The sequence below is a fragment of the Magnolia sinica genome, chromosome 16, assembly GCF_029962835.1.
Source record: "Magnolia sinica isolate HGM2019 chromosome 16, MsV1, whole genome shotgun sequence".
NCBI classification, from domain to species: Eukaryota; Viridiplantae; Streptophyta; class Magnoliopsida; order Magnoliales; family Magnoliaceae; genus Magnolia; species Magnolia sinica.
The window spans coordinates 17,407,493-17,479,581 of record NC_080588.1 but is presented as its reverse complement, the minus strand read 5'-3'; the positions used below and the strand labels follow the sequence as shown (position 1 = coordinate 17,479,581).

Sequence of the window (72,089 nt, the reverse complement as noted above, 5' to 3'; positions counted from 1 at the left end):
TGCAACATATCTAATTATCTGTTTGACTACGGATAAGTGAGATTCTTTAGGATTCGATTGATATATAGCATAAATGCCAACACTGAATGCAATATCAGGTCTACTAGCAGTTAAATAAAGAAGACTACTGATCATACTGCGGTATAGTCGAGCGTCTACACTTTTACTTGATTCATCTTTTGAGAGTTTAAGAATTGTACTCATCAGAGTATTAAAATTCTTACCATTTTCAAAATCAAACCTCTTTATAAGGTTCAATGCATATTTAGTCTAAGAGATCAATATGTCATCTTTAAGCTATTTGACTTGTAATCTAAGGAAATAGTTTAGTTCGCCGACCATACTCATTTCAAACTTAGATTTCATGAGATCTACAAACTCAGTAGATAAATTAGCGCACGTAGATTTATAGATAATATCTTCAATATAGATTTAAACAATTAGGATATCATCATTATATTTCTTGATAAATAGTATTTTATCAACACTACCCATAAAAAAATTATGACTAAGTAAGAATTTAGTCAATTTTTCATATCATGCTCCAGGAGCTTGTTTTAAACCACAAAGAGTCTTTTTAAGATGATAAACATGATCAGGAAGTTTGGGATCTTCAAAACCCTTTGGTTGTTTAATGTAAACTTTCTCATATAGATCACCATTTAGAAAAACACATTTTACATCTATTTGATATATTTTAAATTTTTTTTATGATATACAATGGAAATAAATAATATGATTGATTCAAGACGTGCAACTGGTGCAAAGATTTCATTGTAATCAACACCTTCAATCTGATTATAACCTTATACAACCAGTCATACCTTATTTCTGATAATGTTCCCCATTTTATCAGTTTTATTTTTGAAAATCCACTTGGTTCCAATCGCATATTTGTCGGTAGGTCTGAAAACCAAATATCATACATCATTTCTAACAAATTAATTTAATTCATCATGCATTGAATTTATCCAACTTTCATTAGTAAGTGCCTCATTTACATTACCCGGTTCAATTTGGGAAGTAAAGTAGACATAATTACATATATTTTCAAGCTGTCTTCTTGTCCGAATACCAGTGTGAGGGTTACTAAATATTTAATTAGTCGGATGGTCTTTGACTGACCTTAACTTAGTATTGTTAGACTTAGATGAAGATTCAGGTAGATTATCCAAACTGATATCATCATCATCTTGATTAAACTGGGTGTGATTTGTCGATCATCTATCACAAAATTTATCGATTCTTATATAACCCCAGTTCTTTTGTTAAGTATTCGGTGTACCCAACTATTTAGAGCATAACCAAGAAACATTACCTCATCGTTTTTTGCTTCAAAATTTTCAAAGTTTTCACGATCATGTAAGATAAAACATTTACTTCTAAAAGTTTGAAAATATTTGATAGTGGGCTTTTTGTTAAACCATAGTTCATAAGCTGTTTTGTTTTTAGCTTTTCCAATATAAGCACGATGAAGTATATAACATGCAGTACTAACAGCTTCAACCCATAAATATTTAGATAAGTTTTTGTTATTTAGCATTACACTAGTCATTTCTTGTAGAATTCTATTTTTTCTTTCAGCAACCCCATTTAGTTGACATGTTTTTGGGGCCAAAAATTCATGCAGTATTCCATGATCACTGTGGTATTTCTCAAAATTCTTATTTTCAAATTTAGTTCCATGATCACTTCTAGTTCTGATCACAGATAACTCTTTTTCAATATGGATGCATTTTATAAGTCTTCTAACTTCGTTAAGAGTATCTGACTTTTCTCTTAGCTACCCAAGAATATCTAGTGTAGTCATCAACTACAACTAGAAAATATTTCTTTTTTCCTCTACTCTCCATTCTAGTTGGTCCGACTAAATCCATATAGAAAAGTTCAAGAGGTCTTATCGTGGCTAAGGAGTTCACTTTCTTGTGACTACTCCTAACTTGCTTGCCTATCTGACATGCGCCACATACTTTTTCTATATTTTTTTCAATTTGGGTAGGCCTCGTAAGTGATCTCTTTTACTCAGTTTATATAGATCTCTATAGTTTACATGTACAAGACGTTGATACCATAGTTTAGTCTTGTCTGTTTGGACCATGTAGCATAAATGATTTATTGAGCAAGAGTCATCAATCATATAACAATTTTTAGAAGTTCTGTGATCATTTAATATTACATTTCCTTCCTCATTAATTATCTCACATCTATGATCTAAAATTATACACTATGTTTATTAACACAGATCTGAGATATGCTCAGAAGATTATGTTTTAGCCCTTCAACATATAGAACATTTTCAAAGAGATGTAGGTTCGGAAGTGGTACATTACCTTGGTCAATAATCTTGCAGTTGCTTCCATCTCTGAATATTACTAAGCCGCAATTTATTTGATTGATGTTTGAGAGAAAAGCCTTATCACCTGTCATGTGTCTCGAACATCCACTATCCAGATACCATCTTGAATGGCTACTTGCTTTGAAAGCTGTATGGATTACAAGATACTTAACTTTTAGAACCCATTTCATTACAGTTCTAGGTTTAGGAGAATATCTTGCTTTTTATTGTGTTTGGGAGTTAGGATTTCTCTTATTTTTATATACTCCAGTCTTACTAAAGTTGGATTTCAATATCTATTTAAGCAAGTCCATAATTTTATCAGGTAAGGGAGGATTTTTATTTCTTTAATATCTGTGGTAGTTGGCACTATTTTTTATATTAGAGGCTTGAAAAGGTTTTGAATTTTTAAAGTCATTCATTTTATAGTTTGATTCTTTTAGAATCTCTGCTTTAGAGTTCAAGGATTCTCCTTTTACAAAGATAATAGCAGAATCCTTATATTTCAAAAAGTTACTTTTAATATAACCCAGTCCAGACTTGTGACCACATCGCTTAAATGAGGTCAATAATTTTTCAAGTTTCTGCTCACCAAGAGTATATTTCCAAGTGTTCTTTGAACTCTAAAGAGAGGAAACTTCAAGTATTAATTTCTCATTTTTAGTTTTAAGTTTTTGCAATTTAGAAATCTTTAAACTCAAATATAATTTAGTCTTTTCAAAACAATTGGAAAAATGAGATTATTCTAAAATAACTTTTTCAAGGTCTAATTGAAGTTTAACATAATTTTCTTTTTGAAATTTCAATTTAGTTGCAATTTTGCAACTTTCTCTATATAGGGCATTATATGCATCTTGAAGATCATCTTCATTTTCAGAGTCACTTCTTAGAGTTTCATAATCAAACATATCACAGTTGTTTGAATAAGTGATTCTGGCTATAGTCATAAAGGCTTTTGATTCATTTGCATTTTCCAGGTTTGATTCATCAGTTTCAGAATTAGTTCCAGACTCTGATGTTTCATCCCAAGTAGCTATCATGCTTTTTCTTCTAAATTTATCCTTTTTAGGATATTAGAAGCTAAATACCCATATTCAGAATAGTTGAAACAATGGGTGTCTTTTGTTTTAGATTTTTTAAAATTTAAAATTTTCTTTTCTTTTATCAAATAGTTTTTGAAAATATGTTCTTTTCTTATTTTTGAAATTTTTAAAAAATTTCTTTGCCAACATAGTCATATCATCTTTGTTTTCTTCAATATCAAAATTTACATTAGAATCCTTTGCATTAGATTTAAAAGATTTAAGAGCAATGGACTTGATTTTAGGAGCTTTGAAATTCAGCTTGTAAGTTTGAAGAGAACCAACTATATCCTCAACTTTCATACTATCTATATCCCTCAATTCATGTATAACAGTAACCTTTGAATTAAACCTATCAGGAAGTTATCATAGTATTTTTGTGCAAACCTTGCTTTCAGGGATTTTATCTCCAAGATCCCACATGGAATTTATTATATCATTTAGTTGCGTATAAAAGTCCATAAAAGACTTATTTTCTTCCAAAAGAATTTTTTCAAATTTGGTTATGAGAATTTGGATCCTAGATTTATTTTTTTATAATGGTAGTTCCTTCATATATCATTTCAAGAATATCTCATGCTTGTTTAGATGTATCACATGAAATGATTCTTTTGAATTCATTTAGCGACAGAGCACAAGTTATTGCATTTAAGGCTTTTGCATTTACACTACTTTCACTTTTCTGAATAGTAGTCCAAAATATGTATACGGTTTCTTTCATTGATATGGTTCCATCATCGGCTGCTAATTCCATCATAAGAGGGATCCATTTAGTCACAATAACTTACTACACACTTTCATCAATGGATTTTATCAATGGATTTGAGAAAAATCTTCATCCTAGCTTTTTAGTATGAATAGTTAGAGCCATCAAAGGGAGGTGGCCTGGTAATGGATAAGCTTTTGAAATTTAACATCATATAGCTCTGGATTTAGCTCAAGGAGGTATATCCAAAAATAAAAAGAGCAACCCGCTCTGATACCACTTGAAAAGGAGAACTAGTGATGTCCTAGAGGGGGGTGAATACGACAATGTCAAATAATTGAAATAAACGTGGAATATATAAAGAATACAAAAATCTCAATTCCTTGAGTATTAAAACATTAATTTTAAATGATTTGTAGGACAACCGTCACCTAAAATATTAAGCAAGACAACCTTATTTCACGAATGTCTTTAAAATCAATCTTTCAAACTAGCAAGAGAATATAAAATGAATACAACATTCACCATAAGAATGAAATAAATAACATCCACCACCAAAATAATAAAGCATTCACCACAAGGCACAAGGAGTTATAAAGGTTCAGTGCTTAAAACAACCAGACCTACTCCACTCCCAAAATTACTACCCTCGTAATTTTGGCTTTCATTATAATAAAGTTTTTACAGGTTCCCTTAACAACCTAATACAATTCTTTGCGATTTTCATGGGCTATCACAAATAAAAACTCCTTTTGTAATTTTGACAAGCTATCACAAATAAAAATCCACTGATATTTTCACAGGTTATCTCAAACAAACTTAAAATGAAATAAAACAGTAAAATACTTATCTTCAAATGTAGATTCAAAGACGTGGTAGAAGCTTGTAGCAAAAGAACTTCTTTCTTGATTGTAGATAATGCAGTGTTCGATCAAACAGAAAGAGTATAGGGTTCTATAGATTTTAGAAATGAAAAACCTAAATGTTACTTGATTGAATTATCTTAGATCTTAAGGAATAGTATAGATTGCTCTTTTAAAATAAGATTAAAAATGATATTGAGAAAGGGAATTGAATAAGCTAAAATTAAATTATAAATACCACACAATTAGCTTGTTGAGGACTTGAGCTTCTTTCTCTATTATAGAAGGATTAGAGTGAATTTTTGTTGTACTTTATAATGAGAGAAAGCCTCTATTAATAGCCAAAGAGGTTGGAAATTTAGCTAGCTTAAGACTGGCTTTGGCTGGCCGAATTCCACTAGATTCGTTCCAACGACTATCAGACGCGGGATAAGATCTATCTAAACAGATCGACAACACAATGGAAGTTTACGTCGATAACGTGCTCGTCAAGAGCACCAGAGCAACAAACCATGTGAAAAACCTGATGAAAATTTTCTTGACCTTAAAGAAATATCAGATGAAGATAAACCCAAATAAGTGCGCCTTTGGTGTCAACTCCTTGAAGTTCTTGGGTTTCCTAGTGTAACGCCCTAGATTTCAGGGGCCAAGTAGATACTCGACTCTCGATATCCAGGGTGCCACTTATGCTTTACAGAAGCGGGGTTCTATAGTTCATTTTACCTGGCATTTGAGCAATTCCTAGAATTAAAATAGACTATGTGATGGTCGCCTCATCCAGCGCATCAAGCTCTGTGGTACCTGCATCTAAGATAGGGTCTGGTTGGTGTTTTAAGACAATATCCCAGAGTAGGAGTGAGTGATCAACTCAATGGTTCCATCAACATTAAGATCAACTCAATGGTTCCATCAACATTAAGTTACACAAGCTATCAAATCCACATGCACAATTAATGAAAAGTAAAGTAAGCATATAGTTCATAGGCACTCTTGTTAATGCACATGCATGGTATTATGATATGATGCATGCCCTCACCATCCAACACTCCCTCAAGTGACACCATCTATGCGTTTACAAATGACCAACACTCTCTTAATGCGACTTCGACTGTCGAGTCACCAACCTATGCTAATGCAATGCCATGAATATTCATATTAGCAGAGTATTTAAATAAGTCCGTTCATCCAACAATATTGGAGAAGCTGAAACACCTCTATTTAATCAATGGCCTTATCTAGACACTTGGCCCAATGCGGCCATAGCAGATCTGAGCCTGCGATCTATAATCTAAATTTAGGTATCATCCATCTATCTCACAAATTAATAATTTCAAAGGTAAGGCATGATACCCAAAGGTATGAGGATCAACTCGGTATGGGTCGTCACCCAAACACTGAGTATGATCACTCAGTTCTGAGGTGCGGGCTTGTCACATAACCAAATCACTATAGGGAAGGGCTTGTCACCCAATTCCATTTATATCTAGGTCGTTCAAACGGTACTCTGACACAGAAACATCGGCTGGGTAATTTAATGGGGATCGTTCAAACAAGGACCTGTTACCTCCTGTGCTCGTTGGTCACTATAGAGAGGTTCGTCACCCTAGCGTGGGCCGATAGCACGGACATAGTGTCCTATTTTATCATGCCCAACTCATGAGACTTATTTGCTCACTAGTCACTATAGAGAGGCTCGCACCCCAGCGTAGGCTATTAGTTCGGACACGGTGTCCCATACCACCATGCCCGGCTCATGAGTCTTAGTGGGATTGTATCACTAACAGCTATCAGTAGGCTTCTCAAAGCTATGAGGTGCTTTAGATTCAGGCAGGCGTGACCATACATGATGAACATACAATGTTGGCTAACTAATGGACTAATTCAGCTGACTTAAGCGAACTATGGCGCAACTGGCACTGGGTTTAAGCATCCTGTGTAGTCCAACTACTGTCGGTTATCAGTCGGATTGGCCCAGGGTAGCCGATCCAGTAGGGCTACCCATATGAATTTTATCGGTTTACTAGCCAACCCAATTACCAATAGACTAATATTTTACAGCATGCCACAATCAATTCTATTAGGGAATAGGTAACCAACTAAATAGTATTTCAGGTTATTTTAGCTAATATAGGCAAACAAATTGGCATGTAAGTTCATTATTCAATCACCACATAATTTACTATAATCAGCTAATTAGGCACATGTATCAGGAAAAAATATAGAACATGTGGGCATGGAATTTCAGTGTATCCGGTCTATTTTAGCATGCAATCAATAATCGGCAACCATAAATGAAAATTTCATTTCATGGAGAATAATAGTCTTAAGGATTAATCACTAGTTAGCATGCAATTCATAATTTTCACTATACAATCATTATTTGTGACATAGGTTCGATAATTGGCAACCTAGAGGTAATGGTCCGCACCTAGGAGTAGTCCGTTGGGTTTCTAGTGCTACAACTAGGATTCAGGTCTGTGGATGGGTGTATCAAAGCCTTGCACTGATTTGATTAGCTTGTAAGGGTACATACAAATGGCCTACAAGGCTGAAATTTAAAGAGGGCTAGGATTTACCTTTCTATTATTGGTGGGCCGCTCTCTATGGTGGGGAGCAGTTGCGAGGTCCGTTGTGGGCAGCAGCAAGGGGGATTTTCTCCAAATCAGCTCTCTCAAGGTGCTCCTTCTTCCACAACTCCCCACTCCCTCTCTCCCTTGCAGTTGGAAATTCGTATGGGTGAGGGAGTGGATTTTTGGGCCTACTATAGCCCAGATTTTATGTCAAAATGGCCTTGGAGGCCTTTTTTCTAGTATGTATGCCCTAGTGGGCCCCCTGACCCATTTGTGCCATGAGGTAGGTGCTCCATCACTGGATGAGTGATTGGTTCGAATTTAGCGGCAATCGGATGTTATAATTGACCACGGGGGCTTTATTTGCGATCGATGGTCACTGATGTTCGATCATGGCCTCAGTTATATAGATATGATCAAGGAAATATCCTTAACTCATACCTCGACTTTGGTTGTGATCTAAAAGTCGAAAAGCCACAACTTCACAAAATAGTGGGAGGTTCATTTCACATAAGTTTCAGGTTTTAGCCTTGGGTATTTGCGCATTTCAAGCACTCGGCCTCTGGCCAAGTTATGCAGTTCTGGGTACTATCTTGATTCACCATCCGCGATGGACGTTAAGCCCAGTGAGACAGACATTATTCGATAGTTTTAGAACTAATGGCCCACTAACGAGCGGCCTAAAGCTTGTTCAGATAATTAAGGCATTTTGGGAATAGTTGGGTAGGGAGATTTTTTATATGCAATGGTTAGGGTTTGAATTAGCTAAGTCCATAGTATGGCATATTCGCAATTAGCAAATATGGCGATTTGGTCATAATCACTCTAAACCCTCGATTCTTAGGCTAAACGGACAATTGGGTCACTTTGGTTTTTTAATTAAGATCCAACCCTTAATTGTCTCAACTTTGGATAGATCTTTAATTTAGTTGTGGTCGTCTCGATTGGTTAGTGATAGGTTGGCTAGATTTGAGCCCTAGATGAATAAATCATGAGGTTAGACTTGAGGTTTAAGTGATTGGGGGGATTCGTTGACTTCCTATGGTTGATTAATCGGATTCGTATGGTTCTTTATTGGTATCACCTACGTATAGGCTCACCTCAAGCATCGAAAGTCAGTAAGTGATGACGTAGGCTAGTTGTATAAAAAAATAAAGAATTTTTTTTTAAAAAAATTCAAAATGGCGAAAATCTAGGACGTTACACTCGGTTAATCAGAGAGGGATCGAGGCAAACCCTGACAAGATCTGAACCCTTCTAGAGATGAGCTCCCCAAGAATTATAACAGAGATCTAGTGCCTCATGGGTAGGATAGCAACTCTAAACAGGTTCATCTCTAGGGCTATGGACAAATGCCTACCATTCTTCAAGCAACTAAAAGGGAATATAAAGCCGACCTAAATGAGTGAGTGCAAACAAGCATTCCGACAACTCAAGGAATATCTGGGATTTTGCCTACTACTCTTTAAACTCAAGCCAGGAGAGCCACTATTATTGTACCTAGTGGTGTCAACTACAGCTGTCAGCTCGGCCTTGATACGCGAAGTCGGGAAAAAATAACTCCCATTTTATTATGTTAGCAAAGCCATGGTCCAAGCCGATATATGATACCCTGATATAAAGAAATTAGCACTAGCGCTAATTATATCATCTCGATGCCTCCAACCATACTTTCAGGCTCACACCATTGTGGTTCCAACTGATTGATCGCTTCGCCAAGCACTATAAAATCCTGCGATGTTAGGGCTACTGGCGAAGTTGGAAATCAAACTCGGAGCATTCGACATCATATCCTGACCTAGAACAGTGATCAAAGGCCAACTTATTGCTAATTTCATTACTGAGTGCACCTACTATGTTTCCTTGCAAGAAACAGAGAATGAACAAGAAGTCGACCTACAAGAATGGACCATCTATGTGGATGAGTCATCGAACTTATAGGAAAGTGGGGCAGGATTAATCTTTGTCACACCTGACCAGGCTAGTGTGGAGTATGCCCTAAGGTTTGGGTTCCTTGTCTCCAACAATGAAACAGAATACGAAACGCTCCTCGTTGGGCTTAGGTTGGCCAAGGCAATGGAGCCAGAGCATTAAGATCCATAAGACTTTCAGCTCATAGTTAACCAAGTCACCACGGAATACCAAGCCAAAGGAGAAAGAATGATCTCCTATCTACAAAAAGCATGAGACTTTCTCAAAGTATTCTACAAGTACGAGGTCATCATGATTCCCAAATCAGAAAATTCCAAGGTGGATGCCCTAGCCAAGTTAGCTGTAACAATTGATAATAACCTCGCCCAAACCGTACTAATTAAGTTCTTATCCAAGCCCAGCTCAACCAACCCGACCAAAAGGAGGTCCTCGCAATAAAACAATCACCAAGCTGGATGGACCCAATCATGTGCTACTTGTGGTAGGGTGAACTGCCCAATGATAGGATGGAAGCCCCCAAAATTAAGAATAGATCGTCTCGGTATACGATCTTGGGAGATATTTTATATAAAAGGGGCTTTTTACTACCGTACCTAAGATGCTTGTGACTTGATGAGGCTGAATATGTCCTAATGGAAATTCATAAAGGCATTTACAGAAATCATTTGGACGGGAGAGCCCTAGCCCATAAAGTGATTCAACAGGGGTACGATAAGCCGACCATCCATGAAGACGCAAAGCAATACAAAGGCAGATGTGAAAGTGCTAATGTTTTATCGCAATACAACAACAACAGCCTGAGTAGCTGACTCCAATGAGCAGCCCATGGCCTTTCGCGCAATGGGGGGTTGACATCATAGGACCTCTACCAATGGGTAAGGGATAGAATAAATTCGCCATCGTAGCTGTTAACTACTTTACCAAGTGGCTCGAAACCGAGCCCTTAGCTAAGATTACTGACCAGAAGACTGCCAACTTCATATGAAAGAACATCATTTGTAGGTACGACATTCCTCGCACCATCATTACAGACAATGGTAGGCAGTTCAACAATGCTCGTTTCCAAGGACTGTGTGAAAAGCTCAACATCCACAATGCCTTCTCTGTGACTCATCATCCCTATTCTAATGGACAAGTAGATGTTATCAACAAAATCATAAAGAACCACTTGTAAACCAAACTCGAAAAGTTCAAAGGGGCCTAGGCCTATGAGCTACCACTTGTCCTATGGGCGTACCGAACGACAGCCCGCATCGTGACTGGTGAAACCCCATTCTCTCTGGCCTTTGGTACAGAAGCAATCATCCTAGTAGAGACTGGGATCCCCTCAGCACACATCAAGTTGTTCGACTTAGGTGAAAACGGCGAGCAGGTAGCTATAAGTCTTGATCTAGTTGAAGAATTAAGAGAATGGGTGCAACTAAGGATCACCACTTATCAATACAGGGATACTCGACACTGCAACACGAGGGTTAAGTTGCAAAGATTTCAAGTAGGGGACTTAGTCCTTCAAGAAATCTTTCAAAACACTAAGGAACCCAGCTCAGGAGCCTTGGGACCAAACCGGGAAGGACCATACAGGGTAGCCAGTATGGTCCGTCCAAGGACATATCGACTGGAAGACCTAGAGGGTCAGCTCTGACCTCACTCGTGGAATGCCAAGCACCTGAAAACCTACTATACTTAAGGAATACAGTTTCCTTGTCTACAGCATTACCACTAGACTCGATGACCCACTGCGAGACAAAGCTATTGACTATCGACAAGTTACTACATGTGTAAGAAACCTTCCTTTTTATTAAAGGAATAAGGTTCTTTTCTACTCTCTTGTTTACTAGTTGTCAAATAAAAATCCATATGCTCGACTATCGACTAAAAACCTATGTGCTCGACTATCGACTAAAAGTCCATGCCCTCGACTACCATATCTACTAATCCACATATAAAAGCACATAACTCAAAAGATTTAAAAAAAAAAAAACATATTGTCATTTCACTAATGAGAATGTACAAGAAGAATACCAAAGGGGGTCTATCCTTGGGGAGGCACTTCAACCTCCAGGGCAGTAACATCATGGCCTTCGGGAGCATATTTATCGAGGCAACATAAGTCCAAGTCGAGATGCCTCTGTTGGACATTTTCTTGACATCGTTAGAAGCCGGCATTGAAAATCTCCTCCAGCTCAGCCGTATTCTCCTTAGTAGCCTTGAATGCCTCAACAACAATTACCTCCCTCCTAGGAATTGAGGCCTCGACCTCCACTAACCTAGCATCCGCATTAGCCACCCGACCTCCCACCTCAGTAAGGTAAGACTCCACCTCAACCACATGGGCTACAAACTCGACCTTCTCTCACTGCTTTACGGCCAGCAAAGCAGTGTTGGTGGCCTTGTCCTCCTCGCTGACCCCGAAGGCCTCACGGAGGGCTTCGACTTCGACAAGGGCCACCGCCTGGGCCTACAAAGCCACTTCCATCTCTGCAACCTTGGCCTGAGCTCGGCCCTGACAGACTCGAGCCTCTGGTTACCTCTTCAAAGTAGTCCCTCAACTCAATTAGACAATGGCGAGTAGCAAGAACCCTGATGGCACTTTACAAGTGATAAGTAAACAGAGGTCAACAAGCACAAATGACAGAGAATAACGAAGAATAAAAATATATAAAGGTGACAGATCTATTACCTTAATCAACATCGACACAGAGGGGCTCATGCTATAGGAAGAGCATCGTTCCAATCTCCTCATCAGACACATGGTAGAGGTTCAATGAGCTAGCACTGCCATGTGACTGGGGAGAAGTGCAGGAACTATTGTCCCTGATGTCCCAACCCCCTCATGAGCCAGACGTTTAGAGGCGCTCCCAGCCATTATCTCTAACTCCACAGCTGCAATAGCCTCTGCCTTTCCTTCCTTAACGCGAATAGGGGATGACTCAAGGTCTATAACCTTCGTCAGGGGCACATGCAAGGGAGGAGCACTCGGAGCACCCTGGGCTAAGCCATCTAAGCATCATCCTAGAGCACCACATTATCAGTCTCCATGGTCACTCCGGCTGCCTCTGCCTATTCGCTTAGGGGAATAACCTCGAGGGTAGGTTTTATCACCAACCTGCCCATGCTAATCTCTGAAGCCTTGACCCCGGACGCTCGTTGGCTTGATGACGAGGGAGCAGCCTTCTTAGCAGCACTCCTCAGCCGCTTTAACTCTGTTGTGGGGGGGAGCCTCAACCTCTTCGACCAGGGGCGATCTACCATCTCTACAAAAAAATAAAAAATGAAACACATGAAGTATGACAAGAGACTGGCAACCTTCATAACCCTATTGAAATCAAACATACCTATTGACCCGGCCATTAACAAGTTGACATGCTCCAAGAGAGTCAAAGTGATCAACTTAAGTTAGTCCCATTGGGCTATAAGACACTCCTGGGCGATCTTGACGTGGAAAAGGTGGACAGCAGAAAGCTAAGGCTGATGCCGGGTGAGAGTTGCCAAAAAAGTGATCAGGTTAGTCAAGAATGACAAAAGAGAGAAGTTGGAAAGAAACTGCAACTACTAGAAGCTACAACTCGAGACCCGACCTCGGGTGGCAAACTTGGTGAGAACTTGAGACCACAACCTGCCCAGCTTCATTACTGAGTCCACCTACTCCCAAGTTGTAACACCCCGAGCTTTTCAATACCCGAGTATTGAAAGTTCTTGAGTGTTACCATGAAATTTAATTTAGTATATACATGTGTATGTCACCAATTTAACCTGTCCTAACCTTGCATCTATCTGCTAACCTGAATTTAACCATTGGGAATAATCTTCATCCATAGATCAAGTCATCTGACTATTGATTTTTAGGACAAGATCATTATATGTCCAAGTATTCTCACTTGTTCATCATAACCAACCGTTCAATCAACTATTCACAGCTAGGTAAAGATATTTTACTGTCTACTTTGAGTTTAGACCACCCGATCATGGTAAACTAACTTCTTAATCTGTATATCCGCTCGTACACGTATCGAATCGAGATGTTGATCCAATCATCTTGTTCACCGCCTATGAAGATGCTTGACCCACCAACAGGACTACAATTCGAGAAACTTACACATATGTATAAGTCACTTGAATCTAACAATATACATGTTCTACCTCTTGATCACTCCAAAAACCTACTTGTGTTCATCCGTTTACAAAACTGACTGTACACCCACCTACATAAATAATCAAAGTAATAACCATCAAATTTTTCTATTTTTAACATGTCATCTAACTATCCATTATATTTAGATCCACCAAATGAGCCGCCTAAATATCAGAATGAACAGCTCAATTCGAAGATCGTAAGGTATATGCCACAACTACCAGCTAACTTCTTTATTAGATATATGAAAGTATTGATTTAGACCTCAGGGCGGTATAACCCATTAAAAAGGCATCTTGGTCATCTATAAGCAATCAAGGCCCAAAATGGGGCAATGGAAAAAGAATGAAAAATAAAGAATGTCTGTCAAATTTCAATGCATTTGGATAGTGTAGTCCGACGTTACGAATGGTAGAAGTCGGAGAAATAAAATATGATAAAATCATAAATACTTAATGCTAATAACCTATACTCTTGAATTCTACATCACATAGTTCTCATGATTTATTATATCATGCTTATTTATCATAAATTAACAATACACATCAAATTTCAGCCCTTAGATTATTGCAAAAGTGTCCCAATTAACAAATCATCCCCTCAACCGTTGATTTTGGTGTACATCGAGTGAGGAAAGCTTGTGGGTAGTTGTAGTATAATATTTTCCTCCATATGAATGACTTAAATTGCCTATTATATGGACCCAGTGTAAAATATTAGGACCCCAATTTAGCTTCTTATTGACCCACATGACACCGTCAATCGCAACTTAAATTTGGATCAAACTTTGGTTTCATATGACTACAATACCATATAAAATTTAGACCTCGATCTATGATCCTACACCATTGAATGATGACCACCTTGACTCTAATTCCTTCTTTTTGGTGCAAAAGGTGAAATTTCATATTTAGGCCTTTTCATCAACCATCAACGTTTGTCCAACCGTTTGCCTATCCTGACTACACATTTCTCCTAAAATTGGGTCCTGATCATTAAGTGTGGACTATTAATTGAGATCAAGTTCGTTTTAGCACCCGTTAGGAGAATTTTCAAGAGTGGTCAATCTAAATTTCGGATAACCAAGAAAATTATAACGTTGGCTTTATTCGACGACCCCGACACACTGGACAAATTAGATTTAAAGAAAGATCTCTAGAAAAGGTCAAATTGGAGAAACCCAATCCAAGTGGGATGTAAAACACACCCCCTCTCACATGCCCACTCCTTTATGAAAGGGGTGTGTGTCTCTTCTACACTCACACACCACCTCCCAATGTCCAAGGAAGAGAGAGAGAGAGAGAGAGAGAGAGAGAGAGAGAGAGAGAGAGAAGTCTAGAAGCTCATCATCCTCTTCCTTCTCCACACATGTGGTGTATCCCTCTTACTCAAACAATGTCGTGATTCATGTAAAAGTTTTCCTACATTGAAATTTACCTAGGGTTTAGATCTAATGCTAAGGTGAGGGATTCCTTTAAGCTTACACTAATTTGAGTTGATATGATTTATCTTATTTTTTGTATACTTTCATATTATTGTGATTTTTCATGTAATTGATTGATGGATCGTTATGAATTATTTACCCTTTTGAGAATTATGGTTAAGGTATGATTTTAATTATGCGTGATTTTTATGAATTCATGTGGGGTATGGATACAAGCCTTACCCTTTGCCAATTTTGAGAGCGACGTGTGTTTCCACTTTATATTGAGTTGACTTTTGCTCATCTCCCCTTATTCTTGTTAAGTTTGCCTATTTACTAGTATTCTCTTTTATTGAGATAGCTTAATGCTACTTTTCTCCTTTATTAGTTTAGCCTTGTGCTACCTCCCTTTATGCCTTGGGCATAAATTTCAAAACTCTCATGATTCAATTTATTTTTCCATTGATGCAAGTGATATGTTATAGGTCTCACATCTAGTGATTCATATATTTTATCATGGACATAATGTGATCTGGGTAGTGACCCGCTTGGTCGACACATAATTCCATGGATTTTGGGTAGTGGTGCATAAATCGATGTAATTAAACTGTCATATCTATTACATAACTTCTAGGATTGGATGTCGCAAATAGTCGCTCCATGAACAAATCATGTCACATAAATCATTTGATTTGTGTATTGTGTTGTCTTGAGGTGTGCACATAAATCCATGGTATCATTGGACATGCCGACGAATCTCCGTAGTGTGAGAATGTGAGGCGAGAAAGGTTTTATATGAATTATATTCCATATTGTGATGATCACTATGTATGATGGACTGCAAAGACTTTGTTAGCCATGCATTCATATATATATATATATATATATATATTTGTTGTGTATACTGATACCACTCGTAGTGGTGGAGTACAAGACGTATCAGAACTCTCACTTTATTCTTATAAATCTCTTGAATTATTGTTAATCTTAAAGGATAACCATCACTATGAGTGGGGCATTAACCCTCTCCAACTGTACAGATGTTGTAGGTGAATCATAGGTTAATATAATGGATGACAACTGTTCTGTGGGAGATGGGTTCGAATAGAGAAGAAAAATAATGCATGATTATTTTTATTTATTTTCTTCTACAAACTTTGATAATGTAATAAGCTCCCATTAAAAGAGAATTTGATGATTTGTTGAATTCTTTTACTCTAATGGAATAATAAATACAGCTAATTTTACTCTTGTGAATGGTTACCTTCGTGAATGTAACTGGATGTGACTTATCTAAATTATATATAAAAAAAAAAGATGCGATTTTGAAGCATCTAATTTTTACATTTTTAACACCTGAAATTCTCGTGCACGAGTATATACACGGGCCTCAAAAACTCGGGGCGTTACACAAGTACTGAAGAACCACATATTCTTCCAGCTTTTATTAAAAGAGGGGTTGCCAGTCATAATGGCCTGGCCTTTACCCGACCGAAGAAAACTAGTACTAGTTGAGAGATCCTGTGCTGCTCTTGGCCTGGTATAAGTACAAAAGCTCGTTCGCAGTAAGCTCAGAGTGGCCGAGCTGGTGCCACAAAATATAGCACCCAAAGATAGCTCACCATATGTTGGGGCAAGCCTCGGGCGATGCAACACTTCCCTCCCCACTGGATGGAAAGGGAGCCACAAGCAGCAAGAAAAGAAAACTAGATAAAGGGCTACCTCCCCCTTGGGATGATTGCTCAAAAGTTCCCCGACTCAGGGTAGCTGTAGCCCCATTGAGTCAGGGATCCTGAGCTTCGACTAGAGGACAATCAAATCTCTCAACTGTAGCTTGGAACTGAAAGGACCTACCGATGGGGTCGGTCTCAGGGAAGACGAGGAAGACGCCTCAACCTAGGGCAAGAGGACCTCCTCATCTCGAGCTGCCATCACTGGTGATGGCCCACTCGACGACATTGCTAATATGGAATTTGTAGTGTCATGGACGGATTCATCATGGAAAGTCCCTCGATATAGACACACCCCTAAAACCCTTGGAAGACATGGCAATAGGGGAAAACAGAAGTAGGTTATAAAGAAGGAGGATCAGAGAAGACATACCAAGAAAAAGCTAAGTGGTCGGATGATCCACACGGTGAACGGAGAAGAACTAAGGGAAAGAAAGGAGAAAGTAGTCGGCACATCTTAGACTACATAAAATTAGTGAGCGGCAGAATGAGGGGAAAACCCCTATTTATAAGAATCCTAAAAGCAGAGCATTTATTACTAGCACTACACGCAAGGGCATGAAAGGACGCCTCGACGCACGATCTCCTTCACGTGGTGATACGAGGTCCACTCAGGACCTGTATTAATGAGGCAAGGACAGGTATTTGCCTGTGAGTTATCCGGAAGGTGAAATGGCATTCTCCACTCTGTGCATGACTCCTTGTACAGAGCCACTATTATAATATCTTTCCCGATCACCATAGCATGCGTCATCCCTTTCCAATCCCACTTTAATCACTAGGTGATAAAATCAAGGAACACAAATGGAATGAGCCGATCTCCCCCAGTTAGAAGTTTAGAATTTCTTGCTCATACATCAGTTTGAATCTGCTAAGTTCCCAAGCTCATAAACATAGAACTCGGAAGTAGGGGGCAATTGTTATGGAGAAAATTGAGCTGACCTTATGTATGAGACAAGTGGCAGAAAACCAGTAGAGTAGACTCTCTAAACTACTAAAGGACTATAGAAGATGAGTTGAGTAAGGAGGCTTAATGACCGAGCTAAAACAGTTATCCCGGCTTGGAGATAAGGCTCATCAACAAACCTTGAACACAGATGCCGACCTCAATCACCTCGATCTCGACCACGGATGTCGACCTCAACCACAGATGCCAACCTTGAGATTGAAATAGAAACATCCGGAGAGAATCTCGCGCCATACATGAACAGGACTACCCAGCGAGATCTTAGCCGATGATCATGATAATCGAGGAATGATCAGAGAAATACTCGAGATGAGATTCCAACTCCAATACAGGTCCCTCTAACGTATCTTACATATCCACTCAGATACGCAAGTTACCTAAGAACACCTATAAATACATCACCCATTTTAAAGAGAAGATACCCACAACAATCCCAATGCTAACCACACCTACTCTGGGTTCATCTACATGACTTAGGCATCACAGAGTCCCTAGTCACAATTGGTGCCCCCAATGTCATCATGTTTTCCATTAAAGTGCAGATACCCAGCGGCTCATAGGAAGTGGTACGGGATCGACCAGATTTATGTGATAACAACCTACATTACTCTATATCGATTTATGCTGAATTGATAACATGCCTAATTGATTCTTTGTTTTGAGTGAAGTCTAGATAATAGAAGTTCATCCATGTAATTTATTGTGATATATATATATATATATAAATGTGTGCCTACATTAAATTCATGATTGCATGCATGTACTTAAACTTAAGTGACTTATTATAACGGTGTATCACAGAAATATGTAATTATGATCATGTGCATGATAAACTACTCATGAAGTACTGTGGATCAAGATCTGAAAATTGTATTATTCAATGAACTGCCTACCAATTGGATGTGCCTTTACAGACTTATTCGATCGACAGAGGCAAAACATAGTTGACCCATAATAGTCTGCACTACATGGGTTGTTTTAACACCCAATGTTAGTTGTACCGAAGTTCACTTGGTCCACTAGGTAGATTTCATTTAGATTTGATCATTCATATGTTTTGTTATTGATCGTTTGTTGTCAAACACTTCATTAAATCTAAAATACCACGATTCCATTGTATTATAGTCACCAGTTATAACCATTAGTGTATTATAATCCTAATTGCTGAAGTCTCATGAGCTAGGCATAGTGGTATGGGACACTATGCTTGTGTTATCGATCGATGTTTGGTGACGAGCCCCCATAGTGACCTTTGAGCATCAATGGAGTTAACAAGCCTACCATCATTTTTATTTATGATTGGGTGATGAGCCCTTATCGCGTTAATTAAATTTTTGGGTAATAAGCCCCATACCTTGGTATTAGACATTCATATTTAATCTTAGGGAACAACCTAATACCTTGACCTTCTAATCTTCATTAGGTATTGGGTGACGAACCCTAAATCAGATTAAGTGATACAGGTGGCAAGGCACATGATCCTATTATACTGACTCTTGGTATAATTATGGTATTCTAGCTTCCCTAATACCACAGTTTGTAATTGGGATAATAAAGTTTGGTTAAGGCATGCATATTATGGCATTTGTAGGTATTACACTGTCCCACTATCTATTGTGGTTATGCCACATGAGTGGATATCTCTAGTATTATTATTGGTTCGAATTGCATTGTGGGTAATATTGGTGACGAGCCATATTGTTATTAGTTCTCCTCGGAACATGTTTTTGCATCTCATTTCACACATGCATCTACTCAACTATATTAGGGAAATGCTTGCTTTGTTGTGATTCCATTACCCATACTTGATTGTGTTAATGGTTTGAAAACCTTGGGGAGAATGGTAACATTGAGTTAATCACTCACTCCCTTGTAGGAAATGTTTTAAAACACGACGCAGATGTCGGCGATGCAGGTAACATAGAAGCCCCCGTGCTGGGTGGACCCTGGGGAGGAAATTTCATACTTCTAGTTACAAGATGGGATAGCGTAGTCCCAACATGTTTTCGTTCTTCTGTCTCTTTTGTATATTTGTTTGGAGTACTTGAACAATTGGTTGATTAATGGAAATGTATTTTGAGTCTCCAACTGAGTGGACTTTTCCTTTAATTTCGGTTTATTGTAATGATTATTTTAGATGTTTGTTGTTAGTACTCCTTTGCCTTTAAACTTAATACACATATTGGTTTAGTTCTCTATGATTGTGTATGATGCTACCTATTTGTGTCACTAAACTATGCTTCTGAAATTATATGTTAACACCTGGGATGTCAGGACCGAATATGTACTCGACCCCTGAAATTTGGGGCATTACACATGTGTACAGCAATTTTCATGCACTGCATTGTTCTATAGAGCATTGGTTGTAGATTTTGAGGGCATCTAAGCCCCTCTGGAATGTCGGAGACTAGACCAATGGTGTGTTTTTACTAAAATTCCATTGTCGGCTTACCGTTGGTTGACGGTATGCGTAGCTTCTCTTTTAATCTCCCAGGAAGTTGTCAATCCTGGAGTGCATGTTATGTATCATGTTTTCAGACCATTGGCTTATTAGGTCCAATGATCAGGTGTCCTCCAAATTGCATGTGATCTGGCCACTTGGCATTTCTAATACACATTGTAGTGCCTTTATGGTACAGTCGGCTTACCGTAAGATGATGTTTGGCCTCCCTTAAATTCTCGGCCATTCTCCCTAATTTCTTATTGGTTGGACGGAAACATGTGTATTACTGAAATGTCCATCCCGAAAGAGGATTTAGCCTTTGGAACCTCTGATACTGTGCCACCTTTAGCTCCTAGCTTTCTTCCTCACTTGATGTGTTTCATTCGACTTAAAGATTGGATTAGTTCTCTTCGAGATGATGAGAGGGATGTTTCGAGTATGTTTCATCTATTAGGGGTTCTTGAGCTTCTCCACATTGATATTGACTAGCATATGCTGAGTGCAGCTGTTTACTGTTGGGTGCCGGAACTAAACCTATTTTCTTTTGGAGATGTGGAGCTAGGTCTTTCCATTGAGGAACTAGCTATTCTGATAGTCATTGCTTCATATGCCGATGTAGGCATTCCTGCTTCTAATGCACGTCAGGTGGGCGAGTTGTTCGAGTACTTTGGCTTGCAGATTGATCCTGTTGCTTTTAGTATAGATCTTCCGTATGACCATTTCTCCGTTGATCATGAAGACATAGGCATGGAGCACTTTAGGAATTGTATGAATACCTTGATCTTTTGTATCTTAGTCAAGCTTTTATTTTCTGGCTGGCCCCACTCCTTGCCTGATCTATTTGATGTTCACTATGTGGTTCTCCGTCGGTAGACTATCACCACCTTGGTGTTAGCCAACACTTTTTATGGCCTGACAGCTTGCGTGGGTGGTTACACTCTCACTATTCCTGGATGTCGTGCCTTTCTCCAAGTATGTTTGTAACAGTAGATTTTCCTTTATCCTTTTCTTTTCTTTTCCCCATCCTTTTTGAGATGTTGTTTGCAACAAGTTTGGCTATGGGAGAATTTAAAAATTACTCTCGGAGTGAGTTCGCCTTCGTCAGGAAGGTCTAGTTGGTACCTTGTTAGATGATCATACTCATTTGGCTAGGATAATTGGCCCATTGTATCACAGATGGTTTGAGGTGCTTAAGAACTAGGATGTGCGCTAGGAGGCATCTTGGCTTTCCCGTTCACCAATCGTGTGTTCCCATCATTGAACTGCTCTCCCTCTCTCTAGACGACGATGGTGTTTTTATATCACCTTATCTGGTTTCTTTGCTAGTTTGGGTATGTGCAGATTATCTCTCGATATGCTTTTTAAATGCTGGAGAATATGCGGATCTTTCATCAGGGTCAAGATTTTGGTAGGAATGTGCACAACTTATTGACAAGTAGCCTGACTGCCTCCGCAATGGGCCTTTCGGTCAATTCAATGTGTCAGGTGACATTACCCTACCGTCGATGGCTCATTATCCAATGATTAGTGCATCATCTTCCCAGCTTATTGCTACATGGCATGAAAGAGGATTTTGGATTCGTTAAGCTTCTCTTGATTCCTACGGTCTCTGTTTCTAATGGGGCTTCTTCTTCTTCTTTCGAGAGTTGGTGGTCAACTATTTCTGATACAACAACCGCTTTACATGGACCCTATATTGATTGGATCATGCTTCTAATTGAGGTCATGGAGGCTTATGAGAGGATGATGTTATAGTTATGCCAGGAGAGAGATGACCTGCAGAGGGAGAGGTAAGTGATTTTCACGCGCACAAGTTAGCGTGTTGTTTCAAGCTGAAGATTCTCGAGGAGCCCGACTAGTCGGACCCTTTCTGGGAAGCACCCAAGGATTAACTGACTTTCTTAGGTGGGGGTCATTTATAATTTTTTAGGTAGGTATTGGTTTTTATTTATATTCATGTATACCCATTTTTGTTTGTTTCCTCTTTTTAAAAAGAAGGGGATGCTTGTACTAAAAATATAAAGAAAATGCAGTTAATGAAAAGCATTTATGGTGTCAGACTCGTCTTTGCACATGTGGTTTGTACTTTAGGTGTTTTGGATGGTAGGGATCGGATATTTGAATGTTCCAACGTTCATCCTTCACTAGTCCTAAGTTGGATCTTGAAGGTTTTTTCTTTTCTTTTTTTCTAAAAAATAAAACACCCCTCAAAAGTACGTAATAGAAATTCCATCCAAAATTTAGGCTACGTTGAATGTTTCTAAAATGTCATGGTTTTCATGACTTGCCTTTGAGATGCGAACCCAACTTTTAGTCAAGGAACACTCCATGTTTCTTTTTTCCTTATTTCTATTATCCTTTTTACCTATAGTACCCTTTTCGGTTTTCACTACGTCCAATTTTACCTGTCATTTTTTTCCATGGCACCTTTTCTGGTTTTCACCATGTCATGGATATTTGTTGTTACCTACCCCTTGGCAGCTTTGTCCTCGTATCCTCGTCTCCCCTATAGGTTTTCACTAGGTCCATTATTGTTACTCAAGGCGCCCTTGGATATTTTCTCCTTGCTTATTTTGCTTAGATGTACTTCTTTTCTCTCTATTTTTCTTTTTCTTTACTACAAACGAGAGTTTCATGATTGCTGGCCAACCAAAGTTCCTAGGGTAGTAGGAGGCTTTGGAAGGCACTACCCGAGGTCGGGATTTTTTGGGAATGGTGAGAGTTGGTGTAGTTTCACCCTTGGGATTTTTTTGGTTACCCCTCTCTCTCTCTCTCTCTCTCTCTCTCTCTCTCTCTCTCTTTATTTTTGTATGCCTTTATTGTTTTTCAAAATTTGGGTTGTTTTGATTTATCATTTTTTTGCACACACATTTTATTTTTTGTTTCTTTTTTACTGGGGGTAGATTGGCAGAGACGGAAGGGGATTCGACCTCAAGTGGTTTTCCCTACCCAACCTATTACCTGTGATGAATCATGACATGGTCAGCATTGATTCGCTCAGGAAGATCTTCACCCTTCATGTTGGTGAGGTGGAGTGCGCCTCCTTGAAGTATTTAACAAACGATGAGTGGGCACCCCAAGTGGGCTTGAATTTGCCCCTAGGGTCGGGTAGGTGGGGTGGTAAGATCATCTTCATTACCATGTCTCCCACTCTAAACATTCTTGTGTGGGCTCGCTACTTGTATACCCGTGCGATCCTCTTCTGGTAAGCTTGGGAATGACAAAATGCTCGCAAATGCTCTTCGTTCGCCAAATGTAATTAATTATAATGAGCCTACAACTATTCTCATTCTTCAATTTCACTTCCATTAGTATGTGTAATGAAGGAATTTTGACTTCAACTGGTAGGACAACTTTCATTCCATAAGTAAGATCGTAAGAAGTAGCACCTGAAGCAGATCGTAAGAAGTAGCACTTGAAGTAGTGCGTATGGACGTTCAGTAGACCCAAAGAGTATAAGGAAGCATTTCTAACCGGTCATAATATGTCTTTACCATCTTTTCCAGGATTCAGATGAGCATTTTATTGGTGGCTTAGACCCCACTATTTATCTATGGGCGTTAGGGACTAGACTAATGTCTATTGACCTTGAATTGTTTGAGGAAGTTTTCGACTTTCTGATTGACAAAGGGCATCCCATTATCGGTGATGATGACTTGTAAGATTCCATAACATATGATGATGTTGTTCTTTGAAACCGCACCGTGTGTGATGCTGCAATGGTGGTGTAGGATATTGCTTCCACCCATTTGGAGAAGTAGTCAACTACTACCTGTGGATATTAGATCACAAGCAGATCACACTCATGAGTGCCTTTTCAAGCTTGTATATTTATGGCTTGAGATGTAATATGTTTGAATTGGAGTCACCACTAGCTAGTTATTCATATTTCTATAATCGGCTAGTCTGTGTAAAAAAATTTAAGCTAAAGAATCAAAGTATTCCCTGTCTTAAAATGATTCTTAATCTGCGACTAGAGATTCTGGGCAAGGGACCATGGTGACAAAGAGGGAATTGTTAGGCACCCTCTCTGCTCGTACGAATGTACGATCTCTATTTCCCAAGACTTAACCAAATACCAAGGATTAAGCTAGTTCTTATGTGTAAACGATGTAGTATGATGTGTGGAATGTAGTGTGGAGATGTGATGCCTACTTTAAGCGATAAACTGGGAAAGACTTCTCTACTTGGATTCACTCACTTAGAGAAGTGGTCGAGATCTAGTCAAGCTAAGTTTTTTTGGGCAAGATCCAAATTTTTGACAAGCCATAGAGCATATACTTGGATTGAATAGGTGAGCAAGGGGGTTGAGAGTGGAGACGATGATGTACAATGTAGATCCAAGTATGACTGGAGCTGATCTGAATCGGGCAAGTGGTTGAACCAGTTATCATAAATATTGACTTAAGTGAACTAGGTCAGTGATCGAACCTAAGGGTTGACAACCCTATGTACATGGCTACGATGTAGTTTTAACTCAGTGAGACCAAGATCGATCCACAAGGAATTGGTGAGAACACAACTAGAAGTAATTTGGGTTGACTAGGTTTTTAATCCAGCGAAAAAGGAATTAAAAGGGTTAAAACAAGAACAAAGACTAAGGATCTACGAATCTAGTTATAACAATTGTAATATCTAATTCATTGATTTAACTCTTATAACTCAATTGGAATCGAAATTCTATCATATCCAATCAGATAATAATTCTATTAAACTAGTCATAAACACCAACAAAACATGAATTCGGTTGAATAAATCACTCATAAAGCACTCGGATATCAATAGCAGAGAATTTGGTCATCTATAGTGTCTAAGGTCTACAATAGATCAAGGAATTGTACAAATTAATTCCTTCTCTAATCAAGCTAAGCAACTGCTTAATCAAAAAATCTGATGTAACTAAAGTTCACAACGAATCAAAGAAATAAACAACTCAAAGAATTTTATAAAGAAAATTCAAACCAATTCAATTTAATATATCATTTAAACCATTGTTGTTGAATCAAATAAACTAAACAATGTAATTAAGTATAAGATTAATTGCTTAGCCTTATCTAAGAGATTAGCCTAGCATGGCTAGTATCCTAAAATAAAAGAAAACAAGAAAAGATACTAGAACTAAGGGATAAAAGAAAAAGAATGACTACTTGTAAGCTCCACCACAACTTTGTCTCTCTCAAAATCCCTGATTCGTACCTACAATGGCCTAAAGCACCCATTTAAATAGAAAAATTCCGCACCAACTTTGAACCAACTTCAAATTCACACACTTTTTTATGCTTCGATCACACTGACGATGGCTTTAGGTTGTACTGAAATCTCAACAAATCCAGTCGAAGTTCCTTCCGGCTGAAGCCGAATTTCTTCAAAACATGTCTAACTATCTGTCTCCTTTAGGTCGGACCCAACCTTCCTTCGGTGGGACCAAACATTACTCTAGTCGCACCTAATAGTCAAGCTAAATTTCTCTGAAAATCATTATTTGTTGTTGGACTATCTTTGGCAATTTTGGTCGGACCGAACATACCTCAGTTGGGACCAAATAGCTATTATTTTTGTTATTTCATTTTGTGATTTTTCAGTCTCTTCTTCAGCTTCGGTACTTGTTTTTTTCTTTTTTCTTTTTGGATTTTTACCTTGAAATCTTCAAATTTTGATGTCTAAATCTCTAATTCTTTATTGCCTTTGAGTTTGATCTCTTTTTGAGCTTTAATTCATTCATTTAAGCACGTATCCAACTTTAGTTCCAAAATCACATCGCATGTAAAAAATATATCTTATTAAATCATAGTAGTACTTGAATTCATCCGAAACTAGTGAACTTGAGGAGATAAATATGCAATATTAGGCTTGATCAATCAACCTTTTGGCGAGTCACCTAACTAGGATTAGGATTTAGCTAAGTTGACCTCAGGCTAGAAGGGCTTCCTCTCTTACACTCTTTTGCTCTCCTCAGTGGATAGACGGACTAAACCCACTCTCCCTCTTTTCTTCTTTTCTTAAGTGAAAGTGGCTAAATGAGAGATAAGAAATAGTTTGGAAATGAAATGGAAATGGGTATTTATAGATGTTTGGGGTGGCATTTTGATGTTTTTTTTAGAAGTCTTAGGGTTAAAGATGGCTCTAAAGGTTGGGATTGACTATTGGAATGGGTGTGCTATTTGGCACAATGTGGCTGGTTGGATTGGGTGGCAAGAGGCATAATTTCGTGCAAAAATGGGGGCAGATGGGTCATTTAAACTAAGCAGGCTTCCTAAGGTGGGGTTTACTTTTTCTGGTCATTTAATCGGTGATAAAGTATCGTGAGTCAGCCATGTGGATGGGCCTCAGTTTCGGATAGTTTGTTATTCACCTCTGGTCTAATCAAAGGTACTTTGCCTTGGATTATCCCTAAAAGATCCACAACATGGGTGTTCTACCTGGATTATTCTTAAAAGATCACGGGTGCTTTACCCTGAATTTCTCTTAAAAGATCACGAGAAGAAATGATATGTATTTTATTTACAATTTATGAGTATTCACAGTAGGTAATACATTCATTGTTTCCTTATGATCTTAACTTCTCATTACATATTCCTTGATTCATGCTTTATAATTCATGTATATACTATGATGTATGTATTTTGGAGATAAATTTTAAAAATTTTAAATATGGGTATGAGATAATCCTACTGAGCTGTTACGCTTTCCTCACTTTGATAATATTTCAGAGCATAAAGTTTAGTTAGGGAGTGAAGATCTAGTCGTCTGCCTAGCCATGGCCTTCTACTCTAGTTGTATTTGATAAAGAGTATAGTGAAATTTCACAAGAGAGTCTACGTCATTGCAATAATGTTGAATATATTAATGCATTTCACGAATGCATGGTTTGGTGTTATGCTATTTTGATGAAATTATGCTGGAGAATGCATTCTTAAATTATAATTCATAACTTGGATTACGGAGTTGGGTCTAGCCAACCCAAGTGTCAAATTTCGAATTGTGATATGGATGTTCTAAATTCATGAGTGGACTAGTGTAAGTGTGGTTTAGATGATCTTTGGGCAAGTTCGTCATGATGAAAAAGTCTGATGGCAATGTGAAAAATTAGATTGCTAGATCATAGGATAATTAGGTATATCTATGGTTGATTTGTTTAATGATCTTGTGTATGAGTAGATGGGCAAGTTGATGAATGAATGACACATACAGTGAAGAAGTTGGAGGATTTGTACACATCGGCTAAGGGTAAGAATTGAGAGGTTAATCCACCATCTTGGTTGGATTGTTCTGAACAATTTAGGTGCATTAAGACGTCTTAGAGGGTTGATTTAAATCGTGGGTTCAATGATGATCACGGATGCAGGTCTATGGTGGAGATCATGAGTCAATTGAAGGTGGATTGAACTCAACTTTATGGGTTCACCATGGGTCGCTATAACCTGACATTAGACATTTTAGAATGGGCTAGTTGGGTGTACAAGTAGTTAATCTATTTAGAGAGATTCTAATATAATTACAAGTCCCTAAATGAGTGGTTTTAACATATGGGTCGAGGGTCATGATCGAGTAGGTTTAGGGTATGTTCAATGGTCAGAGCGATCATGCATGTTAATGATCACAACTTGTATAAATTGATGAATGTATGCATGGATGTGTGGATGAATGGATGGATCTATACATATATGTTTAAATGAATGAAAGTGTACACACATGCACATGTACGCATGCACAGCAAAATCTGAGGATATTACATTTTACCTCCTCATCAAATGAGAAATCGCAGGTTTAGGTATTTGAGCATGTCCGCCCTTCAATTCCTCTTTTGAGAAATTGCTGGTGGGGCTCGGTGTGTATTATGTATGTACGCAGCACGTTCTATGACAATTGAGGAGAAGGCATTTTAGAATTAAAATAATAGGCAAAAGAACTAATTGCAAAGAACTAAATTCCTATCAATTCCTAAATCAGTGCACTTTTCATGTTGATCATGGCCCCTTATTTCGATTCTTAAAAAAAGAAAAAAAAAACGTTCATCTGTAGCGGTAGGATCACTCAATCGAATCGATTGGAATTTTGAGGAATGGTCCATCCACGGTATAAACCAATTGTCCAATGGTCCATAACACCAAATCATGGGCCGTAATTGCGAGAATTAAAACGTTCGAGCCACCTGCCCATATAATTCATCGCTTGGTAAATTCAAACAGAAGCTCGGAAAATTCAAGACCCAAAAGTCAAGAAAGACGTTCTTCTCTTCAGAAGAAGAAACGAAGCTGCAGAGATCCTTCCTGGTAGCTTCAGAAAAGATACTTTCCCAAATCTCTCTCTCTCTCTCTCTCTATACTCTTCTCCGTCTTCTTTCCGGTCCTTAAATCTCTTCCCTTTTTCATATTCTGCCTTCTTGGGTATCTCTTGACTTCTGATTCCGATGCATTTCCTTCGAAATCCTGTGAATTTTGATGTATTTTTGGTCGAATTTTTAGCTCCAATGGATTCGTCTGAACTGTAAGTTGAAATTTTGAATATTTTGTTATATTAGAATCTAATGGAATAGAGCTTTTTTTTCATTGTAACTGTATATCCCCCTCCCCCCTAGAGTGGCATGAAAATTCTCGTTTGCATATTTTGAAATTTGGGTTTTTATTAGAATACATATTTTGAGATTGGGGAAAGGAGATTTTTAATTTTGTCAGGCGAATTCAGCTTGTTTCTTGCGAGAACGTTTCTGACCAGAAGTTTGGTTGTTGTATTTTTACTGCTTTCTGGGATTTGTCCAGTTTTGGGCTTTTTATGGTGCTTGTTAGATTGTTCATTTTCTCTATCTGATCCATTTTCAGAAGAATTTACGATTGAGAAGGTTGAATTTTAGTTGTATTTGCTAAGATGGAAAGCCTATGTGAACTATCTTTCTCGTATGATTGTTTCCGCTTCACCCATTCAGTTGATGCTTTGTATTACCAATTGTTGTCTCTCTGTTTGTGAAATTTGAACATGTCATGTTTCTTGCCTCCTGTTTGGTGTTGGGCTGGATAGTCTCTCTGTTCCGTCCGTGAATATTCAACTCATTTCTTGTGAGGACGTCTCTGCCTAGCTGTTTGGTGGTTGTATTTTTACTGCTTTGGTGATTTTTCCATTCAGAGATTTTCAGCATTTTGGTACAAATTGGTTGTGTTTTGGGTCTTTTCGGGGCTTGTTAGATTTTCCATTTTCCTTTCTCTGATCCATTTTCACAAGGATTTTAGATTTTGGCTGGGAGAATTTTAGTCGGATTTGCCGAAGTAGGAAAGTCCATGTCAGTTGTCTCTATTGTAGGATTGTTTCTGCTTACCCGTTGGGTTATTTCAATTTATTACTATTTATTGTCTCTCAGTTGGTGAATTCCTGACCTCTCATGTTGTTTACCTCATTTTTGGGTTTTGGGCTTGAGTTTATGTTCTCCTTTTTCTTTAATCGATTTGTGGGAATTTGGATGTTGGAATAGGAAACATTTCAGCTGTTCTTTACTATTGTGATCCCACTCGTGGACCAACTTGGTCCCATGTGTGGTTTCTTGTTATTGTTGTGGTAAGTATGTTTTGGAATAGAACATGAGAGGCATGTAGAGCCTTTCTCCCTCCCTTCTCTTCTTTCTTCTCTTTTTCTTCATCAATCACATAGTTTTACACGGTATCAGAGCCAGTTGGCAGGTGATTCAAAACCCTGATGTCTTTTTTAACATCCCTGAAAGTTCATTGAAAAGTTCCACAAGTATCCTAATGTTCCCAAAAATAGCAAAACATCTGATATTTCTCATTCCATATGTTTATGTATCCCAAGGGTATGATACATGCGTCGATACTGATACTAAAAATATGGGATATCACTGATCCAAAATTAAGACATGGTTACGTTCATCTACTAACAATCCATCGATTGGAACCATTCAGAACCAACATAAATTAATACAATATTTTTTCTTTTTTCATAAATAAGAAAAAATCAATGAAAAAAGAAAAATTAAAAAAGAAAATGATATCGATAATCCAAGATCAAGATATGTATATGTTCATCTACTAATAATACATCAATTGGAACCATTCATACCCAACATGAGTTAATAAAATAAAAATTTCCTATTTTTTATAAAGAGAGAAAAATCTTCCGAAAATAGAAAAAAAAAAGGAATGATGTCACTAATCCAAAATCAAGACATGGTTATGTTCATCTACTAATATTACATCAATTGGAACCATTCATACCCAACATCAATTAATAAAATAAAAATTTTCCCATTTTTTCATAAATAGCGAAGAATCATCTGAACATAGAAAAATAATAATAAAAAAGGAAATAATATCATTAATCCAAAATCAAGACATGGTTATGTTCATCTACTAATAATACATCAATTGGAACAATTCATACCCAACATCGATTAATTAAATAATTTTTTCCTAATTTTCATAAATAGGAAAAATTCATTTGAAAATAGAAATAAAAAATAAGAATTGAAATCACTTCTGAAAGTGCGAGATAAAAGGTGTCCTGTATCGGTTACGATACGGGCGTATCGGTCAATACGTATCAATAACGGCCGATGCCGTTACGAAATACGGGGCCGTAACGGCTACCCCTCCGATATTGTATACGTAACGGCCCTGTAACGGCCATTATGGGGCGTAATGGCCGTTATTGCTCAGTAACGGCAGAGGCGTAATGGTCAGAAAATGGTAACTTTTTTTTTTTTTGGCTTTTTAAGGTTCATTTTTGCACTTTTTTTTCAAACTTCTTTCTTCCAAACACTTCTTAAATCAGTCTATTACTATTTTCGACCAATCTTAGCTTCATATTTCAGAGAAAAACAACTTATATGAAGGATTTTCTTAATTCGAAGCTCCATGGGCCATTTTTCAGAAATTCCTCAAAAATACGTATTTATACTTTTTATTGAATGTTTGACTATTTTAATGGTAGAATATGATGTTTTAATCATGGTAGAACATGTTAATGTATATTTTACAGATTCTTGATGTCATTTTCTTTTCTTTTAAAAAAAAATAAAATTCTATTTACGCATTATTTTCGGCCCTTTTTTTGAAAATTTAAAAAATCATTTTTTATTTAATGTTTTGCTGTTTTAATGATAGAATATGATGTTTTAATCATAGTAGAACATGTTAATGTGCATTTTACAGATTCTTGATGTCATTTTCTATTTTTTAAAATTTTTTTTCTATTTAAGCACTATTTTCGGCCCTTTTTAAAAAAATTCAAAAAATCATTTTTAATGAATGTTTTGTTGTTTTAATGATAGAATATGATGTATTAATTATAGTGGAACATGTTAATGTGCATTTTACCGATTCTTGAAGTCATTTTCTATTTACGCACTATTTTCGGCCCTTTTTTTGAAAATTCAAAAAATCATTTTTTTTATTGAATTTTTTGTTGTTTTAATGATAGAATATAATGTGTTAATCATAGTGGAATATGTTAATGTGCATTTTACAGTTTTTCGATGTCATTTTCTATTTTTTAAAATTTTTTTCTATTTACGCACTATTTTCAACCCTTTTTTTGAAAATTCAAAAAATCATTTTTTATTGAATGTTTTGTTATTTTAATGATAGAATATGATGTGTTAATCATAGTAGAACATGTTAATATGCATTTTACAAATTCTTGATGTCATTTTCTATTTTTTTTAAAAAAATTTCTATTTACGCACTATTTTCGGCCCTTTTTTTGAAAATTCGAAAAATCATTTTTCATTCAATGTTTTGTTGTTTTAATCATAGAATATGATGTGTTAATCATAGTGAAACATGTTAATGTGCATTTTATAGATTCTTGATGTCATTTTTTATTTTTAAAAAAAGAAATTTCTATTTACGCACTATTTTCGGCCCTTTTTTTGAAAATTCGAAAAATCATTTTTTATTGAATGTTTTGATTAATGGTAGAATATGATGTGTTAATCATAGTAGAACTTGTTAATGTGTATTTTACAGATTGTTGTTGTCTTTTTATATATATATTTTTAAATTTTTTTCTATTTTCGAATTAGTGACTTTATGTTTTTATTTTCTTATATTGGATAGGTTTTGGAGTTTCTTAGGGTTTAGAACATAAAATCATCTTTATTGATTAGATTTTGAAACTGTATATAAATTTAGAATAGCGAGAGTATTGAGTAAACTAGACTCACAATCTCACATATACATAGGTCATACACTCATATCTAATCTATATCTAATTATCTAGTATTTACCTAAATCTAAAAAAATGTTTGGGTCTGGCCAACAAGTAAGTGAGGATATTGGATGACAACATTGTCAGAGGGTCGGTAGTACTAGGCACTAAATGAAGTGCAACTATTGTGATACACTAGTGACTAGTGGAATTACCCATCTTAAATAACATTTGACATATCAAAATGGTCAAGTTGCGGGATGTACTAGAGTACCGAAAGAGATAATGATTTTAATGCAAGCTAGTTTGGATGAGTCGAAAGATAAACGTGCTGATATACAAAAGAAGAAAGATGAGATTTTAGATGCAGCTCGACAGGAGGTGTTTGGTCCTGAATATATGGGCGTTCGTGATGAAGATATTATTGATTCTGATGAAAATTCAGATCGGGAATTAACTATAGCTAGGAGAGAGAGAGCTTGCGTCTAGCTCGTGAAGAGGAAGAACGTCGCTGCATGACAGGGGGGCAGTGGGACTGGGAGTGCAACTGCTTCTGCAGGTGGGAGGGGGTAGGTTTGGTTGGTTACGATGTGTGATTGGGAGCCGACGATAGACATCTTCACATGATACCCCTATACGTTTGGATGAAGAAGTAAATGAGCCTAGGAGATCCTCTATTGATTCAATCCTGTTTAGGAAAGAATCAACTAAACAAAAGAAGATAAAATAAATGTGGAGTAGAACTTCCATCGAGAAGCTAGGTAGAGCAGTAGCAAAGTTATTTATACATGCCAACATACCTCCTAACGCGGCCAATTCTCCATTTTAGCAGGTGGTAATTGATGCAGCAGTAGAAGCAGGTGAAGGAATAAAAGCTCTCATGACTGAGGAGATTAAGGGGAAATGGACAGATGCAGAGTATGCGGATGTGAAAGCAGATGTGGCTACCTTTAAACCTATATGGCAAGCTAGAGGATGCACGATCATGTGTGATGGTTGGACTGGCCCAACCAGACGCAGCATGATCAACTTCACAGTGTACTGTAACTTAGGAACTATATACCACAAGTCAATTGATGCCTCAGAGGTAATAAAAGATTTTACTTATATTACTGGACTAATGGATAAAGCTGTGAAAGAGATTGGAGAGGAGAATGTATTGCAGATTGTGACAGATAATGAAGCATCATATAAGCTTGCAGGACATAAGTTGATGAATAAGAGAAAACATCTTTTTTGGTCACCATGTGCTGCCCATTGTATTGATCTTATATTGGAAGATATTGAGAAGAAGAAGAATGTTAAGGAAATGGACGAAAGGGCAAAAGAAGTGATGACATTTATTTACAACCATAATCAAGTAGTCACAATAATGAGAAAGCTCACGAAAGGACGAGAGTTATTGAAGCTTATGGCGACTAGATTTGCAACAAACTTTATAGTATTAGAGAATTTATTCCAACATAGGGGAGAGTTGAGTGAAATATTCGTTTCCCGAGAATGACTCAACACAAAACATGGGCAGAAGACATCAGGGACACCGGTTGAAGTTGCAAACACCATACGGGATAACCAATATTAAAAAGATGGTCAAGTTGATCCTAAAGGTGATGGAGCCACTAATGAGAGTACTCCGTTTTGTTGAAACCGACGAAGCACATACCATGAGTTTCTTATACGATGTCATGGATAAGGCAAAGTTTGCAATTTAACGTGATTGTAGAGCTGAGAGTCTTATTGGAGGATGATCGATAGGAGATAGACAAGACAACTCTATCACGATCTTCGTGCAGTAAGTTACTACCTAAATCATAAGTATAGATATGCCCAATCATTTATTGCGGATAATGAAGTTCATGTCGAGCTAAAGAATGTGATAAAGAGATTAGAGCCCGACTTAGATATGCAAATAAAGGTGTTAAATGAATTACATACATTTGGAAACCGCCTGGGTAGCTTTGGAGATGCTCTTGCACAGCATGCGGTATCTAGGTTGCAACCGGCCAAATGGTGGATTAATTTCGAAGAGAGTACGAAGGGTCTCCAAAAAGTTACAGTAAAAGTTTTGAGCCAGACAACATCTTCCTCTAGCTGCGAAAGGAATTGGAGTTGTTTTGCGCTTATTCATTCAAAGAATAGGAATAGATTGCAGACTAGAACATTAGATAGACTTGTCTTCATACACTACAATATAAAACTAAGAATACGACAACATCATAGGAATACTACAGCCGCCGATAACGCAGACTACTGTCCAATAAACATAAACAATATTTATGATGAGGATAACCCACTTTTACCTTTGTTAGAGACAAGGGAAAAACAAATTGAAGAGGATAGTGAAGAATTGAAAATTGATGACCTAGAAATACGCAGAGCGCAACAAGAGAGTCGTGCAGATGTATTGGACCCAGTAAGAGGGGCAACGTTTATGCCAAGTACGGGTACAACTCAAGATCAACAAAAGAGTACGAGCAGTGGTAGCGTGACCGTGTCGGATGATGGTGATGATGACCCCCTTCCCCTGGTGCTGCTACTTCTGGTGTTGGTCAGCACCCTATACAGTCGTCTATAGATCGCGATATCGATGAACATCGAAGAGATAGTACACGAGGTCGAACTTATAAGTGTACCGAGTCAGGAGCCAAGAGGAGGGTACGTCTAGTGGTGCACCGGGTCTGGGAGGTCTGGAATATCAACAGGCTCATGATCCTAGTTATTATGATGGATATTCTTATAGTCAATTGGATTATGATTATGATGGTTATACTGAGCCTGTCCCATCACATTCATGTTGTAGTAGTCCTCCTGATTAATATTCATATGATTATAGATATCTAAATCCAAATCCAAGTTACTCATCACAGCAGACGTACTCTCAAATTTAAGATTCTCAACAGCCTGAGTACGGGCACCAGTATGGCTATTCGACGGGCATTAGTGGATATCCTTACTCGGGGTCGAAGTCGTTGCCTAGTTAAGATCAGTCATCTTCTGATTTCGTTGATATAGTATTTCCTTCTAGCACTGGATATTATAGATATGCAACACGTCCACCTATTGGACAGCCTCAAGCTCAGCCTGATGATGAAAATGACGATGATGTGGAGGTCGAGCAACCACAAAAAAGCAGATTTTCATTTTGGTGGTGACTTGTGATTGTAAGTATATATTTGTATTAAGGTAAGTATTTGGAATAGACATCTCACAACAATATTATTGCAACACACTTGACAGTTGACACTGCCAAACTTGTATTTAAAATAGCTCCCCTGACAACCAATCAAGTAATCCTTAATCAAGTTGCAGGGGAGTATATCAGACACTACTAATTTTATTTTATTTTTTTAATATTCTTGACTTGAGGACGACAAGTCATAGGACAGGAATCACAGTCACACCCACAAGTATGTTAAATAAATTATGAAAAATAATTATAAACACCTACACATGTAAGATATTTTCATATTACATTCATTCTAATATATCTATCATTGATAGTAGATAGTTAGATAATTAAATATATGAATTTTGCAGTCAAATTGATGAGGACATCATGCACACGCACGCCCGCACACCACCACCCCTACGCACGTATGTACGCAGAAGGAGGACCCCACCATCGATCTGGCTCGATGACGACGTCCAGGGAGGGCCTCCTAGTTAGAAGATAAGTTTTTGTTAAAAAAAGTGGGCCCGATAGTCAAGAAAAGCCCATCATGGGATCTCATGATCGTGACCCACTCGTCGGATTGATTTCATATTTTAGGTTTTGCTTATTGTTATTATTTAGAACATTGTGAACACTTTAGATTTCTCTATTTGATTTTTATTTTAGTTTACTTCATCGCCAAGTAATAGTTGCGCACATGGTGCGAGTTTTTGGGTATAGGATTTTCCCTATAAATAGGCACCCCTTGTAGTTCTTTTGATTAATTGAAGTTAATAAAAAAAATTTGCTTTATTTTTCTGCTCTCTTCGTGAGTTGTGGAAGAATTCAAAAGTGGGTGCGAAGCCCTCCCTTTTCGAAGGGCTAACTACTGTGGTGTGAAGCCACATCGATCCCGATTCACCCACATCCTTCATCATCTTTTTTTTCCATCTTCCCCCACCATCCCTACTTCAAATTTGTCCTTTTCCTGCATCAAATTTCTTCATTACAATAAGTTTCTAGATTTCAACCTGTAGGCGAGTTGAAACTTCGGTGGAGCACCACACACAAACTGTACATCGGATCGAGCTGAGGTTTGGGGATTTTGGAGACTATCCCTGGCCGACCAGGGCCAAGGTGGCCTTTTTCTGAATAGTGGGCCCCACACATGTGCGGCCGGGATTACACGCATGTCCGTCTGGGCCATTGTTGTTGTCCACACGTAGGATCATCTTTTAGCTCAGGTTTTTATCCTTTTTTATCCTCTCATAGCTGTTTTTCATGAATACCAACTCTAGATTACGTTTTCCCTAAGTTATTTGCCAATTTTCTTACCCCAGGGGTTCCCCGAATTGGAATTTCTGAATCCGTTGGATTAGGGACTGATTACTTTGCATGCGTGGGTGATTATTTCTTATCTTCTAGTATCATTTAGTTCATAATTTTTATTGATCCAGCCCTATCATGTGTAGGCCTGGACCCGCATAGATTCCCCTTAATTGAATGTTTGGACTTTCATGTGGGCTATAAAATTTGTGTAATTGTTTCTGAAGTAACGTGATCTTAAGCCTGAAATCTCGCATATCATATTTAATTTTCATGTCCTGCATCAAATTTGGTATCAGAGCTTAGGGTTCTTGTTGGGGAATTCACCACATATTTAGGGTTTAGTTTGTTTGAGTCTTTCATGCATTCAGTCCATCATATATAGCTGAATTTTAGTAACAGTGTGTAGTCTCCTTCATATAGAGTCTCGTAGGGTCATTTAGTTTTTAGACACATATATTTGTCATAGTAGGTCCTTAGGATTGAGTTAGCCTGTGTATGCCCACACGTACGGGTCGCGGTTTTGGTTTGCACCCTACTCTAAACATGGAGCAACTACAAGAATCAATGGCTCAGTTAGCCCAATAGGTTGAGTCTATGTCTAAGTGCTTGGAACAACGCATAGATCAACGCTTTAACCAATTTGATGATCGCGTTACTCAAATAAAGGCCTCCCTCAAGGCAAACCCCACCATTGGGAAGATGCCCATTCTCAGGCAGGTGGTCAGGAGATTAGACTAAGGAATGGAGGTGGCCAAGGAGTTGGTCATGGGCGCGCACCTGTGCACCCACCCCGTGAGGGACATCATAACCAATATGACCCAGATGCGCAACTCCTCAAGGGAGATAGAGTAGTTGCCCCTACTTTTGATGGCCACTTAGACTCTAAAGCTTTTTTAGATTGGTTGGCGGATATAGACCACTATTTTGAGTGGTATGATATGTCGAATGCTCGACGAGTTCGATTCACCAAGATGAAACTTGTGAGTCAAGTAAAGAGGTTTTGGGCGACAGTTGAGCGACAAAAAGAAAGAGCGAGGGAACTCCTAATAGTCCATTGGGGAGAAATGAAAGAAACGCTGAAAGAGAAGTATCTCCCTTTCTCTTATCGCCTACGATTAATTGAGGAGTGGCAGTCTCTTCGACAGGGTTCCATGAGTGTTGCTGACTATATTGAGAAATTCGAAGAGTACTTGACCCGCTGTGAGGTTGATGAGGACCCCATATTCACCCTTTTTCGTTTTAAAACGGGCCTCCGTCCTGGCATTAGGAGAGAATTGCTTGCCAAAGACATAGACACTATCGAACAGTTGTACCAAATAGTGTTAGATGTCAAGCAATACCTTAAAGTATCTGTGGGAAGGCGGTTTGACTTTCGCGAATCCGGTGCTAAGGCCAACCCCTCTAGGGCTAGACCTAACACGGGATTCCAAAACAAACCTTCCCCTAATGTTCAGCCCAAACCTAAGGATGATAAGGGTAAAGAGATTGTCGGGTCTAGTTCACGTGGAAGTGGAGCCACTAGGTGTTTTAGGTGTCAGGGGTTTAGTCACTTTGCTCATCAGTGCGGCACGAGAGAGGGCACCAAAGTACTCCTTATTGATGGGCAAGTAGAAGTAGTGCCCCTAGAGAGTGATAGTGAGATGGAGGAATATGAGCGAGTCGGAACCCCTAGTGATGAGGAAGAGGGAGCACAAGAGTCTGTGACCCTCGCAATTGTGCGTTGCGCCCTGGTTCAAGCCAAGAACACTAATGACTGGCGCCGCACACGATCTTCTACACTTATGCAAAATGTGGGGAAAAGAGCTGTAAAATGATTGTGGATAGTGGTAGTTGTGCTAGCACTATGAGTCGTTTGGGCTTGAAGCTGGAAGCCCATCCTCAACCCTATAGAGTCTCCTGGGTTGATGAAACATCCATTCCAGTCTCGCACCGCTGTCTTGTCCCTATTCAGTTCGGATCTTATAAAGACACAATTTGGTATGATGTTGTTCCTATGGATGTGAGCCATGCCATTCTGGGTAGGCCGTGGCCTCTATGACAGGGATGTTACCATATTTAGTCGTTCAAATGTGTGTACATTCTGGTTTGAGGGCAAGAATGTCAAGCTAAATCCTATGCCACCCAAGAATACAACTGGAAAAGAATTCACCACACAGAGTGGCGTGAGCGGCTTAAAAGAAGTGAAGGAGTCGAAGTCCAAGTCCAAACCGCTTCATATTTTGAATGCCAAAGACTTTGAGCGAGAGACGGAGGCAAACTCGATGATATACACCCTTCTAGCTAGGGAGAGTGTACCAGAGACTAGCGTAGAGTTACCCACTGAGGCCATTCAAGTAGTACATGAGTTTCGTGATGTTTTTCTTGATGATTTACCGAATAAGCTTTCCCCTATGAGGGATATACAGCATGCCATTGATTTAATCTCTGGGCAACTCTACCAAACCTCCCGCATTACAGAATAAACCCAAAAGAGCACGCTGAGTTGAAGAGGTAGATTGATGAACTCCTAGAGAAGGGTTTCATTCGAGAGAGCATGAATCCGTGTGCCGTGCCCGCCATTCTTACACCTAAGAAGGATGACACATGGAGGATGTGTGTTGAAAGTAGGGTCATCAACAAAATCACAATCAAGTATCGGTTTCCCATACCGCGTCTTGATGACATGCTTGATATGATGACCAATGATACTATCTTCTCAAAAATCGACCTCAAAAGTGGGTATCACCAAATCCGTATACGCCCTGGTGATGAGTGGAAGACGGCCTTCAAGACGAAGGATGGGCTATATGAGTGGCTAGTTATGCCTTTTGGGTTAACTAATGCCCTAAGCACTTTCATGCGTGTGATGACACAAGTGTTGAGACCCTTCATGGGGAAGTTCCTGGTTGTATACTTTGATGATATCTTGATTTATAACATGACTAAGGAGCAACACCTCAACCATTTGAGGCAGGTTTGTGGGATCCTTAGGGTCGAGAAGTTGTACGCCAACCTAAAGAAGTGCGCGTTCTTGTCTAGTAGTGTGATCTTCTTAGGTTTTATTATGTCAGCTGAGGGCATATCGGCAGATCCCAAGAAGGTTAAGGCCATCGTTAATTGGCCTAAACCTCGTAATATTCATGAGGTGCGCAACTTTCATGGCTTAGCCACTTTTTATAGGCGGCTCATTCGAGGCTCTAGTTCCATTGTGGCTCCCATCATGGACTGCATAAAAAAGGGAGAGTTTCAATGGACAAAGGCCGCCTCGTAAGCCTTCAAGGAAATAAAGGTCAAGATGACCGAAGCTCCAGTCACGCGACTTCCAGATTTTTTAAAAGCTTTTGAAGTCGCATGTGACATGCCAGGAGTCGGCATAGGAGTACTTAGCCAGGAAGGGCACCCTGTCACCTTTTTTTAGTGAGAAACTGAATGAGGCGAAGCAAAGATATTCCACCTATGACAAGGAATTCTACGCGGTAGTGCAATCACTACGCCATTGGTGACATTACCTGTTACTGCAAGAATTTGTCTTATTCCCAGATCACGAGGCCTTAAGATACTTGAACTCTCAGAAGAAATTAAGCCCCAAGCACGCTAAGTGGATTCAATTTCTTCAAGAGTATACTTTTGTGCTTAAGCACAAGGCCGGTGTAGAGAATAAGCCTTCCAATGCGTTAAGTCGTCGAGTCGCATTACTCAACTCCATGAGCGTTGAAGTTACGGCCTTGAGCGCATCAAAGAAGACTATTTTGAGTATCCAGATTTTGGGGTTGTGTATACGTCTTTATTAGAGAGTCCGTTAAGAGATAACAGTGAGTATTTGATTTTGGACAGATATTTGTTTAGGAGTGACCACCTGTGCATACCACGCACCTCCCTTCGTGATTTTCTTATCTAGGAGTTACATTCAAGGGGGTCGCAGGTCATTTCGGTCGTGACAAGACCATTGCCCTAATGGAGGATAGATTTCATTGGCCAAGCCTCAAGCAAGACGTGGCCAAAACTATAGGGCAATGTCGTACTTGTCAACTGGTAAAGTAGAGGAAACAGAATAAAGGATTATATACACCTTTGCCAGTCCCATTTATCCCTTGGCAGGACATCGGTATGGACTTCATGCTTGGACTTCCCAAGACTATTCGAAAGAATGACTCCATATTTGTTGTCGTGGACCGTTCCTCTAAAATTGCCCAATTCATTCCTTATTCTAAGACCTGCGATGCCTCTCATGTTGCCAAGCTATTCTTTAGTGAGGTCGTCAAACTGCATGGGTTACCAAAAACCATAGTGTCTGACCGTGATGTGAGATTCATGAGTTACTTTTGGAAGACACTATGACACATGATGAATACTAGGCTCCAATTTTCTTCTGCCTATCACCCTCAGACCGATGGCCAGACTGAGGTAGTTAATAGGAGCTTAGGGAGTTTACTTCGATGTTTAGTGGGGGAGCATTCCAGGACATGGGACGCCGTACTACCCATAGCTGAGTTTGCATAGAATAGTTCTGTCAATAGGTCTACAGGTCTAAGTCCTTTTGAAGTCGTTACTGGTTATAAGCCTAAGAAGCCTATTGATCTTATCCCTATGTCATTGTCCCATAGGCCATCAGAGTCTACAGAGTCTTTTGCGCATCACATACATTCATTGCATCAAGAAATCAGGCGAAAGATCACTACTAGTAATGAACATTACAAATTTTCTACATACCAAAATAGACGTTTCAAAGAGTTCAATATTGGGGACTCTGTGATGGTCCGCATCAGGCTCGAGTGGTACCCTCTAGGGGTCGTTTGTAAGTTACACGCGCATAGCACTGGGCCCTTCAAAATTATAAAGCGAAACGGTCTCAATGCGTATGAGGTAGATCTTCCACCTTCTATGAGAATTAGTTTTACATTCAATGTGGAGGATCTAGTTGCTTTTTAGGGACCCACTGATACTTTGTCCGGCCCTTCGCCCACCCATGCTGATGCTCCAGCCTTACCCTTTGATCCATGGCCTCTTCCCGACCTTTCATCCCAGCCTCTGCCTCCCATACCTAGCCTTCACACACCCAGAGAGGAAATAGAAGATATCCTGAACCATGAGATAATTTTCACTTCGGATGGCGGGTTTTAGAAATACCTAGTTAAATGGAAGTCATGCCCAGCTTCAGACAGCGTGTGGCTCACTGAAGAGGAGCTTCAGAGACTTGATCCTGACATCCTATAGCGGTTCAAGAGTTTTATTTCGCCAGTAGCGAAATCTTCGCAGTCGGGGAGAGTTGATGAGGACATCGTGCACACGCACGCCCGCACACTACCACCCCTACGCACGTACGTATGTAGAAGGAGGACCCCACCATCGATCTGACTCGATAATGACGTCCAGGGAGGGCCTCCTAGTTAGAAGACAAGTTTTTGTTAAAAAAAGTGGGCCCGATAGTCAAGAAAAGCCCATTATGGGATCTCGTGATCGTGGCCCACTCATCGGATTGATTTCATATTTTAGGTTTTGCTTATTGTTATTATTTAGAACATTGTGAACACTTTAGATTTCTTTGTTTGGTTTTTATTTTAGTTTACTTCATCACCAAGTAATAGGTTGCGCACATGGTGCGAGTTTTGGGGTATAGGATTTTTCCTATAAATAAGCACCCCTTGTAGTTCTTTTGATTCATTGAAGTTAATAAAAAAATTACTTTATTTTCCTGCTCTCTTTGTGAGTTGTGGAAGAATTCAAAAGTGGGTGCGAAGCCCTCCCTTTTCGAAGGGCTAACTACCGTGATGCGAAGCCACATCGATCCCGATTCACCCCCATCCTCCATCATCTTTTTTTTTCATCTTCCTCCACCATTCGTACTTCGAATTCGTCCTTTTGTTACATCAGATATCTTCATTATAGCAGGTTTCCAGATTTCGGCCCGCAGGCGAGTTGAAACTTCGTCGGAGCACCACGCACAAACCGTACATCGGATCGAGCTGAAATTTGGAGGTTTTGGAGACCATCCCTGACCGACCAAGGCTAAGTTGGCCTTTTTCTGAATAGTGAGCCCCACACACGTGCGGCCGAGATCACACGCACGTCCGTTTATGCCATTGTTGCTGTACACACGCGGGATCATCTTTTGGCTCAGGTTTTTATCCTCTTTTATCCTCTTATAGCTATTTTTCATGAATCTTAACCCTAGATTACGTTTTTCCTAAGTTATTTGCCAATTTTTTTTCCCATGGGTTCCTCGAATTGGAATTTTTGAATCCCTTGGATTAGAGACTGATTACTTTGCATGCGTAGATGATTATTTCTTATCTTTTAGTATCGTTTGGTTCATAATTTTTATTGATCCAGCCCTATCATGTGTAGGCCTAGACCCGCATAGATTCCCCTTAATTGAATGTTTGGACTTTCATGTGGGATATGGAATTTGTGTAATTGTTTCTGAACTAACGTGATCTTAAGCCTGAAATCTCGCATATCATATTTAATTTTTATGTCCTGCATCGCAAATCCAAGTTGTCTGGTTCATAAATTTATTAGACAGTTCGATACAACTTCTCACCAAAGAGTGGACCGTTACACTACCATAAACATGTTCCAGTTTATAAATGAATGTATATTTGGAATGGTTAGAATATTCTGGATTTAATCCATATTTTTTCATATTTTTTTGACAAAAAAATAAAATTTGCACCGTTACGGGCATTTATGCCCCCATATCCGTATCAGTATCGGAGGGCACTGTTACGCCAACCGATACGGGATACCTTGGCAAGATCTATGTAGTGGAGAGTGTTGTAAGCATATTATCTCCATTAGACATCTCACACATGGCTGCACGAATGAGGGCTCTCACAATTTTCCAACATGTTGAAAAGAAGCTTATGGAAAAACCATCCGGACTGGGCACTATCCAAATGAATGGAATTGACAACATCATTAACTTCCTCCATTGAATGCTGGTTCATGAGCATCTATTATCCTCATCTGAAACCAGTTTCTGAATCACCTCTCCTGACACTTCCATCCAATCATTTCATCTTTTCTCATCCATTCATGCTAATATCCGAGTTTCAGAAAGGAGGATTTACTATTCATTTCTAAGGAAGATTACATTTTTCATTTTCCTGAATTGGGTCTCTCTCTGGAAGATGTGGAGAGAATCAGCTGAGTTTGAATCCTTAGATTTTTATTTTTATTTTTATTTTATTAAAAAGCATCATCATCATCATAAAACCCATGTCCCAAGTGTTTTGATAACCAATAAAAAGCAGAGAAAAGAAAGAAAAGAAAATGAAGAAGACTTTTGAGTTTCTGATATTCTATTCTCTGATCATATCTGATGAAGCAACCAATGCCTTCTTATAGAATAGAAGCATGCTCCATTTTAGCAGCTATTGAATTGCCGCCTTCTCTCAAATTGATCTGCTTCAATATTTGAGGAGGAGATCATTTTCTCTTTGGAGCAAATCCCCAAGCCAAATTGTTCTATCCCTTGATTCATATTTGGGTGAGAAGAGTTTCAGATGAATTTCAAGGCTGTCTTTTTTTTCTTTTCTTTTTTTTTGCCTTTGGTTTGTCAGGTGAAAAAGTTAGGTTTCACAGCATATATATTCGGCTTGTTGGGGAATCCTTTCAACTGATAGAAGAGGCGTGACGTTGAACTCTGTGTTCTGTGTCACTTTAGTCATCTTGTTCATTATGGATGACTATAAATCCGTGGGTGTCATACAAGGTGATGAACAAGTGATTGCTATTGCACAGAACATTTTGAAAGCCCTAGAAGCAAGTAACAACTTCACCAATGATATGAAAAGAGTCCTCCTGGATTTCAACGTCTGCTTATCAAGGAAGTCTGAAATCTTAGAAAAGCAAGGAAGTGTAAGTGAGATAGAAGAACGCTTCAACTCTGTGCTGGAGAAGGTCATGAATTGGGATTCCGATCGGTCAATTATATGGAACCCTGATCTGGGGGGAACTTCCAAGCATCTTCAGGCCATTGATGAAATTCGAAGTCTGATAGAAAGCTTAGAGAGCTTGTCTCTGAGCGAAGATCAAGAAAAGGATGAGCTTCTACAAATTGCCCGCAGCATTCTTCAAATGGCAATGTCATGGATTGAGGAAGAATTTATCAAAATTCTTGTTGAGAACAGGCAACCTTTGGAGCCCGAACGCATATCTCTTTGTTTGAGCGAAGATCGCTTGTCATTTGCGATTTCAACAAGTTCGGTGGATGATGATTCAGATGAGGACACCCAAGCAAGGCTTAAGAGACATAATAGCAAAAGCTCAGAGGATTTCATTGTTGATTTGATCCATCCGGATGTTATTGCAGACCTTAAATGCATCGCAGAAGTGATGTTCATGTCGAACTATGACCGAGAATGTTGCCAAGCTTACATTAGCATCCGAAAAGATGCCTTGGAGGATAGCTTGTTTATGCTTGAAATTGAAAGACTGAATATGGGGGAAGTTCTGCAAATGGAGTGGAGTTTCTTAAATTCCAAGATAAAAAAATGGATCCGCGGGATGAAGATTTTTGTTCATATCTATCTTGCCAATGAGAAAAGGCTCAGTAATGAAATCTTTGGAGTGTTTGGATTGGCCAGACAGTCTTGTTTCATTGAGGCTTCAAAGGGCTTGATCTTGCAACTGCTAAGTTATGGTAAATCTATTGCAATCAGGCCCCACTCACCTGAAAATCTGTTTCTGATACTTGACATGTATGATGGGTTGACTGATCTTCTCCCGGATATAGATGTTTTGTTCTCCGAAGAGGCTGGTTCTTCTGTGAGAACTGAGTTTCGTGTAGTTCTGATGAGATTGGGGGACCATGTGAGGGGGACTTGTGTAGAATTCAAGAATGCTGTTAGAATGAATGTGTCGAAAACGCCATTGGCCGGAGGTGGGATTCATCCCCTGACAAGGTATGTGATAAATTATGTAAAGACCCTTACAGATTATAATGATACCCTGAAGTTTCTTCTTGAAAAGAATGGTGAGGATCATATATCATCATTATCCGGTTTGAATACAGCTCTTCATGAAGATGATTGGCGGTCTACAGCTCGATATATTCAATCAGTAATTTCCATCCTCGAATCCAACCTCGAATGTAAATCTAACCTGTATAATGATGGTTCTCTGCAGCACTTCTTCCTGATGAACAACGTCTTCTACATAGTACAGAAAGCTGACTCGGACCTTGGAGCTTTTCTTGAAGATGACTGGATCAGAAACCAAAGAAGGAAAATTCAACAGCTCCAACTGAACTATGAAAGAGCTTCTTGGAGCTTGATCCTCTCTTTCTTGAAAATTGGGGGCGTTCCCTTTACAAAATCGGGTTCAGTCTCGAGCGCAATCCTCAAGGAGAAGTTCCAGCGCTTTAATCTTGCCCTCGAAGAGATCTACAAGACACAGACGGCATGGTTGGTTCCCAATCTCCAGTTCCGAGATGATCTAAGGATTTCCATCTCATTGAAAGTCCTTCAGGCATATCGGGAGTTCATGGGATGGTCTTCCTGTTTTCTAGGGGGTGAGAGGCGCAGCCACCGCTACATCAAGTACAGTCCAGAGGATTTGCAGGAATTTATCTTGGATCTGTTCGAGGGGTCACCGAGATCATTGCACAAATCTCACAGAAGGTGAAATTCCAATGCCCTTGGATTTCTTGAGCTATACATGTTCAATAGCCTATACATTCCAAGTTCAGGATACTGTAGGTCATTCATGCTGACCAAGTAGGCCATGAGCTAGCTAGTTGGCTGTCGTCGTCGTCGTCGTTGTTGTTGGTCAGGTATGTTCTTCCCAACAAGTTTTAATGATCACATTCATTATAGTACATGTATGTTAATCTCAACTTGCCCGTTGTTTCGTAATATTTTATTTTGTATAATACAACTTGTCACCGGGATACGTGAAAAAAAAAAATTGATACTCTGGCAGAGTATGATGGTTGATATGCAGGAACTAAGAAAGAAATCTTGTATGTGACGTGCAATTAATTCAATTTAAGCTGCCCCAAACGTGGCCCCCACGTTAGATGGACATAAACGATTAATGCACTAGCTTGGGTACTTAACCAGCCGATTATTGGCAAGTTAAAACTACCAGTCCTAATTAAGCACGTGTATCGATGAAGACGAGATGAGATTGGCGCGGATTAGATACTGACAAGGTCAGTAGCCAAATTCCTACTGAAGTGACGTCACCAAGCTCTGTGGACCCCACCATGATGCGAAGTTGTATCCATACCGTCCAACCATTTGTAGAGATCGTTTTATGGCATGAGAAAAGAATGAGATAGATCTAAAGACCCACCACAGAAATCCGTAGGATCAGTTATACCCACCGTTGAAACATTTATAGGGCCCACCATGATGTATTTTTTAGATCCAACCTATTCATAAGTTAACATAGAGATAGATGAAGTGAAAACAAAAATATAAGCTTGATTGGAAACTTCTGTGGCCCCTAAGAAGTTTTGAACGGTGGATGTCACTGTCCCCACTGTTTTCTATGGTGGGGTCCACTTGAACTTTAGATCTATCTCATTATTTTTCTCATGCCATAAAATGATCTCTCCAAATGGATGGACGGTATGGATACAACACATGCATCATGGTGGGGTCCACCTAGCTTGGTGACGTCACTTAAGTAGGATTCGGCTACTGACCTTGTCAGTATCTAATCCGCGCCCGAGAGAGGGCATTCGACGAATCTATTTTGGGAACGGATTGGCTGGAGCGCGGATTAGGCACTATTCTCGCCTGTTCGGAGGGCGGACTAGGCACCAATCACACCGTCCATTCTATTTTTTATATTATTTTAAAACATTATCCCAAAAATAGAGAAGATCTAAGTCTCAAAGGGGCCACATGGTGGTGATTAAATTTTTACCATTGAAAAATTCTTAGGGACTACAGAAGTTTTAGATCAAGATGATATTTATTTTTTCACTTCATCCATGTGTATATGACCATATCAAGGGGTTGGATGGAAAATAAACAACACAGTGAGCCTTAAGAAGGTTTCTACAGTGGGGGTCCTAGGCACAACTACTTCCTATGGAGTGGTCCACTTGAGACTTGGATTTGCCTTTTTTTTGTCGAGTATTCTATAACGATATGTAAAAAAAAATAAAATGGATGGACGGTGTGGATAATATTCATACATCATGTTGGCCCATCAGTGGCCCTTGGAGCCTCCGCTTGTCCCGAGCTCCGAACAGGCGGGGGTAGTACCTAATACGTGGTCGATTGGCTAGTGTACCACAGAAACGGATTGGCTGGCACATCACTCACTACAAACCTGGCTGGTGTGGGTACTTGTCATGTGAAGACGAGCGCTGATGCTCCGCAAGCTCCAAGTTGTAGTAACGGTCCAACGGAGATCAAAGTTACATGGGTCTCACTATGATGTGTTTATTATATCCGCACCGTTCATCCATTTGGCAAGATCATTTTAGATATTAATTCATTTGGCGAGATCATTTTAGATTTCGATCCAAAAAATGAGTCATATCTAAAGCTCAAATAGACCACACAACAAATAGCAAACCCCACTGTAAGGTTTATTTTCCATCCAACATATTCATAAGGTCACACAAACATGGATGAAGAGACAAAACAAATATCACATTGATCCAAAATTTCTATGACCCCGAGAGGGTTTCAATGATAGACGTTCAAACCTCACAAGCCAAACGTGGTGCTAGGAGGTTCAGCACTAGTTTCGGGCTAAATATGAGCTAGTTAATGTTACTGAACCCTACTTGACCTTGCTTGACCCCACCTAATCCAGAATCGGGTCTACTTCATTTCAATCCTCAATCGAGCATGGTTCAGACCGAAAATTTGATGAAATGTCGGGCATGCACGTGAAAGGGTCGCTGCCACTTTCGATCCCAATCCTAGCCAAGTAAGGCCACCGAACCCTAATTGATCCCACTTTATCCAACTCAAGAATGAATTGGGACTATTATGGGAAGATCAGAGACATTGCAGTTCCGAAGTCCGAAGTAATCCAGAGCTGACTCGGAGCATAGGACAGCTTGGAATCGAATGTAGGCTAGGGTTGGACCCCCAATCCGATTGTTGTTATGCGCTTACTCCGAGCTCCCAGACGGAAGCCGTCGACTTAGGATTTGGAGCAGGATCTCGGAATGATCCGAGGTCGAAGTACTCGGCTCAGAGTGATCCGACGCCAAGATAGTCGGTTTGGCACCCGGGTCGGAGTCTACTTATGAGGAGAATTATGAGTTATCCCATTATTGCACGATTAGCTACGGTTACTCAACTGCCCACGTTCGCACGACTATACAACGACTGGGCGTCCGAATCACCCGCATGATACGGTAAATGCCCTAAGATGCGCCGAGTTATGCGGACATGCCTGTCCTAAGCATGAGGGTATATATAGCATCTTGCAAGGAGGAAACGGGTACGCAACAGCTCGCACTCTCCCTCTACTCTTCAACTTATATCTAGATTCCTTTGACTTGACTTAAGCATCGGAGGGTCCCCTATTTAAACCAGGGTCTCCTTTACTTACTATTATTGTGCAGGTTCAAGGCTTGCAAGCGACTCGGAGTTATAAGGGTCGAGCGGAGGGTGATCTAGATTTTGACTACAACATTTTTGGCGCCGTCTATGGGAAACTGATACGAAAAGTCAATTTCCTATTCTCAAAAACAATGGTAAGAGGGAAGAAGAAGTCCACAGCCATGGAATCGGAGCAGAACGATCAGACTTGGTCTTCCTCATTACTTTATGCCGAGTCTGCTCCAGGACCTTCCCAGTGCTCTCACAATCGGGCCAGCAAGTATCGAGCTATGCAAAGCGAGATACAAGCCCTACGTGACGAAATTGATCAGATGAAACAGCGACAGGAGCAACAGCTGCATCCTGTTCAGGAAACTATCAGACCGATGATGGAAGTCCACTCCGCGCCGCGGAGTATAAGACCCGAAGGGTCTCAACATCAGTCTGCTCGGATTCCAGTTTCAGTCCAAGTTCCCCCACCGACTCAAGATCAAGCTCCGATTCGGAACACAATGACTCGGGCTCCGACGTATGTTTTGGTCACTTCGGCCCTGGCATCGACAGTTCTCTGCCATGAGTTGGAGAGAAGAAGAGGAAGGAGAACCCCCGAGGTAGAGGCTCCGATGGAGACGGTAGCTGAAAACAGAGATCCATGGGAGGCACGATTTACGGAACTCAGCAATTAGGTTCTAAAACTGCAGCAGAACCAACAGCCTTCGTCTGTTCCCGCCGCCGTTCAAGCGATGATGGAAGAGACCGAACCTCCCTTCACCTCTACAATTATGAGTGAGATGATGCCGCAGAGGTTCCAGATACCTCCCGTCATCCAATATTCTGGGTCTGGCGATCCGTCTGAGCACGTAGAGGCTTATCGCTCGTGGATGCAAATCCAGACAGCAACGGATGCAATGATGTGCAGGGGTTTTTCAATCACGCTCACTGAATCCGCTCGGAGTTAGTATCGACAACTCAAACCCAACTCTGTTGGTTCTTTTGTAGAGCTCAGCAGATTATTCCTTACCCAATTTATAAGTGGTAAGAAGAGTCGGAAGCTGACTACTCATTTATTCACCATCAAGCAGGGGCCTAAAGATTCGTTGAAAGACTTTATCGCCCGATTCAACGAGGAAGCATTGCAGGTGGAGGACTACGATGACAAGATGACACTCTCCGCCATGTTCAATGGCCTGAAAGAGGGGAAGTTCACCTTCTCCATTGGAAAAGCCAAACTCATCACTAGAGCTCAAAAATATACTAATGTCGAGGAGTTCTCCAACTCCAACAAAAACGTTCAAGTAGTAGAGCCACTAAACAAAGGGAAGAGGCAGAGGAACGAAGAACCTCAGTCATCCGCTAAGAAGTCCGACGACCGCGTTCCTCGCGATCGTCTTCTGAGCAGGAAGCCTGAGGGTAGATTCTGTTCCTACACGCCCCTCAACACACCTACAGAACAAATACTGCTGGATATCAGAGGCCAAAAGCTCCTGAATTATCCCGTTTGTATGAAGGTCGACCCAGATCATCGAGACAAGTGCAAGTATTGTTGATTCCATCGTGACTATAGCCACAACACGAGTGACTGTGTGGATCTTAAAGATGAGATCAAAACCCTCATCCGTAAGGGTCATCTACGTCGATACACCAAGGAGGAAAGAACGGCTCGGAGAGAAGAGCAGTCGAGCAATGCTGAGAGGAACCGGCTGAAATCCGAACCATTTTTGGTGGTTCGTCTGGTGGAGGAAACTCGAATAGGGCCCATAAGGCCCATTCCCAGAAATCTGATCCAGAGCACTACATCCACTTTACCGAGAGGCCAAGGAAAGAACTCCGAGTCAGCCCTTGCAGTCTGACCTTCAAGGAAGATGATGTGTGTGAAATTCAACATCCGCACGACGATGTCTTAGTGGTAACCATGGTCATAGCCAATCACAAGGTGTACCGCATCCTGGTCGACATTAGGAGCTTAGCTGAAATTATCTACTCGGAAGCCTTCGAAAGAATGGAAATTCCAAGGTCGCATCTCAGACCTGTGTAGACTCCCCTGCACGGCTTTGCTGGAGAAAGGATGATCTCCGAAGGAGCCATCTCCCTCCCTATGACCGCGAGAGAAGGACGGCATCAAGTTACCCTCCCGGTGGACTTCTTCGTCGTTAATGTGTCATCAGTGCATAACATCATTCTGGGCAGACCTTCTCTCAATGCAATGAGAGCGATCGTGTCCACATACCATCTAATGATAAAGTTCCCCGCCGAGGGCGGAATAGGTTATCTCCGAGGTGATCAGCGCAAGGCTCAGAAATGTTATGTGATAGCAGTAAAGAAAGGGTCGGTGAAGTAAGCCCTCACTATCAATGTCCTCGAACCCAGGGGACCTACAGACGACTCATCTGTAGAAGGCTTGGAGGCCGTGCCACTCAACGAAGTAGATCTGAGCAAAACCATTCAGCTCGGAACATCATTGAATTCCGAGCAACGGTCCAAGATGTTGGCCTTCCTGCAGTGACATAGAGACGTCTTTGCCTAGTCGCATGAGGACATGCCAGGGATCTCTCCTGATGTCATGGTTCACAGGCTGAATGTGGACCCAGATCATAGACCTGTGAAACAAAAGAGGAGACCGTTCGACGCCAAGAGGTACGAAGCCATAGCCGACGTGATCTCCAAATTGCTCAGTGTTGGCTTTATTGAGGAGGTACACTATTCAGACTGGATCGCAAATGTGGTCCTCATCAATAAAGCCAATGGAAAATGGCGGGTTTATGTGGATTACTCAGATCTGAACAAACCCCGCCCTAAGGATAGCATTCCCTTGCCTCGGATCGATTAGCTAGTGGACAGTACAGCGGGGCACGAACTACTCTCCTTCCTGGATGCCTATTCCGGGTATAACCAAATCGCGATGCATCCCCCAGACAGACAGAAGATTACCTTCATCACTAACAAGGGACTCTACTATTACCAGGTCATGCCATTCGGCCTGAAAAATGCTGGGGCCACATATCAGAGATTAGTGAATCAAATGTTCACCAAGTAGATCGGACGTACTATGGAGGTTTATGTCGACGACATGCTCGTTAAGAGCACCAAGGCGTCCAACCACCTAGCAGATCTCGGAGAAACCTTCTCCATCCTCCAAGAGTACCAGATGAAGCTGAATCCTGCGAAGTGTGCCTTTGGAGTTGGCTCCGGCAAATTCCTCGGGTTTTAAATCAATTAAAGGGGTATTGAAGCAAATCCTGACAAGATCAAGGCACTCCTCGAAATGAGCTCACTTCGGACTATTAAAGAGATACAATGCCTCACTTGACAAGTAGCAGCACGCGGGCGGTTCGTATCTAGAGCCACTGACAAATGTCTCCCCTTCTTTCAGCAGTTGAAGGGTCATAAGAAGGCCGAGTGGACATCAGAATGTGAGCAAGCCTTCTAGCAGTTGAAGTAGTACTTGGGCTCACCGCCCCTACTGTCCAAACCCGAAGAAGGCGAGCCCTTGTTCTTATATCTTACAGTTTCGGCCTCAACCGTCGGCTCGGCGCTGATTAGAGAGGTGGGGTGCAAGCAGCACCCCATATACTATGTGAGTAAAGCGATGGTATCTGCTGAAACAAGGTACCCGGCTCTGGAGAAATTAGCACTCTGTCTCGCTATCTTGGCTTGAAGGTTACGCCCGTACTTCTAGGCCCATTCCATCATTGTCTTGACCGACTCTCCCCTCAGGCAAGTCCTCCAGAAGCGTGAGGTGTCGGGGCGGTTAACTAAGTGTGCAATTGAACTCGGAGAGTTCGATATCTAGTTTCGACCAAGGACTGCGATAAAGGGCCAAGCTGTGGCCGACTTCATTGTGGAGTTTACTACCCTGAGCGGAGAAGGGATCAGTGCCGAAATGGAGGTAGCTCCTTCGCCTGTTCCTCCAAGCAATTAAGAGACAGTAGAAGAGTCTCAAAGTCTCAAACAATGAAGCGGAGTATGAGGCTCTGTTGGCTGGACTCAGGCTGCTGGCCAGTCTGGGGGTCCAGTCCCTCAAGGTACGATGTGATTCTCAGCTGGTGGTGAATCATATCTCCACCAAATATGAGGATAAGGAGGCCAGGATGATGGCTTACCTGGCCGAAGTTAGGAAGCTGATAGAAAGGTTCTGGAGCTGTACTATCAATCAAATCTCGAGGGTGGAGAATTCCTGGGCTGACGCCTTAGCAAAGCTAGCCTCGGCCACGGAAGGAAAGATCCCTCGGGTCATCCCCGTAGAGTTCATAGAACATCCGAGCATTGACCAAACAGAGAAGAAAACTGTCAACCCAGTAGAGAATACTCCGAGTTGGATGGATCCGATTTACAACTACCTCACATCTGGTGAGGTCCCCTCGGATAAATTGGAGGCAAGGTGCCTGAGGGTCAGAGCTGCATGATACATAGTCTTGGGCGGGATCTTATACAAAAAAGGGCATTCACAACCCTACCTCAGGTATCTCCGACCCGATAAAGCAGACTACGTGATTCGGGAGATTCATGAAGGCATCTACAGAAATCACTCTGGTGGTCGGGCCCTGATACTGAAAATAATCCGCCAAGAATATTTCTGGCCAACCATCAGGGAGGACTCGAAAAACTACGTCCAAAGGTGCGATAAGTGTCAGCGATTTGCGACAGTGTCGAGGCGACCTGCGGAAGAAATGACTCCCATAAGTGGGCCGTGGCCTTTCGCCCAATGGGGGATTGACATCATCGGACCTCTGCCCACTGGAAAAGGGTAGGTCAAGTTCGTTATTGTCGCTGTCAACTACTTCACCAAATGGGCCGAAGCCGAGCCTGTTGTAAAAATCACAGAGCAGAAGGTGGTTGACTTTGTCTGGAAGAACATCGTCTGCCAATTCGGAATCCCATGCACTATCGTATCTGACAATGGCAGATAGTTCGATAACGACAAGTTTCGAGACATGTGTTGGCGGCTCAGCATTTTAAACGCACATTCCTTGCCTTGGCATCCGCAATCCAATAGACAGGTGGAGGCAGTCAACAAAATCATCAAGTATCACCTTAAAATAAAATTAGAGAAAGTGAAAGGCAACTGGGCCGAGGAGCTCCCGTTCATCCTCTAGGCTTATAGGACTATGCCTCAGTCATCTACTAGGGAAACTCCGTTTTTGCTTTCTTATGGTTCGGAGGAGGTGATGTCAATTGAGATCGGTCTCCCTACAACTCGGGTCAGGGTCTATCAGGAAGATCAAAATGCCGAGCAGATTGCCGCTAACCTAGACCTACTTAAAGAAGCTAGAGATGTCTCCAGACTCCCGGTTGCTGCTCGGCAATGGGTGATTGATTTAGTTAGTTAGTTAGATATACCATTAGTAATTATTTAAGATGCCTAAATCATTGTCATTTGGGGATATGTTGTTGTTCACTCCCCAAGTGTAGGGTTGTGATGTAGTAATAAACTCGGTAAGACCGAGGTCGAATCCCAAGGGACTGATACCTGTACGTTATCTGAAACCTAGTAGAACTAGAACTTGACTAAGATGTGATCTAAATCAAATAGAATTTAAGGAATAATTATGGGGTAGTTACCGAAAACTTAAATAATTCAGGGAATAAATAACTAGGGATTCAGAGGATCCACTTGTAGAGATCAGAGAGATCTTTATGCCTGCTTCAAAAATCATGGAACTTAAACTGAACTTCCTTTGATATAATTTTCAAAGAGATGAAAGGTATATGAATTAGAATGGATTCCATCACCAAACCATTCCTAAGAGACAAAGTAAACAACAGAATTAAACTAATTACCAACCAACCAACAATGTATGAAGATCAGGAAGGGTACTGTCATCCTACCATGCCCATGGAACAATGATGAACAACAGGGCTTCCTGACTTTATAACATAAAAAGGGGAAAGAAATACTCAAAGCCATTGCAAACCCATTGTAATTTCAGTGACAACAGATCATTAAAGACTAAGAAAAATATTCCTTTAATAATCAACTAAAATCACATTCAGTTTATGAATTTTAAATTAAAGGCACAAAATATAATCTTCCATCTCGCTACAAGCTTCACCTCTTAGCCCTAGCTAAGAGGTTTAGCCTAGCATGATCATGCTAGAACCAAAGAGAAAAAAAACATCAAAGGAAAGAAATAAAATAAAAGGAAAAGAAAAAGGAAACCTCTTTCTTCCAATCTCCACAGCTTTTTCTTCTTTTCTTCTATTTTCCCTCTCTTTTCTCTCACGGCTGCCTCCCTCTCTTATAGAAGTGTTTAACGCCATCCTCCGGTTCCTGGCATCCGTGCAGAAAGCTCTTAGAAAGATGCTTACGTAGCTAGGCGGTGCAGCAGCGTGCGCAACAGCAGAAAACGCAAAAGGCACTTGCGTTTGAATTGAAATTTTGGACGACTGATCGTCCAAACTCGGAATCTGACTTCTTGGAGGGGGTCAGTACCACCTGATCGAGCATGCGGACGGTCCGGATCATGGATCCGACCGTGCCCTTAATCATAGAACAGCCCACAGCGTTCGGTTTTCACGGACGCAGGGCCTGCGAAAAACAGAGCACGCTGACATGTTCGGTGGGCCTCACATGGATGTTTTTGGAAGAATCAACCCCGTTCATTGTATTCAGCTCAAAAAATTAGATGAAAACGGATAGTTTTTTATTGGATTTGGTGTGGCATACTGAGCTTTTCATTCGGCCGTCCATCTCAAGTTTGAACATAGATGTCTTGTGATCGGGTGCATGGGACCAAAAATTCACCATGATTGTGGTAGTACTCATCTTACGGACACAATGAGCGGTCCAGATCGTACCTTTGTATGATAGGTGAGCCCCACTACCATAAAACAGACGGATAGCGGCGGACACTGTTTCCGTCTTTGAGTTGGAGACGATGGAGTCGGTCAGCGTTTGCTGACCGACTTTTGGATCTTTGGTGTACGTCCGGTGCACCTGCATAACTTGTACATGCACTACCTGTATGGGTCCCACAGAGATGTTTGTGAGAAATCTACTCCGTCCATCCATTCTGCCATATCATTTAAGGTGTTGATTCAAGAATTGAAGCATATCCAGATGTCATATGGGCCCAAAATTGACGGTTTATGGGCTGATCTATCCGTTGGGCCACTTCTACTAGGATCCAATGGCTGAAATTTGACGTGTACGGTTAATTTGTGGTTCTTAGGCCATTTATGAAGTTTCAAGCCCAACGGATGGTGGGAACCCTGTGATCTAGCATTCTGGACCAATTTCGGGCCACTTGAGCTTCAGTTTCTCGATTTTCTCAGGTCTCTGGTGTGTAAATTCGTCGATCTCAGTCCCCTGGAGTCCGTCCCTTGGCTAGAGATGTCTCCAGACTCCCGGTTGCTGCTCGGCATCAGCAGGTGGCACGGTTCTACAATTCTAAGGTTAAGACTAGATGATTCCGTCTGGGAGACTTAGTCCTTCACCGAGTCTTCCACAATATAGCAGAGCCGGGGGCTGGGGCGCTCGGACCCAATTGGGAGGGGCCTTATCGCGTGGTCCAATCGACCAAACCTGGCTCCTACCACTTGGAGGATCTCGAAGGCCATCAGCTCAACCCTTGGAATGCCAAGCACTTGAAAATCTACTACTCTTGATGTATTGGCCATTCAAGGCCCTCAGTATGTGTACACCTCGGAACGACTAGCCTTTAAGGCTTTCAATAAAATCCATGTTTCTATGCATCCACCTGAATGAATTATCGACTAATGAAAAAGTTGCCTCTCACAAGCAGGGGCCAACTTAAAGGACTGATCCCTTAAAGAAGGGGTTAGTACATTATCCCACGAAAGCTCGCCAATGGATCCCTTCATATTTAGAAGAAAAGCCCATGGACGACCCGACTCCTCGACAAAGGAGTTGGCTCATCATGCGACCGACGGATCTACTAAAAGCCGCTCGCCATTCGTGGGAGGAGTTGACTCCCCAGGGGGTCGGCCCTTATAATTTCAACATCATAAAATTCTACAAAATGACAAAGAGGTCTAGATCCCTTAAGTATGGGAAGACGACCTTAAGGTGAGCCGACCTGCTAAGGAATCAGCTCGACAATAGACAATTTAACATCTAACAATTATCTTTCAAAAAATCAACTATGATTATTATGTCCTCTCTAGAGGGTCAAAAAGATCATCCATAAACATCCATTGAATAATTGTTCAAAAGAGCTAAAAGAGAAGGAAAACTAGTTAGTCGGAGGAGGCTGGGAGGCGGGAGTCGGGCCCGAAGGGACATCTTCAGTAGGTTTCTCCCCCGCGTCCTCAAGAAATAGGGGCTCGAAGTTGAGATCCAGATAAAGCTCCTGGACCGCATCAATGCAAGTGTCAAAGCCGCAGTTATAAAACTTGGTAGCTTTGGTGATCCTCTCCTCCAAGGACTTAAACGCGTCCACTGCAGCGGCCACTACCGAGGCCAAGGAGACCTTGTCTTTAGCCCGTTGAGTTTCTTTTACCTGTGCCACTACTCGGCTCAGCTTCTCCGTCGCCTCAGCCTTGGATCGTTCAAACGCCTCCCAGTCGGGCATTATCCTTTGCAAGTGAGTCGGCGTGGGCCCTGGCTCCGGTCAGCTTAGTCGCGACAGTAGCGCACCGCGCCCGAAGGTCTTCGACGACCCCCTGAAGTTGCATCTCTCACACTTTTCCATCATCAAGCTACCGGCACAGTTCCACTTGCTCCATCTAAAGAAATGCAGCCTCTTCTCGAAGAGTCCTGATCTCACCCCTAAGAGCCGCTATCTCCTTGTCCTTCCACGTGAGCTCCCTCAACCTCTCCCAAGTCATTAGGAACTTCGGGACGGACTGAGGCAAAAAATAATAATAATAATAAAGAATATAAGCATATGGATGTGATGAGAAGAGAATGAAAATAGAAAAGGTTAGTAAAGTACCGAGTAGAAGACAGAGGCCATATCGTTGATGAAAGACTCCTCCGACTTGGTGAGAAGGGTTGCTATCTCCTTTTTCGGAGCATGCTTTGTAGCCCAATGAACTAAGCCTGACATATGATAGGTGGAAGTCTGTCCCCACTGTCTCTGACCTGAGCTGATCCCATCGCTCCCCTTGCCCCGGTCCTACTGCCTACTGAAGCTTGGGCCTCAACTCTAGGGTCATCCCTAGCTTCGGGGGGAGAGAGCATCACGTCGGCCATCCGAATAGCCTCCTCCGGCTCGAAAGAGGATGGTATAGCTATGCAAGGTTCGGGGGCTGGCAGGGGTGTATTAGGAACGCGAGGAGTAATGACTGGAGGGGGGATTGGAGCTGAAGCGTTATCGACCGTAGCCCCGACCGCGGTGTGAGCTGAAACGACAGTAGCTGAAGTTGGAGCAGGAGCTATAGCGACAGGAATTGGGGCCGAGGGACCCGCATTATGGGGAGTCGCCTGCCTCCTCTGGACAGTTGTCTTCGTCCGCGGTTCGGCCCTCAGCATCTCCTCGACGGACGGAGCGACTTTCCTCTTTCGAGACCTAGAGGCCTCGGCCATGCCTGCACACAGGACAATGAGTTAATGTCCGAGTTGAGAGACCTTCAATTTCATCACAATAAAGGGGCACTTACTGAATGAAGTGGGGAGTGGATTGGACTTGTAGAGCCCGGACCGATAAAGATTATCGGCAGTGATCAGGACTGACCAGGAGTGTAGGTCTTTCGAGCACGCCCTGGCCTTAGTGATCTGATTCTTTTGGCCCAAGGTGAGGAGAGGTGGGCCCCTCGGGAAGTCTGTAAAAATGAAAAGAAGACTTCGGTCAGACCACAACAGATAAGGAAGCATCGCAAGAAGACTGTTCAGGATCCGACCTGGAAGGGTAAATCGGGTAGGAACCCGAGTCCTTAAATTCTTGAGCTCTGCTGCCGGCACCTCCCACTTGCCTGAAGCCCAAAACCAGTTGTTCTTCCAATCCTTATTAGAGGATGGAAGTTGCAAGACCAACCCCGAGCCCTTACTGCCGCGAGTCGCAAAATAGTATCATGGTTCTTGGCTATTGTGTTTGATCAAAGATAAACTTATCAGCTCCTCTAATGCCAGTTCTAGGTTCTCGACTTGGTGCCAGATGATGTATGAAGATACCAAAACCCACCAAGCATTGGGGGTAAACTGGCCTAGAGCCAGTCCCAAATAGGTTGTCAAGGCTCGGACGAAGGGGTATATGGGAAGTTAGAGCCCACATTGCAGCACACAGTGGAAGATCGCGACTTCCCCTTTGGCAAGAGCTCCGACGGTATCGAGGGGCTCTGGCGCCCGTATCTGCATAGAGTCCGGGATCTCAAACTCCGATCGGAACCATCCCATCCAAGACTCAACTAGTACAGAGCCTCCTGGGATGGTCTTTGTAGCTCACCCGCTCGTAGGCATCTCCGCGCCGTCCCCCGTCAAGTCTTGGGGGGCTCGAGAGGTTTTCTTTGTGGCGCGTCCAAACCCCTGCCTCTTTGCCCCTCCTGGGCTGAGGGAAGAGGGGTACTGCTCCAAGGGAGCCTTCGGAGTCCCCTCTTCTATCATTGGAGCTTCTCGGCTCGGAGTCATCTTCGATGTCATAATCACCTTGGACCATATTTGAATCATCCGACATCCCACAGAAGCGAAGTAAATAATGTTAAACCGGAAACGAGAGGGAGGACTCACCAGACGATCATCGGGAATCGCTTCTACCGGAAACTGTTAATCGGTCGGAATCACCTTCACCGAAAATCGCAACCGCCGAAAATCGCCTCCTCAGGTAGCCTACTAGCAACACGGGTTCAGAAAGTGAAAATGTGAGCGCTTTCGAGTGTTGGGGTTTTTATAACCTGTGGATGATTCTCGCATTAATGGCGAGATATGATGACCACCGTCGAACCGTCGCGAGCCAACTTTGGAATACACGTGGCCGAGTGTCACTGGCCCAAGCACTGCTAAGCCGCGTGCCTCTGGTATCGGGCGACGAGCTCTGAGCGATGGAAACGTCGTTCAACCGTCTCCCGTGGCTTACGTGGCGATCCCTCATAGGTTCTCTCATGATTCAAGATATTAATCGTCGCCACGCGCATGTTGGAGGTTAACCCGCGAATAGGAAGCCCCAAGTATGTACCTTTCCAAATACGGAAACCATGATTGCGACCATACGCTTTGAGGGCACAATTATGGATGCTATCGATCTTTCGCATGTGCTTACTTTCTGAGTCCGCAATCGTACTCAGAGAGTAGGGGGCTTTTTTTATAGGAAGATTAAAGACGCCGCAACTCCGAAGTCCAAAGTAATCCAGAGCCGACTCGGAGCATAGGACAGCTTAGAATCGAGTGTAGGCTAGGGTTGGACCCCCAATCCGATTGTTGTTATGCGCTTACTCTGAGTTCCCAAACGGAAGCCGTCGACTTAGGATTCGGAGCGGGATCTTGTAAGTGCTATAGTTTATAGCCCTTTTTATTGTCAAATTTGTGGTGCCAAAGACACTGTTATGAAGCTTGCATCTGTGAAGAACAATGCTCTACTCAAGATCAACTTTGTTTGACAAGCACTGTTCACAAGTCAAGAATCTCAAGAAGCTTTCAAGTTCAACCTCAAGATCTCAAGAAGCTTTCAAGTTTGAGCTCCATCAAGACTTCAAGCTTTGCTACTTTCAAAGGCCTCTTGTCTCTATGTTTCAATGCCCTTACTTCACTATTGAGGTATGAATGACCTTAGGTTGACCTTTAGAGTAGGCCATTCTGGATACATAATTCATATGTTTTATATAAGTGGGTTTAGGCTATTCTAATACTAGTTATGGACTTTATTCGACTAGTCCTAGCACTGATTCGACCTGTCTAAGAATTTCCTAGATCAATCATAAGAATTTCCTAGATCAGTCGTAAGAATTTCCTAGACCAGTCGTGAAATCGCCAGATCTTATCGCGCCCGAATTTTCAAATATTTGTTGGTTCTACGACTAGTCGTAAAGGTCTTTAGACTAGTCGAAGACTTGATTTGCTCACCTATAAATAGAGCATGAATCTCAGAATAAAATAGGAAATTGAAGCTAATTTAATTCGGCCTTCTGCGAGATAAGTTTGTGTTCCATTTTAAGCTAAGTGTGCATATTTAATATTCTCTTTCTTTAGCTTTTCTTATTTGATTTTGTTCCTATATTCCAATCTTATTTGAAAAGAGGAATTGTTGTATTCCATCTTCATGGAATCAAAATCAAATAGAGCTACGCCCAATTAGTTTAATTTAAAATCTGTTAGAACTTAGAACCATTACAAAGAGAGTATTGGACATTGAACTTTGACATTCAAATCTCTACTCCGACTTGGTTCTTCTGGGCCGCTACAACGAAGGAGAAAGTCAGGTATTTTACGTTTGTGTAATTTACTTTCATTTGGTTTTCTTTTGGGATTTGCCAGAAAAATCTCATTGTATTGGTTATCTGAGGAGAGACAAGAAAACTCAGAAGAGGGGTTTTTTAATTATGTAAGTCCACAGAGAAAAACACAATTGTGAAGGTTTTGGGTGAACCTGGAAAACCTATCTTTCATAGTGAACGCTGATATCCCCTGTGTGAGGATATTAGGAGTGGAGTAGCGCTGTGTGGCTGTTGTTGAATAGTTGATGTACACACAGGCGAACCACTATAACTCTTTGTCTTGTGGTTTGAATGCTTGCTTAAGTTTTATACCTCTTTTCATTCAGATTTGTGAAATGTATGTGTGGATGTGAATGTTGTAAAATTTACATTTCAAGCACAGTGGGAATGTTGTAATAATTTAGTTTTAAATTCCTACAATTTATTTCAATTCCTTGCTATTTATTTATGCCTCTCCGGTTTGAGTTTTTGATACAAAGGACGTTTTAGAAATAAGGTTGTCTTGCCATTAACCTTTGGTTTTTATGGTGTAAGGTTGTCCTTAGAACTGAATTCGTATCAACCTCTCAATACTTGTTTGGTGAGGTTGCTTTTATTTCAACATTGTGATTTGATTTAGTTTATTTGACTATCTATCTTACCTTATTACGCTGTTAAAGTTTTATTTTGGCATCGTCCTATTCACCCCCCCCCCCCCCCTCAGGACGTATAACTAAGCCATTTTAAGTGGTATCAGAGCTTAATAGCTCGCTCTTATTACTTTTTATTTAGATTTAATTCCTGAGCTAATGATCTAAGCTATATATAAGATGTCAAATTTTGATAGCCTATCAATCACTAGGCCTCCACCCTTTGATGGCTCCAACTATGCCTATTGGAAAGCTAAGATGAGGATCTTCCTCAAATTAATGGATGAGAGTGTGTGGCAAGCCATAGTGACTGAATGGAACCCACCTACCACTGAAGTGACTGGTATTGATGGTTCAAAATCAATGAGAGTAACACCATATTTCTCATGGACCACCCTTCAGAAAAATGAGAGTAGTGCAAATGCACAAGCACTAAATGCAATCACTTGCGCACTATCACCGGATGAGTTCAAAAGAATCATATCCTGTAATACTGCAAAGCAAGCCTGGGATATATTAGAAATGACACACAAGGGTACTACAATTGTCAAAAAATCTAAAGTCCAACTCCTCACAACCAAATTTGAAGAAATTCATATGGAGAAAAATGAAATGTTTATGGACTTTTACACTAGATTAAATAACATTGTAAACTCAATGTGGGGTCTTGGCGATAAAATCCCATAAAGTAAAGTGTGTGCAAAGATACTACGCTCACTTCCTGAACGATTCAACTCTAAGGTAACCGCGATCCAGGAACTTCATGATACAGACAATATGAGGGTAGAAAAACTAGTTGGTTCTTTACAAACCTATGAGTTAAACTTTAAAACTCCTAAAAGTAAATCTATTGCTCTTAAATCTTCTAAAGAAAACTCTAATTCTGAAGATGATATGGCTCTTTTAGCAAAAAAGTTTTACAAGATTTTCAAGAGTAAAAAAAGGGTTGATTTTCAAAAATCAAATGATAAGAAAAGATCAAAACCCAAATCTAAAACTTAGAAGTCTTTGAAAGATAGTCAATGTTACAACTGCCAAGAATATGGGCATTTAGCAAACAAATGTCCTAAAAAGGACAAACCCAAAAAGAAGGGTATGTTGGCTACTTGGGATGAATCATCTAATTCTGAAGCTTCTTCTGAATCAGAAGATTCTAAAACCGAGTCGGGCAGTGAAGTTAAAGCCCTTATGACTCTAGCCAAATTCACTTTTTCAGATCATGATGATTCAACTAGCGAAGAAAATCTGAATAGTGATTATGAAAATGAAGATGATCTTCAAGATGCTTACAATGCCCTATACAAGAAAAGTTGTAAAATTGCTGTCAAACTTAAACTTCAAAAAGAAAAGTTTTTTAAACTCAAAGAATGTTTTGAATCTCTTGTTTTAGAAAAATCTCAAATTTCAGATTGTTTTGAAAAATCAAAATGTGATTTAGAATTCAAAACCTCCCTGATTGAAAATCTGAAATCTGAAAATGAGAGACTTAAAAATGAAGTATCTTCTCTTCTGAGTTTAAAGGATATATCGAGGTATGCCCAAGGAGATCCAAAGTTATAAAAACTTTTATCTGGATCTAGAAAATGTGGCGATAGATCCGGGTTGGGCTATGATAAAAATGTTCCTCCTAAACAAAAGTATACTTCTCCTAAGTTTGTGAAAGGAGAGTCTTCTAACTCAAAAGGAAAAAATACTAGTCAAGGTTTTTCTAAAAATACAAAAGCTTTTCAAAAACCTAGAGGCAGCTATGATTGGACGGGATGTTACAAGAAACCCACTAGCTGAAAAGATAGTGGATTTACTCAAGGAGTTCTTAAAATCTAACTTAGTAGGTCATTCTTATAACAACAGTCAGAAGAAGACCAACTATACTCCTAAACCCAAAACAGTTCTGAAATGGGTTCCTACAGTTGCCTGATTGGTTGCCCACATGGCTTTCAAAGCAACAAGCCATTCAAAGTGGTACCTAGATAGTGGATGCTCCAGGCATATGACAGGCGACAAGCCTTTATTCACCGATTTTAAAGATATACTGATGGGTCAGTTACTTTTGGTGATGGAAGCAACTACAAGATTATGGGCCAAGGTACGATTCAACTTTATAACCTTCCTTTATTTAAAAATATTTTGTATGTTGAAGGCCTGAAACATAATCTTCTAAGCATATCATAAATTTGTGATAATAACCATGGTGTTCGGTTTTCTAATCAAAGTTGTGAGATTCTAAACAACAGGGGTTCAGTAATACTAACTGGACATAGAACGTCTGAAAACTGCTATATTATTAGTGAATCCAGCTCATCTAATCAATCGTGTTACATGGTCCATACAGACGAGACTGATTTGTGGCACAAACGTCTTAGACATGTACACTACCGAAATCTATATATATTGAGTAAACGAGAACTTATAAGAGGTCTATCCAAACTACAAAAGTTAGATAAAATATGTGGTGAATTTCAGATTGGCAAACAAACGAGGAACTCACACAAAAAGGTGAATTCCAATACCACATCAAGACCACTCGAGCTTCTCCATATGGATCTTGTAGGACCTACCAGGACGAAAAGTCAAGGTGACAAAAGATATATCTTAGTAATAGTAGATGACTTTACCAGATATACATGGGTTGTCTTCTTAAGGGACAAATCAGAAACCTTTGAAGAAGTGAAAAAGGTTCTCAAAAGGATTCAAACTGAAAAAGGTTCTCAAGTCAGTAAGATTCATAGTGATCATGCATCTGAATTTGAGAAAAGCGGTTTTGAGAAGTTCTGTAGCGACCAGGGAATATTACATGAATTCTTAGCGCCCAAAACTCCACAACAAAATGGAATAGTTGAAAGGAAAAATAGAGTGCTTCAAGAAATGACTAATGTCATGTTGAACAGTATGAAGCTCTCTAAGAATCTTTGGGCTGAAGCAGTCAATACAGCATGCTATATCATTAACCGGGTTTACACTAGTAACGGTAATAATAAAATAGCTTACGAATTGTGGTTCGATAAAAAGCCTACTGTTAAATTCTTTCGAGTTTTTGGCAGCAAGTGCTATATTTTACGAGATCGTGAATATCTGGAAAAGTTTGATACGAAGAGTAATGAAGGGATCTTTTTAAGATACTCTTTAAACAATCGAGCTTATAAGGTTCTAAACAAAAGGACCGGTGTGATTCAAGAGTCTATCGATGTAGTCATTGATGATCACTTAAACACACCAGTCTCAAGTTCAGATAATGATGAAGTATTAGTAATTGATAAATCTGATACTTCATCTAATCAGACTAATTTCGAACTAAGGATTGTTAAAGATCATCCAACCATACAGATTCTTAGAAACCCTCTCACTGGTGTTCGTACCTGTAGACAATTTAAGGATATATGTAATTACGTATGTTTTACATCTCAGATAGAATCATCTAACGTAAAAGAAGCTCTTGTTGATGAAAACTGGATTGTTGTGATGCAAGAAGAACTTAACCAATTTGTGAGAAATGATGTTTGGTATCTCGTAGCTACACCTAAAGACAAACACATCATTGGAACCAAATGGATTTTCAAAAATAAGTCTAACGAGCTTGGCAATATAATTCGAAACAAGGTTAGGCTAGTGGTACAAGGTTACACTCAAATTGAAGGTATTGATTTTGATGAAACCTTCGCACCAATAGCACGGCTTGAATTAATTAGACTCTTTATATCCATTGCGTGTTTTAGAAAGTTTAAGATTTACCAAATGGATGTGAAAAGTGCATTTTTAAATGGCGATCTGCATGAGGAAGTCTATGTTGAACAACCGATGGGTTTTGAAGACCCTAAAAATGCTGATCATGTGTATCGCCTTAAACATGCACTTTACGGTTTAAAACAAGCTCCCAGGGCATGGTATGAGAAATTAACAAAGTTTCTATTAAGCCATAATTTTCAAATGGGATGTGTTGATAAGACTCTGTTTATCAAAAAACATGATGATCACATTTTAATAATACAAATTTATGTTGATGATATCATTTATGGATTTACCTGTATTGACATGACTATTGAGTTTGCAGATTTGATGAAATCTCAGTTTGAAATGAACATGGTTGGGGAATTGAATTATTTCCTTGGGTTGCAAGTAAAGCAAAAACCTGACGGAATGTTTATTTCTCAATCTAAATATGCTATGAATTTGATTAAGAGTTTGGATTTGAGAATGGTAAGAATTTTGATACTCCTATAAGTACAACTTTGAAACTCTCAAAAGATTCTACTGGTAAAAATGTGGATCCGAAATTATATCATAGTATAATTGGTAGTTTACTATATTTAACTGCTAGTAGACCTGATATCTCTAAGTGTTGGTATTTGCACTAGCTATCAGTCTGATCCTAAAGAGTCGCACTTGACTGCTGTCAAGAGGATTATGCGATATGTCGCAAGTACTATTAATCTCGGTCTCTAGTATCCACATGAGACTAGTGCTCAATTAGCTGGGTACTTAGATGCTGACTGGGCTGGTAATCTTAATGATAAAAAAATCAACCAGTGGTGGTTGTTTCTATATTGGAAACTGTTTAATTGCTTGGTTTAGCAAGAAACTAAGTTCTATATCACTTTCAACAGCTGAAGCTGAATATACTGCAGCTGGTAATGCGTATACACAGCTAGTTTGGATGAAACGTATGCTAAGTGATTACAAAATTAAACAGGATTCTATGTTATTATATTGTGATAATTTTAGTGCCATAAATATTTCAAAAAATCAAATTCAGCATTCTCGTACTAAGCACATTGACATTAGAATTCATTTTATTCGAAAATTAGTAGAAGAAAAGGTTATATCTTTGGAATATATCCCTACCGAGAATCAACGTGCTGACATTTTCACTGAACCGCTTGACAAAAGCAGGTTTAACAAAATGAAATTTGATCTTGGCATGTGCATTTTAAAGTGATTATTTATGCCTATTTGTATCATAGTGTATATAATTGCTTGATTTGTTTTCAAATTTTTGAATATAATGCTGGAAATCAGTTTTTCTGGCCGGTACTCGACCATTCGTGAATCCACATAACCATTCATGCTACGACCAGTCATGTACATCCACGACCAGTCGTGAATCGCGTGAATCTCTTATAATTTGGGAAAATGGTTCATCTTCTTCATTTCTTCTTCTCTCTCCTTCGAGCCGACGCACGACCAGTTGAACCCATCCTTCAAAATCTTCAAGGTTAGTACTCCATTTACATTTTTCTTGTAGATTTATGTCTAGATTTCTTCTATTTGACTCTTGAAGTTATCTATTTTAAATTTCGTTGAGATTTGGAGTTTTTCTTGGGTAAAATCTGATTTAAGAAAACCCATTTCTCTCCTTTGCAACTCTCCATTTCCTTGAAATCCTTGTTGCAAATGACATCTAAAGGTAGAAAAACAACATCTCGTGGTCCTTCTTCCACCAGATTAGCCCCTATTACTAAGCATCATCTTCGGGCTCCCGAGGATGATCCATCCTATGTTCGGGACATCAGATTACGTAATTTTATTGTTGAACATCCTATTGCTATTAATCATGTTGTTCCTTTTGATATCCTTCCTATGCTCCAAGCTGTAGGTTGGGATAACTTATTACATTAGGGTGGGCCAGCATACCGGTCCATTGCTTAGTCCATGTATGCATGCATATGTGATTTTTCATTGAAAAATTTATCTTTTAAGATAGCCACAAGAGAAGGACCATTTGACGTTGATCGTTATTTAATTTCAGCTCTTATGGAAATTCCTGTGAATGATGAGGGCATTCCTATCCATAACTTATCTAAAAAACTCTCTGTATCTGAAAATCGTATGCTCACTAAAGATTTATGCAATTTGGATGTTCAATGGACTCATAAAGGGAATGCGCTTCCTTTAAAATATCTGTTATCCAAATACAGAGTTCTTCATAAAATCTTTGTGTCTAACTTGTATCCTCAATTGGGTAATAAATCTGAATTGACTTCCTTCATGGTCCGTGTTCTTCATGCTATTGCTAGCGGTGCTCATGTTTGTTTACCATCCTTGATTTGTCACTCCATTATTCAGTTTCGACTACATCCTGGTCACAGTGACATTCCTTTTGGTTATTTGATGACTGTGTTGGTTACGCATATGTTAATCGATATGCCGGTTGGAGAGGCCCCTATCCATCATCTAATATTTAACAGTTCTAATATCAATAAGATGAAGCTTGATTTCCTTCCTGGTCAAGGTGTTGGTGGTGGCAATGCTGAAGCTGAACATGAGGAAGAAGCTAGTGATCTTCCTCCTGATGATATCAACATGGATGATATATTTGAAGAACTTGAATCTGATTCTGGAAATGATCCAGATTATGAGCCTTCTGAGTTTGATGCACGTCTACGTGCATTGGAAGATAAAGTTGAGAATATGAATGTTAAGATGGAAAACATGTCTGTTGCCCATGATTTACAATTCAAGTATATGTACAAATATCTTAGGCGCTTGAACAAGGGCATGCATCAATTTGATCCTTCCATCCATGCTCCTTCATCTGGTTCAGATTAGTTCTTTTCAATTTACTAGTTTGTTTTAACTTTATTACTCTTGTGTTAGCTTAACTGGTTTTGAAACTGTAGCTGTTTTTTACTTAGCTCTGTATATGAATTATGTGGGCTGTTTATGCTGGTTAATCATATCATGTCTTGTTTCCACTCATATATCTCTTTCCTTATTTCTCCTCAGCCATCTGTTCTATGCTTCCTTTGTCCTATTGTGACAAAAAGGGGGAGAATGGATATGGATGTGATGTGTCTAATGAATGATTATGTTATGAGGAGGGAGTAGCATTGTATGTTACTCAGGGGGAGTATGTGCAGAAGTGGACTGTATGTTATGTTGAATATTGATTTACAGGTTTGCAGGATCATGTTCGTATGCCGGTTGATAACAACTGGTACATGATATAACAACTGGTGCATGATTCTTTAATCAGATATTCTGTGTTATGTAACATATCTTGGAAGTGTGTTTTGTCACTTATTTGACAAAGGGGGAGATTGTAAGTGCTATAGTTTATAACCCTTTTTATTGTCAAATTTGTGGTGCCAAAGACACTGTTATGAAGCTTGCATCTGTGAAGAACAATGCTCTACTCAAGATCAACTTTGTTTGACAAGCAATGTTCACAAGTCAAGAATCTCAAGAAGCTTTCAAGTTCAACTTGAAGATCTCAAGAAGCTTTCAAGTTTGAGCTCCATCAAGACTTCAAGCATTGCTAATTTCAAAGGTCTCTTGTCTCTAAGTTTCAATGTCCTTACTTCACTATTGAGGTATGACTGACCTTAGGTTGACCTTTAGAGTAGGCCATTCTGGATACATAATTCATATGTTTTTATATAGGTGAGTTTAGGTTGTTCTAAGACTAATCCTAGACTTTGTTCGACTAGTCCTAGCACTGCTTCGACCTATCTAAGAATTTCCTAGATCAGTCGTAAGTTTGTTGCAAAATTTGGATATTTTCGGTTTGGCTTCGACTAGTCTTAAGGTTTGTTCGACTAGTCGTATGAACAGTGTTGACTGTTTCTTCGACCTGTTGTAGAGCTACAACTCAATGTACAGCGTTGAAGATTGGCTAGCTTCGACTAGTCGTGTAAAACCTACGACCAGTCGAAGGGAACCTATGACTAGTCGTAGCCCACCTACGACCAATCGTGAAACTGTCAGATCTTATTGCGCCCGAATTTTCAAATATATGTTGGTTCTACGACTAGTCGTAGAGGTCTTTAGACCAGTCGAAGACTTGATTTACTCACCTATAAATAGAGCATGAATCTCAGAATAAAACAGGAAATTGAAGCTAATTTAATTCGACCTTCTGAGAGATAAGTCTGTGCTCCATTTTAAGCCAAGTGTGCATATTTAATATTCTCTTTCTTTAGCTTTTCTTATTTGATTTTGTTCCTATATTCCAATCTTATTTGAAAAGTGGAATTGTTGTATTCCGTCTTCGTGGAATCAAAATCAAATAGAGCTACGCCCAATTTGTTTAATTTAAAATCTATTAGAACTTAGAACCATTACAAAGAGAGTATTGGACATTGAACTTTGACATTCAAATCTCTACTCCGACTTGGTTCTTCTGGGCTGCTACAACGAAGGAGAAAGTTAAGTATTTTACGTTTGTGTAATTTACTTTCATTTGGTTTTTTTTGGGATTTGCCAAAAAAAATCTCATTATATTAGTTATCTGAGGAGAGCTAAGAAAACTCAGAAGAGGGATTTTTTAATTGTGTAAGCCCACAGAGAAAAACACAATTGTGAAGGTTTTGGGTGAACCTGGAAAACCTATCTTTCATAGTGAACGCTGATATCCCCTGTGTGAGGATATTAGGAGTGGAGTAGCGCTGTGTGGCTGTTGTTGAACAGTTGATGTACACACAGGCGGACCACTATAACTCTTTGTCTTATGGTTTGAGTGCTTGCTTAAGTTTTATATCTCTTTTCATTCAGATTTGTGGAATGTATGTGTGGATGTGAATGTTGTAAATTTTACATTTCAAGCACAGTGGGAATGTTGTAATAATTTAGTTTTAAATTCCTGCAATTTATTTCAATTCCTTGCTATTTATTTATGCCTCTCTGGGTTGAGTTTTTGATACAAAGGACGTTCTAGAAATAAGGTTGTCCTGCCATAAACCTTTGGTTTTTATGGTATAACGTTGTCCTTAGAACTGAATTCGTATCAACTTCTCAATACTTGTTTAGTGAGGTTACTTTTATTTCAGCATTGTGATTTGATTTAGTTTATTTGGCTATCTATCTTACTTTATTCCGCTGTTAAAGTTTTATTTTGGCATCGTCCTATTCAACCCCCCCCCCCTCTAGGACGTATAGCTAGGCCATTTCAGATCTTGAAATGATCTAAGGTTGAAGTACTCGGCTTGGAGTAATTCGATGCCGAGATAGTCGGTTTGGGACCCGGGTCGGAGTCTACTTATGAGGAGGATTATGAGTTGTCCCATTATCGCACGATTAGCTACGGTTACTCAACCGCTCACGTTCGCACGACTATACAACGACTGGGTGGCCAAATCACCCGCATGATATGGTAAATGCCCTAAGATGTGCCAAGTTATGCGGACATGCCTGTCTTAAGCATGATGGTATATATAGCATCTCGTGATGAGGAAACGGGTACGCAACAGCTCGCACTCTCCCTCTACTCTTCAACTTAGACCCAGATTCTTTTGACCTGACTTAGGCATCGGAGAGTCCTTTGTTTAAACCAGGGTCTCCTTTGCTCACCATTGTTGTGCAGGTTCAAGGCTTGCAAGCGACTTGGAGTTATAAGGGCCACGCGGAAGGTGATCTAGATTTTGACTGCAACAGGGACCACTCCATTTTGGAGCCTCAAACGAGCATCATTTGGGTCAAATATTTAATGATGCCTTGGACGTAGTCCTAAAGGGTCATTTGGCACCGTGGATTGGAGGGGATCGGAGGGGATTGGCAATCCCCAGGCTGTTTGGCACCATAAAGTAACTAGGGGTTGGTAATCCAGGGGGTTAGCAATTCCCTCGATCTGGGGGTTTGCAATCCACACTCCGACCTTGGATTGGCTTTTTGAAGTAGCTCAACGGTCGGAAATCCAACCGTTTGAAAGTTTCTTTAAAAACCAATTTGCACGCAACCATTTTCCCTAACTCTCTCATTCATCTTCTTAAAAAAAGCATATTCATCTTCTTAAAAAACATTGTGGCAATTACCTTCCCAGTACCGGCGAAGGTTGCTACGTACGCCGCTAAAGTCTGCCGGAAGGTTGCTGCGGATCGCTGTTACAGAG

At 40.1% G+C, this 72,089-nt stretch overlaps 2 protein-coding genes across 3 annotated transcripts; both read left to right on the top strand.

The window, feature by feature from the left end:
• The first annotated feature begins 28,257 nt into the window (after positions 1-28,257).
• LOC131228683 (exocyst complex component EXO70E2-like) lies at positions 28,258-46,694 on the top strand. 2 transcript variants are annotated; one of them, XM_058224525.1, is made up of 3 exons: positions 28,258-28,670; positions 44,358-46,418; positions 46,487-46,694. In XM_058224525.1, the coding sequence occupies exons 2-3, from the start codon at positions 44,476-44,478 to the stop codon at positions 46,494-46,496; spliced, it is 1,953 nt and encodes a 650-aa protein (XP_058080508.1). In that variant the 5' UTR covers positions 28,258-28,670; positions 44,358-44,475; the 3' UTR covers positions 46,497-46,694. The 2 variants fall into 2 exon arrangements, with proteins under 2 accessions (XP_058080508.1, XP_058080509.1); XM_058224526.1 differs by lacking the exon at positions 28,258-28,670 and having other exon boundaries at positions 43,552-46,418.
• A 3,368-nt stretch (positions 46,695-50,062) lies between these two features.
• LOC131228771 (uncharacterized) lies at positions 50,063-50,863 on the top strand. The gene is made up of 2 exons (XM_058224638.1): positions 50,063-50,270; positions 50,316-50,863. Exons 1-2 carry the CDS (start codon positions 50,063-50,065, stop codon positions 50,861-50,863), a joined length of 756 nt encoding a protein of 251 aa, XP_058080621.1.
• Positions 50,864-72,089: the final 21,226 nt, after the last annotated feature.

Coding starts and splice junctions, on each gene's coding strand:
- LOC131228683 (XM_058224525.1), top strand. CDS start 44,476: ATGGATGACTATAAATCCGTGGGTGTCATACAAGGTGATGAACAAGTG.
- LOC131228771 (XM_058224638.1), top strand. CDS start 50,063: ATGGAAGAGACCGAACCTCCCTTCACCTCTACAATTATGAGTGAGATG. Junction 50,271..50,315: donor GCTCACTGAATCCGCTCGGA/GTTAGTATCGAC, acceptor GTTCTTTTGTAG/AGCTCAGCAGATTATTCCTT.